This window comes from Camellia sinensis, chromosome 4 (assembly GCF_055761805.1).
Source record: "Camellia sinensis isolate YWXY chromosome 4, ASM5576180v1, whole genome shotgun sequence".
Classification (NCBI taxonomy): Eukaryota; Viridiplantae; Streptophyta; class Magnoliopsida; order Ericales; family Theaceae; genus Camellia; species Camellia sinensis.
Window position 1 is genome coordinate 176,463,912 of NC_138964.1, and position 72,089 is coordinate 176,536,000.

Consider the following 72,089-nt stretch of genomic DNA (forward strand, 5'->3'; position numbering starts at 1 on the left):
GGGATCGGAGTCGGAGAAGTAGTCCCATACTGCTACCCCATCAGCTCAGTCGGCATATCCGGCCATCCAGGATGAGGATAAGTCGGAGGAAACGGAGGAACCGATCTACCCCCACCTCCAGATGTACCAACCCTGCTGGTGGAAGGGGCGTCTGCAGCCCGAGCCCGGGCCTGGATCGAAGATGGCGTACCAACAGACCTCGTCATCGAGGTGCGAACTCCCGTCAATGGAGGCATCAGATATGTATGACGGTAAGTGGCGTAATCCCCCTCATCGAGATGTAGCAAAGCGTCACTACCCAGCATAGCACCGACTACATCCTGGGAAGAGAGCCTATCAGCAGTCCGCATACTGACTGGGGGTGCTGCGGGAGGGTCCTGAGAAGTGTACCCCCATACCTGACGCAGAAAGCATTCCTCCAGGAACCATGCTCTACCAACCGGTCCTTCGAGCAGGACCCTGTACTGGGAGGTGCCCGATCCTCCGGCATACTGAAATCGGAGACCATCACTGTCACGCCCCAAACTTGCCCCTAAAAGTTTGGGCATGACCTACACAGAAACGGGCGCATAACCTGGTATACATATCATATGGGGCCTGAACGGAAGCATTTACCAATATAAATTAACATAAATAAAAGAACTGCATCCATTGAGCGACCACTATCATGCCAGGATCACAGACAAAACATAAGGCAAATAAACATACAGTGACGTGCACCAAAGAGTTAGCTATGAACATATATATATACAGACCCAGCCCTTAGAATTGGGCGTAAAACAACATGGACAGGCAAAGGAATTATATATACATCAACCTTAAGCAAACAATCAGAGTGTAAAATCAAAAGTTTAGCAAAAAGGGTTGCCTTCACTTAAGTGCCTGGATACTCTGAGGTTGACAAAAGAGGCATGGATGCCATGGGTTAAAACTGACCTCCAGGTGGAGTGCCTACAGAAACAAACATAAGACAAAGTGAGTCAAGCTCAGTGAACAGTAGTACATAAACAATTTAAAGGTTAACTTAATTTACTTACAATGTACACATTTCTCTAACTAGATAAGTAAATGCAAAAATCCTGTGGTTAGTCTGATTCTGTACACATTTCAGAACAATCTTGTCGGTTCATAACTTCATAGGTTGGCCCTCGGCCTGATGGGTTCACACATTCACAAATTAGCCCTTGGCTTAACTTAGATACATAACTTCACAAATTGGCCCTCGGCCTTTGAGATTCATAGTTTCACAAGTTACAGATTCATACTTCACAAGTTGGCCCTCGGCCTCATAATTTCAGAATTCACAAGTTGGCCCTCGGCCTCATAAGTTCACAAATTCACAAAGTGGCCCTCGGCCTCATAAGTTCACAAATTCACAAAGTGGCCCTCGGCCTTATAAGTTCACAAATTCACAAAGTGGCCCTCGGCCTTATAAGTTCACAAGTTATTCCTTTCATATCTTCACAAATTATATCTTTCATAAGTTCACAAGTTATTCCTTTCATAGCTTCACAAATTATATCTTTCATAAGTTCACAAGTTATTCCTTTCATATCTTCACAAATTATATCTTTCATAAGTTCACAAGTTATTCCTTTCATATCTTTCATAATTTCACATAACCGAGTGACCCATAAAGGGACCAAATTGGCTTTAAGCCCAGTTCTTGTATGTATGGACTCAAGAGGTGGTTCGCATTGCAACACTTAGTTTCGTACTAGGAATCAATAGCTCTTGAAGACTGAACAATTCATATTATGTCATAGCATAAACGAAGTGAATAAACATAACATAATAATGCCAGGTTCATACAAATACCGTTCACAATGGTGCACATAAATTTCCCTTTATGATTCATTACATGTAGCCATAGTCATCTTACATATAACAAAGTATTAATAATAATTATTTACAGAAACACATGTGTCGTTACAGTACTATTCATGGGGATAGAACAATTCGCACCATAACGTGAGTCATATAATAATGTTATTGATATTCAATTCTTTGACGTATAAGGAAACCCATGGTTCTGTTCGATTTTCATTTCGTTAATCCATTTTAGGCAGATGTCTATGTCATAAAACATGTATCGAACTAAATAAGGCTGTAGGAGTCCAGGATAGGACGTTCAAAATATCATGTTCCCATTAAGCGGGGTTTATATTCATAATCCCTTCTTGCCAACCAGTTGCATAATATTAATAATTCTTGTGCGGAGTTATAGGTAATTTACAGGTTATTATACATTAAGGATAACCATTAACCATAACCAGAATGTAGAGTAGTTTCAGCGTCATACCGAAGTGCACATAATCTTTCAATGTTCTCACCGATCCCTAAACAACATAAATGCTTACAAAGAACAGTGCGTTAACAATAAGAATTATTTACGGTAAGTAAACGTACGATTGCAGAACTACTACTCACAGTGATCGGTTCCCGGTGGTAATAGGACGATATCCTCGTCTCGACCTACAAGTACAGTGCACAACACATAATATGAGATTATACTCGCTCATTTACTTATTCTCTTTGATCATTCAATCAATTATCCATGGTGGTACCAAGCTCATTATTTCTTAATAAGTTATACTCCATGTCACAGAAACAGGAGAAATCAATGGAAAATGGTTTAGGTGAAGAAATGGTATAAAATTAGTTGACAGAAAGTGAACAGTCGTCACTAATTTGGGCATAACTATTTTTGTATTTAGAATTTGGGAGTGAGACCACTTCCATTGGAAACTAGACTTCCGGGGCTTGATTTTAGGCTCAAGAATCACTCAAAACGGAGCCCCGAGGCAAAAGATATGCTTATTCAAAGATGGCTGGACAAAGCTGTCTCCCGCACGTGCGGGAAACAGGGCCGCACGTGCGGCTCGGGGCAGTGTGTAGTCCGAAAATGGCTCTTTTTGCTCCAACACTTGGTTTTTCCATTTTTAAGCTTGGTTCTTAACATAAATCACTCAAAAACATGTAGAATTGCCCTATAACATGATAAACTAACATCAACCAAGTGTAATTTCATTTCAAACAATTCAATCTTTGTCTCAAGGTTCAAGATTAATGCTTAATCTTTCATGATCTTCAAGATTCTTAAAAACACAACCCACAACCCACAAATTCACATGATTCTTGCATAATCTAAAGTTTATTTCATGATATCCATGAGCTTGAGCTCCACTCATAAACAAAATTAAAGAACTCAATTTCTAATTCCTCAAATTAGCTCAAGTAAATACATAGATAAACCTTAACCCCAAATGGGTTTAAATCTTCCAAGATCTCTATGATTTTACCAAATTGATACTTTAAACACAAGATTTCAAGATAGATTTTCATACCTAACTCAATCTTTGTCTATCTCTTAGCTCTCTTCAATTCCTCCAAGTCCCATGGGTGATCTTCTTTCTTTCCTTCAATTCTCTTCCATCATCTTCAAAGCCTCCATGGATGTTGGGAAAATTGACACTCTTCCCTCTCTCCCTTTCACAGTTTCCTCTCTCTCTCTTTAGATATTTTGTTTTTTGACTCCAAAAGTATGAGTTCACCACTTATATAACTCATACACACCTATATATTTAATTATACAAGCTTTATCACAAATAAGGAGGGCCAAACACGCCCTTACGAATCGCGAAAAATTAAATTTCAATTAAACTTTCCAGATGACTCTAAAAATTATGATGATCATAAATATGTCCCCTATTCTGGTTTCTGAAGCCTCTAAGGCCTTCAATTTGCAGTACAAAGTTAACCACCCAAACGCACATTAACAAATCAGACAAATTAGATTTCCAATTATGTTTCCCAAATAGTTCTAAAAATTTTCATTAACACATCCAAGTCCTCAATTGTGATTTCTGAACCCGTAAAGGTCGGTAATTTCAATTTTACAGTCGTGGCTCAACAAATAATTCCTCAATTTGAACACATATCAATAAATCAAAATGCATTAACCCAATAGGCCATAAAGGTAATCTTTAATACGGATTTTGGGGTTGTTACAATCACCCAAGGGCGCCCAGGGCTGCCATGTAATCTGCGGATAACAAATGCATAAACCAATCAGAAATCGGGAATATGCGGGGCAAATCAAAGATGAAAATGGAAGGGATCGAGAGTTTTGAAATACCTCCGACGGTCGCACAGAGTCGAAATACTGCCGTAGATAAAAGAAAGTCTCTCGGGGTCTCGGCCGGTGCTGGCCCTCGAACACCAGTGAGTACGGGGTCATGAGGGGCCCTGCCACCTCCAACTCTGGGGCTAACGTCGGGAAATATACGTAGACCCATAAATGAGAAAAGTAGTGCAGAATGTAAGTACAAAATGCTCAGGGCAAAATACAGACTGTAAAGTGCGCCGTGTGTGCAATGTACAAGTAATGAGGAGCAGAAATGTAAATCAAGAGGACAGAAAGTACCTCCCAGGCTCTCCAATAATCGCCAAGTAAGTCTCCCTGCCCGCGGGAGGTCGCGCTCATGTAACAGTAAAGGGTAGCCAGGCCGGCGCTACCCCAGTCATACCGACTGACCTGTGATAGGTCAACCAGGGCGCTCAACAGACACAGCCCAACCGTGTTCCCTCTATCGGCAAACAGAGTAGTCCCGAAGAGGAACATAAGAAAACCACGGGCATACTGCTCTGTCTCCTCAGGAGTCCCGGGCTCCATCTCCGCCAGCCGGAAGTGGGAAGAGAACCAAGTGTATCGAACTCTCCCGGAAGCTCTGTCGACAGGCGGGCGGGTCCCCAGCAAATGTATCCAAGCGGCCTCCCATTCGCCCATATCCTCGTCATAAGGAATGGGCCAACCTCTTATGTCCAGGCCAGTCAATACAGCAAAATCCAGTGGGGTCATAGTCAAATCCCCAGTGGCGGAGAAATGAAAGGAGTTGGTGGTGTCCCACCATCTCTCCACCAAAGCTGCCATCAGTGTCCTCCTCGCAGGACAACGTGATAACCCAACGCAGAAGGCCCCGAACCCCGCCAGATCTACTAAATCCTGGACAGCCTCCGGGAGCTCAACATACCAATCTCTCGCAGCGGTGGAGCCATATCCCCGTACGCCGCGAGAACCAACCTGCATTCAGAATGAATACATGTGTCAGTATAAAAATGAATGAGCTGTGTGCCAACAAAATGAATGAGCTGTGTGCCAATGAAATGAATAAACTGTGTACAAGTAAATAGGCTGCGTGCAAATAAAATTAATGAGCTGCGTGTTCTACTCTCAATCAGTGTGGGCTGTGTGTTCACCATCAATTTGGACTGCGTGTTCAGAAAATCAGAGTTTGGGCTGCGTGTTCTACTCTCAATCAGTGTGGGCTATGTGTTCACCATCAATTTGGACTGCGTGTTCAGAAAATCAGAGTTTGGACTGTGTGCTCTACTCTCAATCAGTGTGGGCTGTGTGTTCACCTTCAATTTGGACTGCGTGTTCAGAAAATCAGAGTTTGGGCGGCGTGTTCTACTCTCAATCAGTGTGGGCTGTGTGTTCACCTTCAATTTGGACTGCGTGTTCAGAAAATCAGAGTTTGAGCTGCGTGTTCTACTCTCAATCAGTGTGGGCTGTGTGTTCACCTTCAATTTGGACTGCGTGTTCAGAAAATCAGAGTTTGGGCTGCGTGTTCTACTCTCAATTAGTGTGGGCTGTGTGTTCACCTTCAACTTGGACTGCGTGTTCAGAAAATCAGAGTTTGGGCTGTGTGCTCTACTCTCAATCAGTGTGGGCTGTGTGTTCACCTTCAACTTGGACTGCGTGTTCAGAAAATCAGAGTTTGGGCTATGTGCTCTACTCTCAATCAGTGTGGGTTGTGTGTTCACCTTCAATTTGGACTGCGTGTTCAGAAAATCAGAGTTTGGGCTGTGTGGTCTACTCTCAATCAGTGTGGGCTGTGTGTTCACCTTCAATTTGGACTGCGTGTTCAGAAAATCAGAGTTTGAGCTGCGTGTTCTACTCTCAATCAGTGTGGGCTGTGTGTTTACCTTCAATTTGGACTGCGTGTTCAGAAAATCAGAGTTTGGGCTGCGTGTTCTACTCTCAATCAGTGTGGGCTGTGTGTTCACCATCAATTTGGACTGCGTGTTCAGAAAATTAGAGTTTGGGCTGCGTGTTCTACTCTTAATCAGTGTGGGCTGTGTGTTCACCTTCAAATTCGGGCTGTGTGTTCGACAAATCAGTGTTTGAGTCGTGTGTCCACTTCTTAACTAATGTGTGCCGTGCGTTCGCAATCAATTAATGAGCCGAGTGTTCAGAAATTCAAGTGTTTAAGCTACATGTTCAGGATGCAAACAAAGTACTATGTCATAGGCTAAACTGTGTGTTCAAGCATGGCAAAGGCACGAAATGCATGAAAAATGCGGAAAACGAAGTAAATACCTCTCGTGCCTCATAGGAGAGGTGATGCTCTGGCTCTCGCAGAAGTAGATCTCCAGGTGCTCGATCATTGAAATCAGTAAAGTGACGGAAAATGGCCCGGGGAAGAACATGTGCCGGCGGAGCATACCTCTCGGAAATAAAGGATCGAACCCTCGGAGGCAAAGTCATGACATCAAAATCATCCCCGGCACCCAGAGAACCTCCACCATGAGGAAAATTACCCGCCATTTCGGAAAATCTGCAAAAGGAGCAAAAATGAGCAAAAATGAGCCAAAATGAAAAAAGTCAACAAAAGTCAACTCTCGGGAAATGAAAAAGTCAACAAAAGTCAACTCCCGAGAAAATCTTCCAAATATTGAGACAAACTCACCTCAAGTGGCGAAAATGAGAAAAGAAGCCCCGAAACCAAAATTTAATCGGTTCAAAGTGCTTGAAACTGAATGTTTTCGCGAAAACAACTTGCGTGGGGCGTTGGAAAACGCGTACGGAGCCCAAATCTGAGGGAGAAAATGGTGTGGGAAGCAAGAGGAGAAGATTTCATGGCTGAGGTTATGAGCTCAAAGTGTTTGGGTGAGAGAATATATAGAAAAGAAGGTGAAAAGACCCAATTACCCGCGGATTTGGGCAGGTGGCCGGCCGGCCGGCCACCTTTTCCGGCTAGCCGGCTGTTTTCTTTTTGAAAAATGGCCGGTGGCCTCCCCCTCTCCATAAAATTGGCCGGCCATGTCCCCCACATGCTCACCTAGCTCTCTGCAAATTTTGAGGAAGATCGGAGTTCCCGGGACCTGAAAAAGTTCAAGGAAAGTGCACTTTCTGTTGCGAAATTGCTCCGCCGGAGCTTCAGCTTCAAGTTCTGACTTGTGTCTCATCATTATTCATCGAAATCGAAATGTATCGTTTTTGAATGTGTTGTAGCCTTTCCAGGAAGTGGATTGGAGGCCGTGATCGAGTCGCCTTCGCCGAAACACGCGTTTCCTTGCTTGTTATTTCGTAACAAACGGGCACTTTGATTTATGCTCGTTTTGCACTATCAAGCACGTAACTTGCATTCTCATGAGCATACTTGCATTATTATGAACATCTCTTGATATTGCCATACCTCTGTGCTTGAGTATGCGTTGTCACGCACGTTCCTTTCTCGTATCGCGATGCATTCACTCGCCGGCATTGCGTGTGTCAAACTTTCGGAATCACATTGAATATATGTTGGTAGCATATTGTGCTTGTTGAATTTCTCTCTTTTGCAGGCACGATATTGTATGTACGGTTCATTTGAGGCTGGTGCGACCAGACGAATCGCGCAGGTATCGTATCTTCTCCGTGTGAGACGTGGCGAGGATTGAATAATTCTCCGCATTCTTAAACTGTATGAAATGTAGTTGTTGCTTTGCATTCTTGCTTAAAACTGTTGCATCTATTTGCGAATACTTGCTTCATTATAGCTTGCTGCATTTGCATGATCATTGAGTTACTTCCGGCTCTGTACATATCGCTTTGCATTTTGCCCCCTTGCCTGCGGGCATGCCTGTGGGCACATCTCTGTTTATCTTGTACGTTTGTCTAAGTCTTCGGCCTTGTCAAAAATGAGTCGTCTCTGGGCTTTGACGTTCACTCCCGTCACTTGTGACTTCCGAGTTCTGTCAAAGAGGGGCAACTGTAGACACCCCATTTTTGACCGACCTTAAGACTCAGACGTCACCGATTGAGCGCTTGGTGATGTTGCATATTGTGCTCGTTCAGAAGTTTCAGAGTCGCGGCCGTGAGCCCTGCCTCCGGACTTCCGAACCCTCTTCTGTGCCTTGTCTCGGTTTGCGAACCAGACTCAATTTTCTCTGTTTCTTTTCCTGAGGGGAGGGAGAGGTCCCGTAGACCATCTCTCAGTGGCCGTGGGCTACATTTTGTGGCCGTAGGCCATTTTGCCCATTTCGGAGCCCGATTTTCGGTTTTTCGGGACCGTTGGCCGTGTGCCTCGGTTCGGGACCGCTTAACCATCTCCGTTTGCTCTGATTTTTGGCATATATCTTGTTTACTCCCTTTTGAGGGACACTGAGGTCTGAGAGACCCACTTTGTGGTCGAATGCCACTTTCGGTGCTTAACAGGCAGTTTTCGGGGCCCCGAACTGCGTGTTCTAGCCCCCGAGCATTCGTTTTGCATCGGTTTTCGTTCATTTTTGGCAGGTACCTCTGTTTTATTACCAGGAAGGCCGTAGAAGGGTGGGAGGCCGGCAATTGTTTCAGCAACCAGTTATATTCCTCCGGCGCCCTCCGACGCCCATTTTTCTCACTTCCAAGCCAATGTTGAACAACCTTGGGCCATTTTCTTGAACTTTTAACCACATATTTGTGTTGTACATACATGGGAGGACACCAAAAGTTGGTGGCCGGCTAGTAATTCCACCTGACCCTTTTGAACCCTCCTTAAAAATGGCTTGTTCTCTCTCCTGTTTTACAGTTGACAATTTTGAACCACAGGGTTGTGTTGAGGGCACCTGGGAGGACACCTATCTATGGTGGCCGGCCACTAAATCTTTTTGACCTTTTTGACCCCTAGCCGGCCGGCCATGGGAGGTGGCCGGACGGCCACCTACAGCTCCAAAAACTGGCCGGCCTCTCTCCTTAGAGTGAGTACTTTACAGCTGTATATCTGTTTTTCCCCAAAAATATCTATATCCGGGGGACAGCTTTTGGGGAAAAACTTGGTCCTTTTCCCCCACCTTTTCCTCTCCATTTCTCCCTCCTCCTTGGTCCATATAACTGGCCTCCAGCATTGGTCCAAGGGGTTGGGAAAATTTGCCTTGAAGCTTGCATATACACATCTCCCTCCATCTCTCTCTTTCAAGCAAAAACATCCAAGTTCTACCACCTTTCCTTCACCACCACCTAGCATCACCACCACCACTCCATTTCCAGCAGCTTGGGGAGCTTTCCAGTAGCTAGGAGGCATCACTTCTCAAGCCAAGAAGCAACCAAAGACTTGTCTTCAAGGGTAAGTGCCATTTCCCCCTTTTTTGGCTCATTCTTGTATCATTTCTTAGCCATACATGCTTGCTGTTTTGAGCTCCAGCCCTAACTGAAAGTGGCATTCTTTTGAGCTCTTTTTCACTTTTTCTTAAGGGCCTCTCACTGTTTGAGGCCCTCTTGATGCACTTTCTTCATTATCCCTCTTGTATGCCATAATCTTGCATAGTATTTTTGGCCTATGTATGATCTGTTTTGGAGCATGATGTAAACCGTAGATAGGCTTATTTTGAGCCCTTCTTCAACATTGAAGAAGGGATCATCACTGTTTGGAACCTCCATGTGCCACTTGTCATTATACCCCTCTTTGGTCCCCATTTTTGCATGATTTATTAGCCTATTGTGCTTCTATTCTTGGGCGATTTTCAGAACTGAAAAAAGTCTTATTTTTGCCTCCTCTTCATGTTTCATTGAGGGTATTTCACTGTTTGAGACATCCTTTATATACTTTGTGTTATACCTCTCTTTTTGGCCATATTTTTGCATAATATTTTTGGCTTGTATGAATACTGTTTTGGGTCCGGCCATCAACTGTAAAATGCCATGTTTTGGACCTCTCTTCAACTTTGTTGAAGGGCCCTATTGTGTTTGAGGCCAGCAACCTTCACTTGCTTCTTTGTCCATCTTTTGGCCCATTTCTTGCATGAGAGCTTAGACATACCTGTGTTTGTTTTTGGGCTATTTTTAGAACTGTAAAAGATCATTTTTTTGGGCCCCTCTTCAACTTTGTTGAAGGGCCCTAATCTGTTTGGGGACATCAGCTGTGAGTTGCTTCTTTATCTCGCATTTAGGGCCATTTTTGCATGCTGGTTTTTCCCTATCTCTGTTTGCTGTTTGGCCATGCTTTGAACTGTAAAAATGCTTATTTTGGGGCTGCCTTGCTTCTGTCTTTTCATTTCATGTACCAATTATGCATGCTTTGTATAGCTATAAGCCATTTCATGTACCTAGTCTTGCATTTTGGGAGAAATTCCACGCATCGGGTGTCATTTCGCCTTGTTTCGGGGCTGTTTCCCCCCTCATTTTGCTACTGATTTTGCATATTTTCATATCATATTCCATGTCTTTGCCATGTCTCATTAGAGTGGCATTTCGGTGCCTGAGGGTCGGTCCTCGGTTTGCATGCACGCGTGCACGCATTTTGAGTCATCTTGTTTTCATCTAATGGCCTCCTATGTGAGTATGGCTGAGGCTCTCTCATGTGGGTGTAAGCCCATTATTGCATTGCGTATGCCATTTCATCCATAGCATTGTGTATGCTCGGTTGTATATCACCTCGTGCAGCGTGTATGTCATTCCATGACATTGTGTATGTTAGGATTGTATCTTAGTTGCATTTCATGCATATCATGCATATTGCATCGTGTTCGGGATAGGAGTTAGTCCGGGCACGGGAAACGAGGTGCGTTTCGTACTCTGAGTGACGGAACGTGTCTCAATTCCCCAGTCACCGACACTCCGGATCATCCATGATGGAGTTAGGTCTTGTTGTGTTTTCATGTGCATTCATTTCATATTAATTGTGCAATTCGACTCCCCGGCCATCATGCATCGAGATGCGTGATTGGTGGCACGAGGATTGAGACATGCATACATTTGTGAAAATACATTGCTATGCCCCTTTCCTGCTCTCTGTTGCAGTAAATCAAGAATCAGCGGTCTTCCAAGGCTTGGCACGCATTTCAAAAACCGGTGCAAACAGAGGGTAATTGGGGCATCGTCATGGATTTCCGCGCAAAGGCAACCCGGGCATGTATCTTTCATCAGAGGCAAGGCAGTCCCTGGCTTGCACGCCAGTTTTACAGCTTTCTTAGTTAATTTGTTAATTAATTAGGAATTTGTACATTATTTGGACTATATTATTTGGACTGTAATATTCTTTTATTTGGGACTGTATATTTATTTGGACCCTCTGTGCGAGGGCATAATTGTAATAAGTGTGCGTGAGTGTGATGTATGTCTTCCAACCCCACGTCTTTCTCCCTTTTATTTACCTGCTTATGATGGTTAGATTAGGGCATATTTCAATTAGCATACAGTATGACAGCATGTTTGCATCATTCATCTATTTTGCATGCACCGGGCTCAGCACATCATACTAACTGCATTTGTATTTCAATTTCAAAGTTGAATACATGTTAGCTGTAGCATTTCATATGCCATATTTAGAATAGCCGAGCCTGCTATAGTTGCATTTTCGCATGTGTTGCATTAGGCATTTCTGTACACTTAGGATCATGCATGATTTCTAATGTAGTTTCTGTTTCGGCTTGGAGTACTCGGTGAGTTTTTATGCTTTAGCATCCTTGCATGCGTGTGAGTGATTGCCATGATAGCATGCTTGCCATGAGGCTATTTGCTTATGTGATATAAACTGCCTGAATGCCTGTGGGTGAAGGTTGGGTTATTTGGATTGGAAAAAATCATCAACTGTGAGTTTTAAGCCCACTAGATAGTGGCAAAACCATCTTTTCTAAGCCCACCCGAAGGTGGCAAAATCTGCATTTTAAGCCTACTTGCCAGTAGCAAACCATCTTTCAAAAACAAACATGAAATGTTTTGTTCCAATTCAGGCGACTCAGTCTATACTTGTATGCTGTGCGCATCACATAGTAACCTAGGCTAATAACCAGAATAAGAACATACAATGTTTTCAAAAATGGATATCATGGTTAGTAGAGGCCGGTCTCTGACCGGGCGAGCGGGGGTGCTCACGAAGTGACCTTCCCCAATCGTACCCAAGTTCCCGAGCCGAGGCAACTTTGGTGATGACGGACACGTGGCCTTTGGCACCGAGTCAGGGTTTCCTAAATTTCCCCAAAAAATAAAATATTTAGGTGGCGACTCTATATCTGGCAAAGCAGTCCATGTTTGGCACTTCTTTCAAAAATCTGTTTTCTCAAAACGATTTGCCGGATTTGGACTCTTTGGTTCAGACTTAGAACCCGTGACAATTTGAGAGTCCTGAGCTGTAGTGACCCCAAATGAACAGAACGGGACTCACCCTCCCGGGAGCGTTCGGGGATGTCTACACCCACTGATGTCAAGGCTACACATTCTTGAGTATGAAACGGTAAAAATCATTAGGTTCCAAACGTAATAGTCTGTTGAAAATTTGATATGCATATTTGAGACATTTGCATTGATCATTATAAGATCAACTCATGTTACGTTCAAGTCACGGATCCAGTGATATATTAGATTGGCAATGTGTTTTTACTTTGTTCACTTATTCTTTCTTTTTATTTTTATTTTTCCACAAATTTGATATCCCAATACAACATCAAGGAACCAGCAAGGACTGTTAAATATGTAGCTGAAGTCTTATTTGGGGTTAGACCCAAATGGTGCTCTGCTGAATGGAACCATTAAGAGCACTACAATACATTTCGTAATTTATATATAGAAAAATTAATGTGGTTTAAATTCATTATGGTTGTACTCTTCACATTACCTAGAATCAATTTGCATATTGATTTTATATGCATGTTTTTGTAATTTTTATGTATACATGGAATTATTGTTATTTTTAATTTAGTTTTGGGATCTTCCCAATTATATAACTCTCCATAAGAAAATGATGTTTTATTTTATATATTTAAATTTATTGTTAACAACACATTTAATTATTTATTTCTTGGCTAATTTTAATTGAAAGAACAATAATTTTGTTTACGAAAGATAAAGTAACTCTTCCAGATTAATGTTAAAGACTTGCACTTTGGAATTTACAATTCATTTGCAATGACATCACAATGGAGTTGAGTTACATGATTGAATTTGTAATAAATCAAAAGTTAATATGTAATTTGTGTAGACACACCATTTTTGACCGACCTTAAGACTCAGACGTCACCAGTTGAGCGCTCGATGATATTGCATATTGTGCTCGTTCAGAAGTTTCAGAGTCTCGGCTGCGAGCCTTGCCTCCGGACTTCCAGGCTCTTTTGTGCCTTGCCTCGGTTTGCGAACCAGGTCCCATTTTCTCTGTTTTCTCTTCCCGAAAGAAGGGAGAGGTCTTGTAGATCATATCTCAGTGGCCGTAGGCTACGTTTCATGGTCGTAGGCCATTTTTCCCGTTTGGAGCCCGGTTTTCAATTTTTCGGAGCCGACGGCCGTGTGCCTCGGTTCGGGACCACCTAACCACCTCCGTTTGCTCCGGTTTTTGGCATACACATTATTTCCTCCCTTTTGAGGAACACTATGGCCCGAGAGACCAACTTCGTGGTCGAACGCCACCTCCGGTGCTTAACAGCCAATTTTCAGGGCCCCGGGCCGCGCGTTTCGGTCCCCCGAACCTCCGTTTTGCATCCGTTTTGGTTCATTTTTGGTGGAGGCCTTATTTTCATGATTAGGAAGCTTGTAGGAGGGTGGGAGGCCAGCAATTGTTCTGAAAAGCCAGCTTTATTCCTTCATCGCTCTCCGACGCCCGTTTTTCTCACTAAAAAGCCAATGTTGACCACCCCGGAGCCACTTTCTTGAACCCCAAACCCCATATTTGTGTTGTACACACCTGGGAGGTCACCAATAGTTGGTGGCCGACCAGTAATTGTGGCTGACCCTTTTGACCCCCTTTAAAAAATGGTCTTTTCTCTCTCATGTTTCACTTTTTTTGGGTTTCAACCACATAGTTGTGTTGTGCACACATGGGAGGCCACCTTTTTGAGGTGGCCGACCAGTAATTTTGTTTGACCGATTTGACCCCTGGTCGGCCGACCATGGGGGGGTGGCCGACCGACCACCTCAACTTTTTTTACCTGGCCGGCCAAACTTCCCTCTCCAAGTGGGTCCCAGCTGTGTATTTTGTTTCCTTCCAGATTTTGTATCCGGGGGGGGCTGCCTTTTGGGGGGAAATTTGAATTCATTTTCCCCCATTTTCCTCCCCTCCTTTGCCTATATAACCAGCCCCTCAGCTGCATTTTCAGGGGTTACAAAAATTTGGTCTTGAGCCCTTGCACTCAATCTCTCTCTCCCTCTATTCCAACCCTCAAAACCACCTTGCTCCTACACCATTTCTACACCATCTCATAGCACCACACCTCCATCCTCCATTCCAGCAACTTGAGGCTGCTTTCCAGAGGTGAAGGACTCCCAAACTTTACTCAAAAGTTGTTGGAGCATTAGTCTACAAGGGTGAGTCACTTTCTTCCATTTTCTAGTCTTTTTTTGCGTTGTATATAGGCCTTAGTTTCTTGCATTTTTGGGCTCCGACCCTAGCTGTAAATAGTCATATTTTGAGCCCCTTTTCATGTTTGATTAAGGGTCTTTCTCTGTTTGAGGCCTCCTGCTATTACTTTCTTCTTTAACTCTCTTTTAGACCTTATTTTTGCATAGTATTTTTGGCCTGTTTGTGAGCTGTTTTGGACTTTTCCATAAACTGTGAAATATCTTTTTTTGAGCCCCTATTCAACATTGTTGAAGGGATCTCCTCTTTTTGAGGCCTCCTGCTATCACTTGCTTCTTTATCTCTTTTTTAGGCCAATTTTTGCATAGTATTTTTGGCTTATTTGTGAGCTGTTTCGGATCTTGCCATAAACTGTAAAATATCTTTTTTTGAGCCCCTCTTCAACATTGTTGAAGGGCTCTCCTCTGTTTGAGAATATAAGCTACCACTTGTCTCTTTATCCCTCTGTTTGAGAATATAAGCTACCATTATTTTTGTGGCTTGATGTAAACTGTAAAGTTCCTTGTTTTGAGCCACTCTCCAACTTTGTTGAAGGGCTCTTTGCCATTTGTGGCCAGATTCTGTCCCTTTGTATTTAATCTCTCTTTTAGGGATATTTTTGCATGATAGATTAGCCCTATTTGCATTCATTTTTGGGACTTGTTATAAACTGAAAATATGCATGTTTTGGGACTTTATTGCATCTGTCTTCATACTTCATGATCAAATAATGCATACTTTGTATAGCTATAGGCCAATGCGTATGCCTAGTTTTGTGTTTCGGGGTCATTCCATGCATCGGGTGCCATGTTTCCATGTTTCGGGATCATTTCGCATCACATTTCAGTGCTGAAACTTGCATGTTTGTATGCCATATTTCGTGCCTTACCATGTCTTGTTAGAGTGGCATTTGTGCCTTAGGCTTGGTCCTTGGTTTGCGTGCATGTGTGCACGCATTTCGAGTGTCTCATTTTCATCTCATGGCTACTGATGTGAGTGTGGCTAAGGTCCACTCATATTGGTGTAAGTCCATTGTGCATTGTGTATGCCATTTCATTTCATAGCATTGTGTATGCCATTTCATTTAATAGCATTGTGTATGCTAGGTTGTATGTTAGCACATTGTGTATGCCATGTTACATCGTGCATTGTGTATGCCATTTCATAGCATTGTGTATGCTAGGTCGCATGTTAGGATTGCATTCATGCATGTCATGCATATCGCATTGTGTTTGGGATAGGAGTTAGCCCGAGCACGGAAAACGAGGGACGTTTCGTACTTCGAGTGACGGAACGTGTCTCAAATCCCAGTCACCGACACTCCGGATAATCCATGATGGAGTTTAGGTCTTGTTGTGTTTACATGTGCATTCATTTCATATTGAGTCGTGCAATTCGACTCCTCGGTCATCATGCATCGATATGCGTGATTGGTGACACGAGGATCGAGGACTACACTCCCCGAAGAGTAGTCATGCATACATATGTGAAAATACTTTGCCATGTCCCTTTGTTGCTCTCTGTTGCAGCAAATCAGAAATCGACAGCCTTCCGGAGCTTGGCACGCATTCCGAGAACAATTGTAAACAGAGGCAAACCGGGGCATCGCGAGGGATTCTCCGCACAAGGCAACCCGAGCATGCATCATTCATCATCCGGAGCAGATTTGAGGCAGTCCTTGGCTTGCATGCCAATTTATTGCTTTCCTAATTTAATTTGTTAATTAATTAGGGTTTTGTACATATTTGGACTGTAATTATTTATTTGGGACTGTATATTATTTATTCGGACCCTCTGCGCGAGGGAAATGTTGTAATAAGTGTGCGTGTGTGTGATATATGTCTTCCAACCCCACGTCTTTCTCCCTTTTATTTACCCGCTTATGATGGTTAGATTAGGGCATGTTTCAATTAGCATACAGTATGATAGCATGTTTGCATTCATTCATCTGTTTTGCATGCACCGGGCTCGGCGCATCGTACTAACTGCATTGTATTTTCAATTCCAAGTTGAATACATGTTAGCTGTAGCATTTCATATGCCATGTTTAGGATAGCCGAGCCTGCTATAGTTGCATTTTTGCATGTGTTGCATTAGGCATTTCTGTATAGTTAGGATCATGCATAGATTGCTAATTAGCTTCTGTTTTGGCTTGGAGTACTCGGTAAGTTTTATGCTTTAGCATCCTTGCATGCGTGTGAGTGGCTGCCATGATAGCATGCTTACCATGAGGCTAATTGCTTATGTGATATAACTGCCTGAATGCCTGTGGGTGAAGGTTGGGTTATTTGGATTGGAACAATTCATTCATTGTGAGTTTTAAGCCCACTACATAATGGCAAAATCATGTTTTCTAAGCCCACCCGAGGGTGGCAAATCCACGTTTTAGCCTACTTGTGGGTAGCACCATCAAACCATTTTCAAAATAAACAAACATGAAACGTTTTGTTCTAATTTAGGCGATCTGGTCTATACTTGTATGTTGTGCGCATCACATAGTAAATCTAGGCTAATAACCGGAATAAGAACGCATAATGTTTTCAAAAATAGATATCATGGTTAGTAGAGGCTGATCTTTGATCGGGCGAGCGGGGGTGCTCACGAAGTGACCTTCCCCAATCGTACCCAAGTTCCCGAGCCGAGGCAACTTTGGTGATGACGGACACGTGGCCTTAGGCAACGAGTCAGGGTTTTCTAAATTCCCCCAAAATAAAACATTTAGGTGGCGACTTTGTATTTGGCAAAGCAGTCCATCTTTGGCACTTCTTTCAAAATCTGTTTTCTCAAAACGATTTGCCGGATTTGGACTCTTTGGTTCAGATTTAGAATCGTGACAATTTGAGAGTCCGAACTGTAGTGACCCCAATATAAACAGAACGGGACTCATCCTCCCGGGGCATTCGGGAACGTCTACATTTGTCATATCATTACATATAAAATGAGAAGAGATTTTTTTTATTGGTGTGAATTCTTTTTCCAATTATTATTATTTAGTTTTTTTTTTTTGTTTTTGTTTTTGTATTTGTTTTGGGATGCATACGATTGATCACTTCCCATCATTTCTTCCCCAATTTTATTAAGGGTAGCTCTAATTTAATGGATAAATAAAAAATATTGGAAATAGCATATTAGTTGCTTTTTAAAAACAATAATTACGAAATTGAGGTGATTCACCTAGAAAGTGGCTTATCAAGTAATGTCAGGATTCAACAATTCATACATAAAAAAATACTAAGAAAAATAATATATAGATCAAGAATTCAAACACAAAATAAGTATCTTGAAAATAATCATGAAAGATTCTTCATCGTTAGATTACATATACAAGAAAATATCACAAACTAATCAAATGATGAAAAATCTTCATGAAATATTTCATGATATTTTTTCCATGATCTCTAATATTATTCTAATAAAAGTAATGTATGTTTTAAATTCACTTCACATGTGAATTCGACTGTACCAGAGTTAAACCACACACTACATGATTTTGGTTTTTTTTTGGTGAACAAGGGGCTACTGCCAAAGCAAAAAAGAAAAAGAAAAAAAAAAGGCTACAACCTAACCACCCTGGAGGAATCAGCCTCCTGCAAATCAGACGCCAAAGCTATAGCCAACGAAGAAGGCTCAACAAACAAAATCTCAGTTTGTGTAGCCATGCCAAGAGCTTCTCTAGCAAGAAAATTTGCACACCTATTAGCCTCGCGCCAAATTAACTGAACATCACATTCCCAATCTTGGTTTAATAGATCCCAAGACTCTTGACAGATATTGAACTGGGGGTGCATAGAAGTTGCCTTCCCAATGGCTTCAAAAGCCTCAGCCGAATCAGTTTCAAGAACAACTCGGCGATGCCCATGCATCCAAGCTAGCTGTAACCCCTTCCAAATACCCCATAGCTTAGCAACAAGAATGGAGGAGGAGCCAATCTGATGTCTGAAACCACTAAGCCACTCACCATGGGCTGAGCGAAGTAGACCACCACAAGCTGCTTGCCCAGTTCGCTTGGCCACAGCCCCATCAATATTAAGCTTTACCAACCAACCATAGGGCGTTGCCATGCAATATGAATGGAAGTCATTCTTGGACCCCTGGTTAGACGTTCCTTCAAAATCGTGAATTCATGAGCTCTAGCCTTAATAAATGCCACCGATTGAAATGGGTCTGCAAAATCGGGGTCATGCACTTGTTGGTATGAGAAAAGTTAGGGATTATGAAATTTTTTTCATGAAAATGATCATGAAAGATTTATAATCCTTGGATTACCTTGATTAGTGTGTGGTGCTTTATTCTAAGTGTAATTCAATGGTTACAAAGTTTTCATGATGATTTTCACGAAAGGTTTTTTATGATACCTAACATTGCTGGGTTGGTATTTTTAGGAAACATCAACGTGAGGGCTCATCCTTTTGGCACTACTTTATTAAGTGTGGAGGGCAACGGATAAGTTGCCCTGCATACATTATTTCTTCATATTTTTTTTTTGGGTATGGCTTATCGAACTGGACCGTGCTGTTGGGCCCGTGGAGGCCCATCACGGGTCCCATTTTGATAATCTGAACCGTTAATGTGTAGAACTCGTCGAGTACTATACGTCTGTAAAAAATCACGTTGATCGGATATCGATAGTTATGTGATCGAAGCAATTTTTTGTCAACCGTTAATTTGTTCACCGTCCAATTTTTTTAATACAAAACTGATTTGATCATATAGCTATCGATATCCGATCAACGTGATTTTTTACAAGCATATAGTACTCGACGAGTTCTACACATTGAACGGTTCAGATTATCAAAACGGGACCAGTGGTGGGCCCCCACGGGCCCAACAGCACGGTCCAGCCCGATCCCGGACTAGACAGAAGCCATACCCTTTTTTTTATAGTTTTAATTTAGACTCGCAATAATGATTTCAGCCATCTATCTTGTAGGTCTCACAATGAAAGTCATCCATGCAAAAAATTAATTTCATCGGACAACTATAAATATAAGAACAAATAACATTTTGTTTCATAAAATAGATGATTTAAATTTAATTATATTTACCATTCATTTTATAAAATAAAATGCGATTTATTTTTATATTTACAATTTTTTTATAGATGACTTTTATTGTGAACCCTACGAGATATACGGTTCAAATTATCAGTGAGTGTTTGAATTAAAATCATAAAAGAAATATGGAGAGATAAGGTATAGAAAGAACCCATTGCATGTGTCGCTAGTACAGTACAACTAATTTGCTAGCTGAGCTCAGTTCAGCTCAACCATTGAAAACCAAAAGGCCCGCGGACTGACATTGGTCCTCCTCCCTCACAGCCTTTTCACATTCCGAATAATCACCCTCCATTCTCCATCTGAATAACATGAACCCATATTAATTGATTATTCTTGTATTGATTATAATGCAGTAATCAATATTAATGGGGGAGGTATTTTTTTATGTTTTTATTTTTTTGTAAATGAGGTATTCTTTATTTGTTTCTTTCAAAATCTCCCTCTCTTTTTTTATGACGTTCCCACTTCTCTTTTACCATCTCATCCTTTTGCTTTCTTCTTTCAAAAATGCCAGAGGTCCCAAAAATTTTACCAAAAATTTTACCAAATGTGGGTGTGGGTCCCACACCCATGTGAAACATTTGGTAAAACTTTTGATAGAATATTTGGAGTGTCTAGCATTACTCTTCTTCTTTTGTTGTAAGTGGTATGTATATATACGCACATCACAAATATACACTCAACACTCTCTTTCTCTACAGGAGCCTCCTTTCTTGCTGCTGAAGGAGAGAGAGAGGAGAGAGAGAGAGAGAGAATGGGGGTCCTGCTCTGGCCATGCTTTTGTATATGTCTCTTCACTCGTGACTCTTCGTTAACGTCCTTTCTTTTTTTTCTTTTTTATATAAATTTTTTTACTTACCTCGTACAACAACACTTTCTCTGCGCATAATATATGCATAGACAGCTTTGGATTGGAATCATTTACTTTGCCTTCTTCAATCTTCTGTTACTTGCTTCACTTCTAAGCGACCCTTCTCTCTCTATTCTCTCTCCACGTACACATAATTGGGGTTGCGTTTGGTACAGTTTTGTAAATATGATTTGAAAGTATAAGTTGTATTTTGAGTTTGTGAGTTGTGAAATTATGATTTAAGTATAGAAAATTTGTTTGATTATGGTTTTTGAATAGAGTGTTGAATTGAGTTTTGAATTAAGTGTAGAATTGAGTTTTGAAAGTTTGATTTGACATGTGAAGTAAGAAAATTTGTTTGGTTATGAATTTTGAAAAGAGTTTTCAAAACTTAATTCAAATTGTTATAACTCATAACAAAACACACTACTTTCACACTATTGAAAATTTTGATCAGCACTCATAACCAAACTCTTTTTAAAATTCAATTAAAAAAATTTATTATTAACAGAAAATAACATTAATCAATTTTTTAATTGAAAATACTACAAAGGAAATATTTTTTTTTCAAAATAAATATTCAAAAAATTTAAATCATAAATATTTAAATAATTTAAATAATCTAAAAATTTAATAAGTAAAAAATTAAAATAAATATTCAAAAATTTTAAATCGTAAAAATTTAAATAATTTAAAATGTTAATATTTTAAATTTAAAAACAACTCTATACTCAAATCGTAACCAAACACATAAAACAAAACTCAATTAAGAAATTATTTTTAAAACTCATAACCAAACATATAACTCGAAACTCCATACTATTTTCACAACTCTACACTCAAATCTTAACCAAATACATAACAAAAAAAATTAAAATATTTTAAAAAAAATTATAAAATAGAGTTTGCATTTATTTTTATAAAATATTTTAAAATTTAAAAAATTAAAATCGTAATATTTTGAAATTAAAATATTTAAAAATATTCAAAAAATTAAAAAATCATAACATATTTAAATATTAAAATATTTAAAATCTTAATAAAATTAATAATATTTAAATATTTAAAATATTTAAAAAATTAAAATATTGATTTAAATTGAGTTTTGAAAAGAGTTTTGAATTATGTGTTTGGTTATGAGTTTTGAAAAGTAATGATTATGTTTTAAATTGAGTTTTGAGAAATGTGTGTAGAATTTTGATTTGAAAACTCAAAATAAACAACACACTCAAATTAATGGGTGAAATTATAATTTGAATTGCTTACCAAACGGACTGGATATTTCTTTCTGTGTGTGTGTATGTGTGTGTTTTCAGGTTATCCTCTGAGCAGAGAAACTGAAGTGGGTATATTGTTGGAAGGGTCCTGCTACGTTTCATGAAAACTGTCATGAAAACCATCTGCACCGTTGGATCATGAGACGCATACCTGATCTAACGGTGCAGATGGTTTTCATGATAGTTTTCATGAAAATTCTTCATGAAACCTAGCATTTCCCTTGTTGGAATCTAGGGGTGTACACGGTCCGGATTGGTTCGGTTCTGAGAAAATTCAAGAACCGAACCAATCCTAACGGTTCTGTGATTTTGAGAACCAGACCAGACCGTTACACTTGTAAAACCGGACCAGAACCAAACCGAAAAAACGGTTCGGTTTCGGTTTGGTTTACGGTTCCAAAAATTTCTATTTACAAAAACAAATTGTTAATATTAGCAAAATAATTACTCAAATTAATTACATTTAACTCATGATAAAAACTAATAATATTACGGCATTACTTAATATTACATATCTATATCATCCTAATATCATTAAAATTATAAAAAACCAATTAATAAAAATAAAACTTGATATTATATATATATATATATATATCTTTTAAAATTCGGTTCGGTTCGGTTCGAACCGCGGTTTTTTCATAAAATCCATTAACCGAACCGTTTTTACGGTTCTCATATTTCTTAATCCGAAACCAAACCAATTCTTAATAGAACCGAACCAAACTGTACGATTCGGTCTGGTTCGGTCCGGATTACCGGTTTGAACGGATTTTTGAACAGCCCTATTGGAATCCATAATTTTTGGCGAGTATAATCTATACTATATATTAAGCAAAATGGAATTTTTAACTCCAAGCTTTGTGGGAGTTCCAATCTCTCAATCTAAATTTCTTAATTTTTTGATTTAAAAAAAAATCTTAGCATTTATTAATTTCTCCCAACTCCCAAGTCTTACCCTCGTAATAACACTTTAATGCATTAAGAACAAGTATAAAAAAAAAATTATTTGAAATCTAACACATATGAATTCCTTAAAAAGTCCCAACACATATGATTATTATCCCTCATAATAATATTTTAATGTATTAAGAACAAGTATAAAAAAAATTCTTAAAAAGTCTAACACATGTGATTATTATCAAAATATTAAACTTTAATATAATATAATAACAAAAAAAGACATTTAATTTCTTAAAAAGTCCAACACATATTATTATTATCAAAATAATAAACTTTAATATAATATAAAAAAGAAAAAAAAAAGACATTTAAAAAAAATATTTAAAAATTACAATTCACATATATAAATAATTATAAATAAAATCCGTGCATATAACGGGTGAAATGTTACTATTATATAACAGAAATGATGGGAATGGGCAAAGGGCAGAAGGCGGAAGAGCCCAACAAAGGTATTTTTTATGTTTTTATTTTTTTGTAAATGAGGTATTATTTATTTGTTTCTTTCAAAATCTCCCTCTCTTTTTTTGGTGACGTTCTCACTTCTCTTTTACCATCTCATCCTTTTGATTTCTTCTTTGGTTGTAAGTTGTATATATATACACACATCACAAATATATACTCAACACTCTCTTTCTCTACAGGAGCCTTTTTTCTTGCTGCTCAAGGGCAGAGAGAGAGAGAGAGCGTGGGGGGTCCTGCTCTGGCCATGCTTTTGTATGTCTCTTCACTCTTGACTGTTCGTCAACTTCCTTTTTTTTATTTTTTTATTTTTTATATATATATATAAAATTTTTAACTTTCGTCATACAACAACACTTTCTCTGCGCATAATTGTACGGTATTTCCTTTTTCACCCATCTTTAAGGATATATGCATAGACAGCCGTGGATTGGATTGGATTGGAACCTTAAAAAGTAAGCTAAATGTATATGTACATTATTATCTTTATCTCAAAATGGAATCATTTACTTTGCCTTCTTCAATCTTCTGTTACTTACTTCACTTCTAAGCGAGTCTTCTCTCTCTATTCTCCCTCCACATACACATAATTGGATATTTCTGTGTGTGTGTGTTTTCAGGTTATCTTCTGAGCTCAGAAACTGAAGTGGGTATGTTGTTGGAATCCATAATTTTTGGCAAGTATAATATTGTATAACAGAGATGATGGGAATGGGCAGTAAAGGGCAGAATTCAGAAGAGCCCAACGAAGGTCAAGGCTTGATAGATTTGGTTTTTTCTTGGTCTCTTGCTGATGTACTCAACAAAGATCTTTACAAGGGCAAGGTTTGGAATTACATGTTCTCCCTCTTCCTAATTGCCTTCTTATGATAGTGTAGATATGTATCATAAACACTAGTCTATATATTGTGTTTTCAATCACAGTAACTGGTAGTCAGGCCCGTCGATAATCAACAGATAAATTTGTAGGCCCTTTACATTTTTTTTTCATTGAATGAAAAAAAATTTGAAGGTAAAAAACAAAAGATTTGTGTCAAAATCACAAAAAATACTTTGCATTATATTACAATAATTAATAAGTATCGCTTGATTCTTGCTCTTCTTATATTTTTTAAAAGTAAATAAATCAATCATACTTACATAATCTAATTTTTTTGAAAAATCATTTTTAATAGATAACAATGCTAATTATTCTAAATGGACCTTTTAATTTTTTTGAGTCAATTTATTTTAAATTAGTTTGGGCCTTCTTTAATTTGTTTTGGACTTAAAACATACTTAATATATTAAACTAAACTATAATAAGAGGGGGCTCTTTTTTGGGTCTATTGTCAATGGATAACAATGCTAATCTTTTTGAATGAGCCTTTTAATTTTTGAATGAGTCAATTTATTCTAAGTTAGTTTGGACCTTCTTTAATTTGTTTTTGGACTTAAAACATACCTAATATATTACACTAAATTATAATATGAGGGGTCCCTTTTTTGAATATAATTTGAGGGGCCCTAAGCCATGGCCTGGTGGGCTTATGACTAAGGCCGGCCCTGCTGGTAGTGGCATAGCCAGGATTTTGATTCAAGGGTGCACTATTACACTACAAGAAAATGCAGAATTGGCGACTAAAATAAGTATTTTCGTCGCTGAAAGTAGTACAAATGGCGACTAAAATCAGTTTAGTTGCCAAACTTGAGCACTTTTGCCGACTAAAGCGCTTTAGTCGCCGAATATAGGGCTTTTAGCAACTAAAAGTCAGTTTAGTCGCCGAATATAGGAGTTTTCGCGAATGAAAAAATTTTAGTAGCTAAAAGGCACAGTTTTTGGCGACTAAAAGCATTTAGTAGCCAAAACTATAGGTTTTGGCGACTAAAAAATACTTTAGTCGCCGAATATAGGTGTTTTACCGACAAACAAATTTTTTGTAGCCAAAAGTAAAGGTTTTTGGCTGCTAAAAAAAATTTAGTAGCTAAAAGTGGACAAATGGCGACTAAAACTGAGTTTAGTCGGCAAAAGTGGAGCTTTTGGCGACTAAAAATCAGTTTAGTCGCCGAAAATTGTTTTTTTGGGCGGAAATTAATGTATTTAGCGACAAAACAGCATTATTAGCCAAAAAGCATAGAATTGGCGACTAAAATTCATATTTAGTCGCCAAAAGTGCTCCCCTATTTTTTTTTTAGTAAATACTTTATTTTTTTTGTAAAATATATTAAATAAAAATAATTATTTATATATATATATATTGTTTTCTATTAATATCGGTCAATATATTATATAAATAATATATGTTGCATTTATATTCATGTGATGTTCTTGTGGCGCAGTGGGGAGAGTGTTGGTAAAGGTTTATAGAGGCTGGGACGTTAGTGGTTCGAAACCTGGGAGTAGCAAAGGCTGAAATTTTTTTTTTCGGAAAAATGCTTTCAGCGACTAAACTGTTTCGTCGCCAAATGTGTTGTTTTGGGCGACTAATGAGTTTAGTCGGCGATTCATGACCTATTGGCGACTAAAATAGTTGTCGCTAAATGGATAATTTGAAAAAGTGGAATTGAGTATTGGCGACCAAAAGTTTTGTCGCTGAAGACCTGACTTTTTGCCGACTAAAATGTTTTTAGTCGCCAAAACCTTGGGCGACCATTTATTTGCGACAACACTGGCGACAAAAAAAATCAGTCGGGGAAGGTATAAAAGTGACTTTTGGCGACTAAAAATGGACCTTTGGCGACTAAAAATTTAGTCGCCAAAGGTGATTTTTGTTGTAGTGTTAGATTGAATCCTTAGAGATATCAATCACAACTTAACCTAATTCAAATTTTATTTGCTGATAGAATGACCAAAGATGACGTCAAAATTATATGTTAAGAGTTATGTTTTAATTAATTCATAAATTTTTTTTTGTTGTTGATTTGCTATTTTAGTTCCTCAATATGATGATAATCACAATTTAAAATGTAATCACATACCTACAAAAGAGAGGAAGAGAGACATGAATGAGAGAAAAATAATTATAAGAGAATATTTTGACAAAATTAAAATTAAATATTTATAGTGGCGCCAAATTGTAAGGAATTTATTCAAAAAGAAAGATGGGATATAAATATTTAGAAACATATTTGAAATTAAAGGTGAGTTAAATAAAAAACTTTTCAGAATTAGAGGTGAAAGTGTGATTTTCAAAAAATGAGAGGGGCATGTGTCTCCTTAGTCCCCATGTGGCTCCGTCATTGGTAAGGGGATACGTATTGGTTTGGTATTGATGATATATTTGTTGATATTGGACACTATCAACCTATATATAAGTGAATATTAGTATTAGAAGTCTACAATTTCAGTATGTATCAGCCAACAAAATGCCAATATTTAACACCTTTATTCATTTTTATGTCATCTCTTCAAGGTTTAAATTCCATTTTGAGCCAAGTAGGGGCACTCACAAATATAATATGGCTAAATAGAATGACAGAAACTGTTATAATATTATTTTGCTTGTTTTTTCTGATTTCTTCTTAATTAGAATGAATAGCTAAAGTGCATGCAATTGCCACAATTGATCACCAAAAAAATTTATATGTTTAATTTAGTCCTTCAAGCTCATCTATCAACAAATGTTAATTACTGAAATAATTCTATTGATTCCAACTCTCTTTCTATTGCGGTCATAGATTTTGGAAGCAGAGGATCCCCTGCCATGACAACTCTTTTTGGGTCCCTTGCCACCATTTGCCCATTGCTAAAACTTCTTAGTGATGATTTTGTTAATAAGTACTTTTAACTCTTCATAATTGTGAACTTTTTTGACAGGTTAATCTAATTCCAAAGACATTTTCATCGACAAAAGATTACATGAAGTCATTTATCTACCCCCTTATTGAGGAAACGCATGCTGATTTACTCTCAAGCATAGAGATGGTGGCTCGTGCACCTACTCGTGAAATATTGACAGTTGAAACAACCAAAGGCTTTCCTAAAATGTTGCGCTACAATATCATATTAGAAAGAATGGAGAACACTGCAAATAATTATGAAGGAATGTATGAGCCTGCGGTCGGAGATCTCATTGCCTTGACAGAGCTCAGACCCAAGTGTATAGATGATCTTCATAGGCCTAACTCATCTTATCTTGTTGCTTTAGTTACAAAGACGAATGATGATTCTGATTGTTTTTGGATACAACAAGAAGAAAACAAAGATGATTCTGATGAACTTGAAATTAAAGTACTGTCATCGAATCTCATCATGTTTGCTGCAGATGAACTAGAGGATCAGAACAAGAAGAGAAAACTTTTTGCTGTTTATCTTACAAACATGATTACTAATATTCGTATATGGACAGCATTGAACTCAGAGGGGAACGTGAACATCATTAAAAGAGTACTGCAAACTGATTCTTCTGTAAGAATCAGAATATGTTTTCTTACTTTAAGTTATTACTTACACAAAACTTCCTTGGGACACTATCCACAGACTTCCGTCTGCTAGGCTTGTCCATGTAAACAACAAATGTTATTATATGGTTGTAAGCTTTTGAAAAGTAAGTATAGGAAGCATAATCTTTTCCCAGGAAAAAAAAAAAAAAAAACAAGTGCACAAAACGCAATGCTGGCATCACTGTCTTCATCCTAGATAGAGCCCACACTTTACCAGGATGAATGCAGTGCTACCATTCTATGTTCTTTGCAGTTTTCTATGAAGATTTTTTCTGTGTTTGTAGCATTATTGCCTTTCATATATATATAGCACTCCTTTCTCATTATTTGATTCATATTTATATTGCATTCTTTTCTTACTGGATTCAGTCTTGAGTAGATAAATACATTTGCTTGAATCATTTTCACTTGTTCTAACTTATTTTACAGATTGGGACCGAGTGTATTCACTGCTTGTACCAAGGGAATGACAGTGTTTCTCTATCCAGTGTGAGGAATGTCATAAGCTCATTTAATCTGGACGATTCCCAAAAGGCTGCTGTTCTAAGTTGTGTTGCTACAAGAGAATGTCATCATCAAAATACTGTCAAACTAATATGGGGTCCTCCTGGGACCGGGAAAACCAAGACAGTTGGTTCATTATTATTTTCTCTATTGAAGTTGAAATGCAGAACACTAACCTGTGCCCCAACCAACATTGCAGTGTTGGGAGTCACTGCACGGCTCATGAGTTTGGTTCGGGATGCATTCAAGGATGATCCTTATGGGTTGGGAGATATAGTATTGTTTGGTAATTGGAAGCGAATGAAGATCGATGAACATGAAGACCTTCTTGATGTATTTCTTGATTACCGTGTTTCTATGCTTTGGAAAGCTTTTGCTCCAGCGACTGGGTTGAACAAAAATTTGGAAGCGATGATCTGTTTACTTGAAGGCCCAGAAGAGCAGTACTGTTTGTATTTGGAAAATTGGGAAAAAGAAAAAAAGAAAAATGGTGAGGAGCCAGAGGAGACAAATTTTGGAGATAGGACTGCGAAAAGCAATCAAGACGAGGAGGATGATATTCATGATCAAGAAGACTTGAAACCAATGGATGAAAGCGCATTTTGGAGGAAGCAAATTGTTCAAACCTTGAAGGAAAACAAGAACAAGAAAAAACAGAAGAAAAAGGAGCCTTCTAAAAGAAAAAGCCAATTGAAGAGTGATAAAACAAAGGAGGAAAACAGAGGAGAAAGGGTGAACAAGTGTGGAAAACTTAAGACATTTGAGGAGTTCTTCATGGATAAATTTAAATCCATTGGAAATAATCTCATCTTTTTTATTCGAATCTTGTACACCCACATGCCAACTTGTATCATTTCATTGGAAGTAGCAAAAAAGATGATTAGAGCTCGTGATCTGCTAAAATCATTTCGAACTTTGCTGCATACTGATGTTGCTGCAAATAAGTTTTTGAGAGAACTCATTAATGGAACAGCAGATGTCGGAAACAGGATTAATGGATTCATGAAGTTGAGTTTTGTCAAGGCAGAGTGCCTTCAAGTACTCAAATTCCTTTGCAAAACCTTTTCTGTTCTAAATACTGCTGACAAATATGTAATTCGAAGTTTTTGCTTGCAAAATGCGTGCTTGATATTCTGCACTGCTTCAAGCTCTGCTAAGTTGTGTACAGAAGAAGAAAACCCACTGGAACTGTTGGTGATCGATGAAGCTGCTCAGCTCAAAGAATGTGAATCCACTATTCCATTACAGCTCTCTGGTATCCGTCATGCTATACTCGTTGGCGATGAACGACAACTTCCTTCAATGGTTCAAAGCAAGGTTTCTGATTTAATTTAATTTAATTTTGTCTTTGTGTTTATCAATCTTTTATAAAAATTGTTATCTTGTATTGACATCTTGAAAATCTATGCTTAATAGATATGCCAGAAGTGTGAATTTGGAAGAAGCTTATTCGAGAGGCTGGTGTTATTAGGGCATAAAAAGCATCTTCTTAGTATCCAATACAGAATGCATCCATCAATAAGCATGTTTCCGAATAGGGAATTCTATGACAATATGATTTCTGATGGTCCGAATGTCAAAGAGGGAACCTACGAGAGGCTTTTTCTTCAAGGAAGTATGTATGGCTCTTATTCCTTCATAAATGTAACCTATGGCCAAGAGGGCTTTGATAACAGACATAGCACAAAAAACATGGTGGAGGTAGCTGTGGCCGCCGATATTGTTGCAAGACTCTTTAAAGGTACTTCTTTTCTATTTATAGTCAATGGAAAGTTTTAGAATTCCCTGAAAACAAAAACAGAAAGCAGAACACAGAACACAGAAAATAAAACATTACCAAATGGGCTATAACTTTTTAGTGTTTTCTGCCTGAATCATGATCCATAAGTGAGGATTCTGATATCTGGCTGCATTATTCCCACTACAGAATCTGAGGCCTCAAAACAATTTTTTTGGTCAGTTTTCAAGTTTTTGGAAAACAAAAATAGAAACATAAGTATTACCAAACAAGCTGTAATTTTATATTGTTTTCTGCCTTAATTGTGATCTACAGAATCTAAGGCGTCAAAACAGAAGGTTAGGATTGGTTGCATATCACCATACAAGGCTCAAGTATTTGCACTTGAACAAAAATTTGGAAAAACGTACAACACAGATGCAAACTGTGACTTTTCTGTAAGTGTTCGATCTGTTGATGGGTTTCAAGGTGGTGAGGAAGATGTCATAATTATCTCTACTGTGCGATGCAATGGGCGTGGATCAGTGGGCTTTCTTTCCAATCGTCAAAGAGCCAATGTGGCTCTCACTCGAGCAAGGTATTGTTTTTTCCACAGCCGAACCTTGTGATAATTAAGCTCTACTTTACTGAGTGGTAATTTTTTTTTTTTTTTTTTTTTTTGTGGGGGTGGTATAGGCATTGCCTTTGGATTTTGGGGAATGGTGCTACTTTGATTAATAGCGGCAGTGTGTGGAAAAAATTAGTTGTAGATGCCAAGGCTCGGGGTTGTTTTTATGATGCGAATGATGACAAGAACTTAGCTCAAGCTGTTGGAGGCGCCTTAGTTGAGCTTAACCAACTTGATACATTACTCATGCCCGGTTCTTTTTTGTTTAGTAATACAAGGTGGAAGGTATATATATATATGCTCTCTTTAATTGTCAACAATTATACTATTAAAACCCTTTCATATCAAACATTTCCATGCATCGTATATTAAAAATTGCAACATGGTTGCAGAAATCAATGCTTTTTTCCTTAGAAGAGTTGTGTCAGAAGCTCCCTAGAAAGAATTATGAAAATTCTCCTGTTTGAAGTTGTGTTTTTGTTTTCCCAAAAAACACAAAAAAACTTAGGAGATGAACTGTTTCTTAACACAGTTTTTAGGAAACATCAAAAGGCTATTTTAGAATTATTGAGAACTGTTTTTGCATAAAACTGTAAATGATGATGGTTTCCTTAAACAAAGTGGTTTTCTCAAGAATAATTCAAGAAACAATTTGCCAAACAAGTTTCTTTTTTTCTTTTTTTTTTTGAAAAATAAAAACAAAACCACAAAGTAGTTTTTTGAATTTTCAAGAAACGTTTCTGCTGAAAAAAAAAAACGCATAGTGTTTTCCAACTTTTCATAGTATGTGTTTCTAAAAGCACCAAAATGAAAACACATCCAAACAAGTTTTCTTTTGCAATTTAGTTCATAATAGGAAACAATTTGCATATTCGTGAACTTGTTGACCTCAACTCTTATCATTTTGGTCATCTTAACTCTGCTCTTTCTGTGCTGATGGCAAGAAAAAGTTACTAATCAGATCCAAGTTTGGAAGATTTAGCAAGTAACTATTTGAATTTTTGCAATTAGATATTCAATGCTAGGTGTTACCATTCCATGTTTGTAGATGAGCTAAACTGTGTTTCCCAAACAAAAGCAATATGTACTTCATTCACAATAGAAATTAAATGTCTTTGGTTGATCACATGAATATTTTTTGTTCTTAAATTACAAGAAGTCTCACTATTTGATCGTCGCCCTTATTATTTGTTACAGGTTTGCTTTGGCGATGATTTTAGGAAATCCATGACTAGAATCAAGAACATAGAGATTCGTAAGAAAGTGCTTTCTCTCTTACAAAATCTTTCGAGTGGCTTGCATCAGAATCAGAAGAACAAAGTTCTAAACTTGAATGGGACTTCTTCTCAACTGTTGGAGGTGCACCAGGTCAATGAATTTCTGAATCTCATATGGAGCATAGACATTGTTAGGGAAAATTCAAAAGACATCCAGGTTATAAAGGTTTGGGACATTTTGCCATCGGCCAAGATACCTAAACTAGCAGAGCATTTCGATGACTTATTTGGGAATTATACAGTTGACAAGATGAACCACTGCAAATGCAGAAGACTCGAAGGGTACACAAGATGCACCTTTTTTTGCCATAATTTTCTTCCTAATTTATTTATTTATTGTCATGATCTAGAAGTTAAACTAGATGTTTTTTGATTAAATGATCTGTTCGATATAGTAATGATACAAAAATAAAAATAAAAATAAAAATGAAAATTTTGTTTGAAATGTTGGTCAAAACTTGCAGCTACTGAGCACAACATGACCATATTTTCCCCCCTCTTAAATGGCATGACAAAGGCACATATATAAATTACTATTGCTTTTGTTGTTTCTTGGTAAAGTTTCTTCAATAAGTAGAAGATAGAAGGTCGCAATTTTTTCAGTAATATTAACAGAACTTAATGACATTTCCATCAACCCTATCAGAATCATGCCACCATAATGCTTGCCACCGCCACAACAACCTAGCCTCCATCACACACCCCGTCGTTCCCACTGCCTCACTACCTTTGTCCTTTGACTACCCATCAGAATCATCATTTTATGAGCTTAGGGGATGACCCGGTGGTTTGGTCGTTGTACACTCCCAAGCTCATAGCAGGGTTTTAATCCCTGCGACGACCTTCCCCGTTCCCCGTCCCTGCAATTAGTGTCTTGTTTCATTTTTCATGTTCTTGAAAACAAAAACAATGGAAAGTTCGAAAACATCCAGCATTTTGATAGAGTTTATATTTTTTGCAAAAATAAGTTTTGAAAATTAAAAAAGTTTTGTTTGGTAACCATTTTGTTTTTAGTTTATATTTACAAAAATTTAAAAAACTATCATAAAAACTTATTTAATAATTTTTTTGGTTTATAAATGGTTGTCTCAATTTGAAAATTTGAGGAAAAAACGTAAACTCAAAAAATGTGTTTACGTTGGATTTTAAAAAGAAATTTAAAAATTTGACTAACAAAATTTTTTTTCAATTAATTTATTTTTTCATTTATTTTTTTTTCAATTTATTTTTTTTTTTCCAATTATAATGTGTATGATTCCATTGTCATAAAAAATAAAAAATAAATATAAATATTTTAGGCCTGAACAAACATATTTTTTATATTATGTTTTTAAAATTTTTCAACTATTTGTTCAAACCAAACGTATTTGTAGTTTATGTTATTCTAAAAAAAAAAAAATTCAGCTTATAAAATTTTTGTAAATATAAACAAAAAATATAAATGTTACCAAACACTATCATGATGTTTTATTTTCCAAAAAAGACTTTTTTTTTTTGCCTTTGCCTTCTCAAAAACAATTTTCAGAAGCGGTTTTTCAAACAAGTTTATTGCTTCTATTGTTTGTGTCTCCATTTCTCCGTCATTGTGTTGCCACTACCTCCATCTAGTCACGTATAAGCATCTTGCCTCCTGATATGCAATTTCTGTGTATAAGTTGTCTGTATCTCGTGCTATGTATTCTCCGGGGCATAAGGATTAGGGGAAAAGGAATTGGATTTTTTTTTGGTGGCAAAATTGAGAAGCTGTAGAAAGTTTCTCATAAAAAGGTTTTTTTTTTTTTTTTTGATTCTGTGTAATCTTTCATTTGCTACAGGAATTTAGTGGTTCCAGTGACTTCGCCAGCCAACTCAAGTTCTGGTACGAAGGCTAATCTGGCTGATGCTGATCATGTTCAGTTTTTACAAAGCCCAGTAGCTTCACTAAGTCTGAAGGATACACCAACGGGATCATCATATAGTAGGTGAGTACTTGGAAAATTCAGCCTTATTATAATCAGTCCTCTTTACTTGCAAACACAAGGTTAGAACCGTTAAAAAAACTAGTGGAAATGGCTGGCTTATTTTTATTTTTATTTTTATTTCCTTGTTTAATGTATTATTATTGGACACCGGGGATGTGGAGTCCAAAATGTACTACAACAAATCTAGGCTATTGTGACAAAATTTGGTCAAAAAATTTATTTTTGTCTTAGAATGTAACCCAAAAATGAAAAAATATTACTTTTGTCGTTTGTTTTAATTTTTTCTCAAAACTATAGGAGATGAAAAAATAAATTCGTCAGAAAAAATGAGGCACCAATTTTTTTCTCGTTGGTGCCAATTATTTTAGCTAATTGGAGACGGACAATTTTGTTACAAAATTTAAATTTGTTTTGTGAGAAAAGGAATTCGTCACTAATAAATTACAAAATTAATGACATTTCCATCGACACTATCAGAATCATGCCACCATAATGCTTGCCACCGCCACAGTAACCTAGCCTTTATCACACACCCCCTCGCTTCCACTGCCTCACTGCCTGTGTCCTTTGACTACCCATCAGAATCATAATTTTATGAGCCTAGTGGATGACCCGGTGGTTTCGTCGTTGTACACTCCCAAGCTCATAGCAGGGCTTTAATCCTTGCGACGACCTTCCCCGTTCCGCATCCCTGCAATTGGTATCTTTTTCCATTTTTCATGTTCTTGAAAACAAAAACAATGGAAAGTTCAATAACATCCAGCATTTTGATGTAGTTTACATTTTATGCAAAAATAAGTTTTGAAAATTGAAGAACTGATGTTTGGTAACCATTTTGTTTTCAATTTATATTTACAAAAATTTTAAAAACTATCATAAAAACTTGTTTAATAATTTTTTTGAGTCTATAAATGGTTGCCTCAGTTTGTAAATTTGAGGAAAAAACGTAAACTCAAAAAATTAGTTTACATTGAATTTTAAACAGAAATTTAAAAATTTGACTAACAAATTTTTTTTTTCAATTATTTTTTTTTTAAATTTTTTTTTAAAATTAAAATGTGTATGATCCCGTTGTCATAAATAATAAAAAATAAAGATAAATATTTTAGGTTAGAACAAACATATTTTTTAGTTTATGTTTTTTAAATTTTTTCAATATTTTGTTCAAATAGATGCGTTTGTAATATTTGTTTTTCTAAAAATAAACAAAAAATAATTTATAAAATTTTTGGAAACATAAACCAAAAACATAAACCTTACCAAACAATACCATGATGTTTTGTTTTCCAAAAAAGACTTTTTTTTTCCTTCTCAAAAACAATTTTCAGAAGCAGTTTTTCAAACAAGTTTATCGCTTCTATTATCTGTGTCTCTATTTCTCCTCCATTGAGAAGCTCTAGAAAGTTTCTCATAAAAAGGTTTGTTATTGTTTTTTTTTTTTTTTAATTCTATGTAATCTTTCAATTGCTACAGGAATTTAGCGGTTCCAGCAACTTCGCCAGCCAACTCAAGTTCTGGTACGAAGGCTAATCTGGCCAATACTGATCATGTTCAGCCTTTACAAAGTCGAGTAGCTTCACTAAGTCTGAAGGATACACCTGCGGGATCATTGTATGAAAGGTAAGTACTTGGAAAATTCAGCCTTATTATAATCAGTCCTCTTTACTTGCAACACAAGGTTAGAGCTGTTAAAAAAACTTGTGGAAATGGCTGGCTTATATTTATTTTTATTTTCATTTCCCTGTTTAATGTTTTATCAATGGACACGGGGATGTGGAGTCCAAAATGCACTACAACAAATCCAGGTTATTGCGACGAAATTTGGTGAATAAATTTATTTTCATCTTAGAATGTAACCAAAACATGAAGAAATATTACTTTTGTCGTTTGTTTTAATTTTTCACCAAACTATAGGAGACGAAAAAATAAATTCGTTAGAAAAAAGGAGGCACTAATTTTTTTCTCGTTAGCGCCAATTATTTAAGCTCACTGCAGACGGACATTTTTGTCATAAAATTTAATTTTTTTTTGCGAGAAAAGGAATTTGTCGCTAATAAATTCCAAACTTAATGACATTTCCATCAACCCTACCAGAATCATGCCACCATATTGCTTGCACCGCCACAATAACCTGGCCTTTATCACACACCCCCTCACTCCCACTGCCTTACTACCTGTGTCCTTTGACTACCCATCCGAATCATCATTTTATGAGCTTAGGGGATGACTCGGTGGTTTGGTCGTTGTACACACCCAAGCTCATAGCAGGGTTGTAATCCCAGCGACGACCTTCCCCGTTCCCTATCCCCACAATTGGTATCTATTTTCATTTTTCATGTTCTTGAAAACAAAAACAACGGAAAGTTCAGAAACATCCAGCATTTTGATATAGTTTATATTTTCTGCAAAAATATGTTTTGAAAATTAAAAATGTGTTGTTTGGCAACTATTTTGTTTTCAGTTTATATTTATAAAATTTTTAAAAACTATCATAAAAACTTGTTTGATTATTTTTTTGGTTCATAAATGGTTGTCTCAGCTTGCAAATTTGGGAAAAAAACGTAAACTAAAAAAATGAGCTTGCGTTGGATTTTAAATAGAAATTTAAAAATTTGAATAACAATTTTTTTTTCAAGTAATTTTTTTTTTCAAATATTTTTTTTTCAATTAATTGTTTTTTCAGTTATTTTTTTTTCAATTAATTTTTTTTAATTATTTTTTTTTCAATTATAATATGTATGATTCCCTTGCCATAAATAATAAAAAATAAATATAAATATTTTAGGCCTGAACAACCATATTTTTTAGTTTATATTTTTAAAAAATTTCAAATATTTTGTTCAAACCAAATGCGTTTGTAGTTTATGTTTTTTTAAAAATAAACAAAAATAAGTTTATAAAATATATGTAAACATAAACGAAAAACATAAACGTTACCAAATGCTACCATAATGTTTTATTTTCTAAAAAAGACTTTTTTTTTTCTTCTCAATAACAATTTCCAGAAGCGGTTTATCAAACAAGTTTATTTCTTCTATTATCTATGTCTGTATTTCTCCTCCATTGTGTTGGCACTACATCTGGTCACGTATAAGCATCTTGCCTCCTGATATGCAATTTTTGTGTCTAAGTTGTCTGTATCCCATGCTATGTATTCTTCGGTGCATAAGGATTAGGGGAAAAGGAATTGGATTTTTTTGGGTGGCAAAATTGAGAAGCTCTAGAAAGTTTCTCATAAAATGGTTTTTATTTTTGTTTGTTTGTTGTTTCTTTTTTTTCAAATCTATGTAATCTTTCAATTGCTACAGGAATTTAGCGTTTCCAGCGACTTTGCCAGCCAACTCAAGTTCTGGTACAAAGGCTAATCTGGCTGATGCTGATCATGTTCAGTTTTTACAAAGCCGAGTAGCTTCACCAAGTCTGAAGGATACACCTGCGGGATCATCATATAGTAGGTGAGTACTTGGAAAATTCAGCCTTATTATAATCAGTCCTCTTTACAAGCAACACAAGGTTAGAATCGTTAAAAAAACTTGTGGAAATGACTGGCTTATTTTTATTTTTATTTTCATTTCCTTGTTTAATGTTTTATCAATGGACACCGGGGATATGGAGTCCAAAATGCACTACAACAAATCTAGGCTATTGTGACGAAATTTGGTGAAAAAATTTATTTTCGTCTGAGAATGTAACCCAGACATGAAGAAATATTACTTTTGTTGTTTGTTTTAATTTTTCTCAAAAGTATAGGAGATGAAAAAATAAATTCGTCAGAAAAAATGAGGCGCCAATTTTTTTTTCTCATTAGCGTCAATTATTTTAGCTCATTGGAAGCGGTCATTTTTGTTAGAAAATTTAAATTATTTTTGTGAAAAAAGGAATTCGTCACTAATAAATTCCAAACTTAATGACATTTCCATCATCCCTATCAGAATCATGCCACCATAATGCTTGCCACCGCGACAATAACCTAGCCTTTATCACACACCCCCTCGCTCCAACTTCCTCACTTCCTGTGTCTTTTGACTACCCATTAGAATCATCATTTTATGTGCTTAGGGGATGACTTGGTGGTTTGGTCGTTGTACACTCCTAAGCTCATAGCAGGGTTTAATCCCTGTGACGACCTTCCTCGTTCCCCATTCCTGCGATTGGTATCTTTTTTCATTTTTCATGTTCTTGAAAACAAAAACAATGGAAAGTTTGAAAACATCCAGCATTTTGATATAGTTTATATTTTCTGCAAAAATAAGTTTTGAAAATTAAAAAAGTGTTGTTTTGTAACACTTAAGACAGAGTATATGAATTGAACAATTATTTTATCCAATGATTATTATTTGTTACACACTCTTGTGGAGATATATATACACTATGCTAAGATGATAAGTATAAGAAGATGAGAATGATAAGCATGCAACTAAGTGATCAATCTAAACTACAATTCGGAAGATTCTGGACTCTGTAAATCTTATCTCAACAACTCCCCTCAAGATGAACATTCGAGGGAACGAATTTGCAACTTGTCACGGAAGAACCGGAACGACTGTGCTAGGAGCCCTTTGGTGAAGATATTCGTAACCTGGTCCTTAGTGGAAATGAACTGAATTTGAACCTCTTGGCGAGCCACCCTTTCACGGATAAAGTGAAAATTAATCTCGACATGCTTGGTACGAGCATGGAAGATGGGGTTAGCCAATAAATAGGTAGCCCCAAGATTGTCACACCATAAAATCGGTGGGGCGGAGAATGACACACCGAGCTCAGAAAGTAAGGATGTAAGCCATGAAATTTCAGCGGATGTGTCAGCCAAGGCCTTGTATTTAGACTCAGTAGAGGAGTGAGCCATCGTCCGTTGCTTCCGAGAGGACCAAGACACTAAGTTGTCACCAAGAAAAACAGCATACCCACCCGTAGATTTACGATCATCAACACTACCTGCCCAATCGGTATCAGAAAAGGCTTGCAGACAAGTAGGAGAGGCGGATCGAATCAGAAGCCCAAAATCGCAAGTATGTTTGAGATAGCGAAGGATTCGCTTGACGGCTTGCCAGTGGTCTTCCGTCGGTGAATGCATAAATTGACAAACCTTGTTGACAGCAAAGGAGATATCCGGCCTTGTCAAGGTGACGTATTGAAGGGACCCAACCACCATGCGATAACGTGCAGGATCACCCAAGGGAGAGCCGTGAGCAGAAGTGAGCTTGGAGGTGGTGGAGATGGGCGTCTGAGCAGGCTTGGATTGATGCATACCAAACTTGGTTAATAAATCCAAAATATATTTTTGTTGAGAGAGTAATAACCCATAACACTGGTAATGAGCTTTAATTCCCAAAAAATAATGGAGAGCATCAAGATCTTTGATGGCAAATTCTTGGCCAAGAGTATGAAGTAGTTGTCGCATAAAATCTGAGGAGTTACCAATGAGCAATATGTCATCGACATAAATAAGGAGATAGACTAGAATACTGCCCTGTCGATAAATAAACAAAGAGCTATCTGCTTTTGATGGAGTAAAGTTGTGCTTGATTAAAAAACCAGTGAGGCGAGAAAACCAAGCACATGGAGTCTGTTTTAAACCATAGAGAGATTTGTGAAGCTTGCACACGAACGATGGATGATTGTCATCAACAAACCCAGATGGTTGATGCATGAACACCTCCTCTTGAAGAACACCATGTAGAAAGGCATTGTGAACATCAAGTTGACGAACCGACCAACCATATGAAGTAGCAAGAGACAAGACAGTGTGGATGGTAGTGGGTTTAACCACCGGACTGAAAGTTTTGAAATAATCAAGACCCTCTTGTTGATGAAACCCCTTTGCAACCAAGCGTGCCTTGTGACGCTCAATAGTACCATCGGCCCGACGTTTTATCCGAAACACCCATTTACAACTCACAATATTCATACTGGGAGTAGCGGGTTGCAAACTCCAAGTGCCATTTCTAATAAGGGCAGTAATTTCTGCCGTCATGGCTTGACGCCAAACGGGTGATTTATTTGCGGAAGTGAAACAGGTGGGTTAAAGGGATTCAACTGAAGTAGAAGAGGTGGCGAGTAATGCAGTGGCTTAGAAGACATATGGCGAAGAACCATTAGGTGAGTTTGCAAAGGAGCAGGAGAAGGGGGGGAAGGGGAAGTGAGGTCCACCATGAGATTAAGACCACGAGGATTATGCTAAAAGGAAGCCGGTATGGGAGGTAAGCTGGTAGGAATAATGGAAGAGGAGGTAGGGGACGGTGGGGAAGATGGCAGTGGTAAGGCAGTGGGTAAAGGAGGGATAAGAGGCGGAGACAGAGCCTGAACAGGTTGATGTTGAGCAGTGGCAACAGTGGGCCGTAGCCCAGCAGTGTGTAGCATGGGAGAAACAGGCCGTGAGATAGCAGGGGACGGGAAAGCAGCTGTGGAGGAGGATTGAAGTGGAGGAGTGAACACAGGAGAAGGAATGGAAGAAGACTCAACATGTATTGGTGACGCAAGATAAGGACCCGAAGAAGAGGGAGTGAGAATAGAAGAAAGGGGCCGTGGGGTTGAAAATGGAAAGGTCGATTCATCAAACCGGACATGGCGAGCTATATAAATGCGGGTGGTGACGGGATTGAGACATTGATAACCAAGGTGAGAGGGACTATATCCAAGAAAAGCACACGGAGTGGACCGAAAAGACATTTTATGTTTGTTGTAAGGGCGAAGAAATGGAAAACAAAGACACCCAAAATTTTTAAAAAATTTATAGTCCGGGGATTTTGCGAAAAGACATTGTAGAGGAGAAAGATTATTAGTGACCCTAGACGGCATGCGATTAATGAGGTAAACAGTAGTTTCAAACGCAAAGTCCCAATATTTATAAGGCATAGATACATGAGCAAGAAGGGTGAGACCGGTTTCAATAATATGACGGTAACGGTGTTCCACCGGGCCATTCTGCTCATGGGTATGTGGACAGGGGTGACGGTGAATAATGCCCACGGGTTGAAAATATGTATTGAGTTTGCGATATTCACCACCCCAATCGGTTTGAATAATTTTAATTTTGCGTGAGAATTAGCGTTCAACCAAAGCTTGAAATTTAGGAAATATTGGGAAAACATCAGATTTATGAGAGATAGGAAAATACTAAATAAAATTTGAATAATCATCTAGAAATATTACAAAGAATTTGTGACCATTACTGGACAATACTGGGGATGGACCCCAAACATCACTAAAAACTAGATCTAAAGGAGCTAAACTACGACTGTAGGAAGATGGTAAGGAGAGCCTTGATGATTTGCCAAGTTGACAAGCAAGACACATTGCAGCAAGGGACTTGTTGGAAACCGGAAGATTATGAGACCGGAGAATTTGACGAAGGACACGGTGATGTGGATGACCAAGACGACCATGCCAATAGGTGGAGGACACATCTTCGGAGGAGAGTGCAGTAGGAGAAACTGGGGAAGGAGAGAAGCGGTAAAGACCACCATCATTCTTGCCGTGGAGTAGAACTTTCTTGGAGAGTTGATCCTTAACCAAAAAATGTGAGCGGTAAAATTCAAAGAAAACGTTATTATCTTTAGTAAATTGATGAACCGATAATAAAGATTTCGAAAATGTGGGCACATGAAGAACAGGGGAAACTGTAAAAAAAGGTGGAGGGAGAGGTGATAGAGGATGAACCAATATGAGAGATAGGAATACCCATACCGTTGCCAACCCAAAGATGAGAAGGGCTATGATAATCTTCAATGTGAGAGAGAAAGGCAAGATCCGAGGTGACATGGTGAGTGGCCCCGGTGTCCGGAAACCAGTTATACTGAGAGAAGGAGGAGAAACTTGGATCACCAGAAGTGCTGGAAGAAGACGGGCAGAAAAGAGTGAAATGTGCACTTGGAGCCACAGTTCGATCAAAACGATGATAGCATTGAGCGGCAGTGTGACACATGCGGGTGTAAAGTTGACAGCGCACTCTGGTGTCATTGGAGGGTGTAGGAAGAAGACTGTCATAGGATGAGCCTGAGCCAAGAAACGTGGGACGAACACCCCCGATAGAGCCAGAACCATAAGAAGGAAAAGAACGATCACGGTTGCGTCCACGACCACGGCCACCACGGGTTGAACCACCACGAAATCGGCCTCGGGAAGTAGTGTGAGTGAAATTGGCTTATGGAGCAGTAATAGAGGCCAGAGGCGTAGTGTCCCGACGGTGAAGGAATTCATGACTTAAGGGAAGACTATGCAATTTGGAAAAAGAAACAGGGTCCGAACGAGCGGTGAGGGTCATGATGAGATCTTTAAAATCAGAGCGAATGCCTTGGAAAACATATAAATTAAACTGTGCTGATGAAAGAGGTGCACCAGCAGCGGCAAGTTCATCGGCAAAAGATTTGGCCTCCTGAAGATAAACGGCGGCAGGACGATCATTTTGCTTGAGTTGTTGAAGACCCAGACGGAGTTGGAGCAGCCGAGTATGAGACGGAAAAGTAAGGGATTGCTCAAGAGTGAGCCACAGTGCGCGAGAAGAAGTGCAACCAACAGCGAGGGGAAGAATATCCTCTGAAAGAGAAGCGATAAGAAGACTCAAAATGAGTTGATCTTGTCGTTCCCAAACAAAGTGGGCAGGGTTGGTTGTGACTGTACCATCAATGGTAGTAGTGGACTGCGGGCAAGGAAGTGTACCGTCATTTTATTGAAAGAGATATTGGCCACAAAGATAAGGGAAAATTTTTTTAGATGTGAGTTTGAGAGAGATAAAATGGTGGGCATGGATAAGGGATGAAGAAGATGAAGGTGGTACAGAATTAGATGAAGTAGCAGTAGTGTTATTAGAGGAAGAAATTTCGGATGCCATGAGAAGATTGGCTCTGATACCAACTTGAGACAGAGTATATGAATTGAACAATTATTTTATTCAATGATTATTATTTGTTACACACACTTGTGGAGATATATATACACTAAGCTAGGATGATAAGTATAAGAATATGAGAATGATAAGCATGCAACTAAGTGATCAATTTAAGCATGCAACTAAGTGATCAATCTAAACTACAATTCGAAAGATTCTGGACTCTGTAAATCTTATCTCAACAGTAACCATTTCGTTTTCAGTTTATATTTACAAAAATTTTAAAAAATGTTGTAAAAACTTGTTTGATAATTTTTTTGGTTCATAAATGGTTGTCTTAGTTTGTAAATTTGAGGAAAAAGCGTAAACTCAAAAAATAAGTTTAGTTGGATTTTAAATAGAAATTTAAAAATTTGACTAACAAATTTTTTTTTTCAATTAATTTTTTTTTCAAATAATTTTTTTTTCAATTAATTGTTTTTTTAATTTTTTTTTTCAAGTACTTTCTTTTTCAATTAATTTTTTTGATTAATTTTGTTTTTCAATTATAATGTGTATGATCCCATTGTCGTAAATAATAAAATATATATATAAATATTTTAGTCCAGAACAAACATATTTTTTAGTTTATGTTTTTAAATTTTTTTAAATATTTTGTTCGAAACAAATGCGTTTGTAGTTTATGTTTTTCTAAAAATAAACAAAAATCAATTTATAAAATTTTTGTAAACATAAACCAGAAAACATAAACGTCACCAAATGCTACCAGGATGTTTTATTTTGCAAAAAAGACTTTTTTTTTCTTCTCAAAAACAATTTTCAAAAGCGAAGTTTATTGCTTCTATTATCTGTGTCTCTATTTCTCCTCCATTGTGTTGCCACTATCTCCATCTGGTCACGTATAAGCATTTTGCATCCTGATAAGCAATTTTTGTGTCTAAGTTGTCTGTGTCTCATGCTATGTTTTCTTCGGGGCATGAGGATTAGGAGAAAAGGAATTGGATTTTTTTTTGGTGGCAAAATTGAGAAGCTCTAGAAAGTTTCTCATAAAAAGGTTTTTGTTTTTGTTTATTTATTTATTTATTTTTTTAATTCTATGTAATCTTTCAATTGCTATAGGAATTTAGCAGTTCCAGCGACTTCGCCAACCAACTCAAGTTCTGGTACGAAGGCTAATCTGGCTGATGTTCATCATGTTCAGTTTTTACAAAGCCGAGTAGCTTCACCAAGTCTGAAGGATACACCTGCGGGATCATCATATAGTAGGTGAGTACTTGGAAAATTCAGCCTTATTATAGTCAGTCCACTTTAATTGCAACACAAGGTTAGAATCGTTAAAAAAAACTTGTGGAAATGGCTGGCTTATTTTTATTTTTATTTTTATTTCCTTGTTTAATGTTTTATCAATGGACACTGGGGATATGGAGTCCAAAATGAACTACAACAAATCTAAGCTATTGTGACGAAATTTTGTGAAAAAATTTATTTTTGTCTGAGAATGTAACCCAGACATGAAGATAACCCAGACATGAAGAAATATTGCTTTTGTTGTTTGTTTTAATTTTTCTCAAAACTATAGGAGACGAAAAAACAAATTCGTCAGAAAAAATGAGGCACCATTTTTTTTTCTCGTTAGCGCCAATTATTTTAACTCATTGGAGACAGACATTTTTGTCATAAAATTTAAATTTTTTGCGAGAAAAGGAATTCGTTACTAATAAATTCCAAACTTAATGACATTTCCATCAACCCTATTTGAATCATGCCACCATAATGCTTGCCACCGCCTCAATAACCTAGCATCTATCACACACCCCCTCGCTCCCATTGCCTCACTACCTGTATCCTTTGACTACCCATCAGAATCATCATTTCATGAGCTTATGGGATGACCCAGTGGTTTGGTCCTTGTACGCTCCCAAGCTCATAGCAGGGTTTTAATCCCTGCGACGACCTTCCCTATTTCCTATCCCTGCAATTGGTATCTTTTTCGTCTTTCATGTTCTTGAAAACAAAAACAAATGGAAAGTTCGGAAACATCCAACATTTTGATGTAGTTTATGTTTTCTTGTAATGTTTTATTTTCCAAAAAAGACTTTTTTTTTTTTCCCCTTCTCAAAAACAATTTTCAGAAGCGGGTTTCAAACAAGTTTATTGCTTCTATTATTTGTGTCTCTATTTCTCCTCCATTGTGTTGCCACTACCTCCATCTGGTCATGTATAAGTATCTTGCCTCCTGATATGCAATTTCTGTGTCTAAGTTGTCTGTATCTCATGGTATGTATTCTTTGGGGCATGTGGATTAGGGTAAAAGGAATTGGATTTTTTTTGGTGGCAAAATTGAGAAGCTCTAGAAAGTTTCTCATAAAAAGGCTTCTTTTTTTTTAATTCTATGTAATCTTTCAATTGCAATAGGAATTTAGCGGTTCCAGCGACATGGCCAGCCAACTCTAGTTCTGGTACAAAGGCTAATCTGGCTGATGTTGATCATGTTCAGTTTTTACAAAACCGAGTAGCTTCACAAAGTCACACCTGCGGGATCTTATAGTAGGTGAGTACTTGGAAAATTCAGCCTTATTATAATCAGTCCTCTTTACTTGCAACACAAGGTTAGAACCGTCAAAAAAACTTGTGGAAATGGCTGCCTTATTATTATTTTTATTTTCATTTCCTTGTTTATTGTTTTATCAATGGACACCGGGGATGTGGAGTCCAAGATGCACTACAACAAACTAGGCTATTGTGACGAACTAAACATAACTTTTAATTTTGTCATAAAAAATCAAAAGAAGTTGAATTTTTTTAGACTAAAATTTTAATTTAGTAAGAAAATTTTCTTAGCACATAAAGAAGCCAAATATTTTGGTATCTTACAAAAAATTGAGCGCGTCTAAAATTAGTGATTGGTGACAAATTATTTGTCCCAAAAATAATCTACCTGTATCACTCTTGAGAAGAAAAATAAAATGAAAAGTTTTATTAAAAGAGATAGAAGAAACGACAAATAGGGAAGAAGCTGGCCAGAAAGGGAACGGTGGAGAGAGATAAAAGGAACGAACTCACGGCAGAGAGACTCAGTGAAGAAGAAAACTCTCTCTGTTCAACCAAGTTTGGAACCTATTTGTTCTAGGGTTAAAATTTGGAGATTTGAAAAAAAAAAAAAAAGTTTTTGATTTGGGGATTTCAATTGAAAAAATAGAGTTTTGATTGAGGACCTAAAAAATTAGTTTTAGGTTTTGATTGTATAAAAGAAATTATTTTGTTGAATCTAAAATTTTAGTGTGTTTGTTGAATTTAAAACATGTAATTGTATAAAAATTAGTTTATTGAGATGTATAAATAATTAAACTAATTAATTTAAACAGTCGTAAAAATCTTATAGTTATCATGCCATTCATTTTGTGATTATTTATGAAAATTGGTAGCCCATATATATATATATATATATATATTTTTTTTTGGGGTTCGTTTGTCTTGTTTTCTTTGTTTTCTAGACTTTCAATCCTTTGGTTGGTGAATCATTTAGGGTGTGTTTGGTAACGTTTACGTTTTCAGTTTATATTTACAAAAATTTTATAAACTGATTTTTGTTTATTTTTAGAAAAACATAAATTACAAACGCGCTTGGTAATTGACAAATTGTTTAAAAAAATTTTAAAATGAAAAAAAGAGTGAGAAATGGCAAGTGGTGGCAAGTGGCTGCGGAAGACGGTGGTGGAAAGTGGTGACGGCAAGTGACTGGGTGGGTGGGTGGGTGGGTAGGCGGGTGGGTGGGCGACGGTGGCGGGTAGTGGGTGGTGGTGGTGGTGGTGGCGGGTAGTGGGTGGTGGTGGGTGGCGGATGGTGGGTGGTGGTGGGTAGTGGCGGGTGGGTGGTGGGTGGTGATGGTGGATGCTCTACAAGAAAAAACACTTTCTGTGACCAACATTTTGGTCGTGAAAAGTACCATATTTAGTCGCTAAAACCTTTTCGCGACCAAAATATGTTGGTCGCTAAAATCTCGTCACAGATAGTTTTCTGCGACCAAAAAAGCCTTTGGTCACTAAAAGTGACCATTCGCGACCAACTTTTTTGGTCGCGGAAAGTCCAATTCATATTAGCCAAAAGTAAACTTTTAGCGATCAAAGATAAGTTGGTCGCCAAAAGTCAGCGCCTTGACCGAAAAAAAATAATTCTTTTGTGCTCCCTAGGACTTGAACTCCTGACCAAGGAGTCACCATGCACCCAATCCACTCTGCCAATAACATACTTCTTGTTCATATTTGGCAAAAAAAATATATAACCCATAAAAATTGGGTTATATATTATTTTATAAAACTTTTAATGCCTAAATAGAAAAATAGCATGTAATTACTGTAGTATCATTTTTTTTAAAATTTATCCCGCCATAACTTTCTGCGACCAACTTTTTTTTTTTGGTCGCCAAAGTGTAATCTTCCGCGACCAAAAAAGCCTCTAGTCGCCAATAGTAAACTTTTCGCGACCAACTTTTTTTTTTGATCGCCAAAAGGTGATCTTCCGCGACCAAAAAAGCCTTTGGTCGCCAATAGCATACTTTCCGCGACCAACTTTTTTTTTTGGTCGCCAAAGGGTAATCTTCCACGACCAAAAAAGCCTTTGGTCGCCAATAGTATACTTTCTGCAACCAACTTTTTTTTTTGGTCGCCAAAGGGTATACTTTCCGTGACCAACTTTTTTTTTGGTCGCCAAAAGGTGATCTTCTGCGACCAAAAAAGCCTTTAGTCGCCAATAGTATACTTTCCGCGACCAACTTTTTTTTTGGTCGCCAAAAGGTGATTTTCCGCGACCAAAAAATTGTGGTCGCCAAAAGTTAAATTTTAGTCGCAGAAAGTGGACTATTTGCGACCAAAAAAAAAAAAAGGTGGTCGCCAAAAGTGTTTTTTCTTGTAGTGATGGGTGAGTGACGGTGGCGGGTGGTGGATGGTAGCAAGTGGGTGGTGGTGGTGGTGGTGGCGGCGGCGGGTGGTGGGTGGTGGTGGTGGCAGGTGGGTGGCGGATGGCGAGTGGGGGTGGGTGGTGGTGGTGGTGGATGGGTGGGTGACGGTGGCGGGTGGTAGGTGGTAGCGAGTGAGTGGTGGTGGTGGTAGTGGCAGGTAGGTGGCGGGTGGGTGGTGGGTGATAGTAGTGGTGGTGGTGGTGGTGACGGGTGGGTGGCAGGTGGCTAGTGGTGGTAGGTGGCGGGTGGGTGGTGGGTGATAGTAGTGGTGGTGGTGGTGGTGACGAGTGGGTGGCAGGTGGCTGGTGGTGGTAGGTGGCAGGTGGCTGGTGAGTGGTGGCGGACGGTGGATGGTAGTGGCGAGTGGTGGGTAGATGGCTGGTGGGTGGGTGGTGGTGGCGAGTGGGTGGGTGGTGGCTGGTGGTGGCGGGTGGTGGCTGATGGTGACTGGTGGGTGGTGAGTGGTGGTGGCAGGTGGTGGTGGAGGGTGGGTGGTGGTGGCAGAAGACGGTGGTGGAAAATGGTGGCGGGTGGTGGCTAGTGTTGGGTGGTAAAAAAAAAAAACTCAAAACTCAAAACGGAAACACATTTTTTGTGTTTTCATTTTTTGCCCAAATTTATAAACTGAGACCACTGATTTATAAATCAAAAATTTTACCAAACAAGTTTTTATTTGAGTTTTTAAAATTTTTGTAAATATAAACAGAAAACTGAAAACGTAAGTGTTACCAAACGTCACCTTAAACTTTTCAAGATCATTATTTGTTTATTCTCTCTTACCAATTATCATAACCACTTCTTGATTACTTGCAACTTTGCGTTGGTAATTTATTTAGGAAAACTAGTAGCCTAGATTTATAGTAAACTTTTTCTCAGGAATTGTCAAAGATGTCTATCTAGAAATAGTTTTGTTATTACTTCAACTCGTATACAACTCTGAGTTATTATTTGTTGAGTAAATTTTAGAGTTTGTGGGCTTTGTGCCATTTCAGTTCTAGGGGAAAAAAAAAAAGGAAAAAAAAGGAGAAGCTAATACTAATATTCCCAAACCACCCTTTAATATTATTGGTTGAAATTGTAGATGATTTTTGCGGAGGTACGGATGATTTTATTTGTAATTGCTAGTTGTTTGGTGATTTTGCTTCTAGATAGAATGATATAGACTGATTTAGTGGTTTATGTGTTCTATTTTAATCTTTGTTGTAATTAGTTCTCAATTTTAGTATATGTAGATTTGTGGAATGGTTTAAGTTCCGTTCAGGGTCTATTCTTCTTCAGATGGCCTACTGGAAGAAGGCAACAAATATAACGAAACAAAACGAATAGGATTACATCTTTCTTGATTTTTTTTTCCTCAATTGCTTTATGGAGATTTTTTTTTTCTTTTTTTTCTTGTTATGGACTAATTTGTAGTGCAAGATTTGACTTCTTCATATGGTTGGGGATGCGCATTTTGTGGTGAAGTTTGCTCAATTAATAGGAAGTTCAATAGCTGTGTCATATCTCCCACTATACGAGTGTTTAATAGGAGTCGGAAAGAAATTGAAATTGAGAGAGATTTGAAGCTAATTTAATAATTTTTATGAACACTCTACATGATTCAACACAAATAGATTAAGACATTTAAAAACAAATCTTGATATAAATTTTTATAGGAGCTGTTATAATGCTTCATGGTCTTAAGCTATTCAATATGGCCTATTTGATTGGTGAAAGTTTCTTTTTAAATATATATATTTATTTACATGTGATTCATTCTAGAGACATGTGATATTTTGTTGGACCTTCATTTAGTCCTATTCCCTTCATAATACATGTGAAAAATTAATCTATTATAAATTTATGAGGAAATAAAGTTAGATGTTTAACTACATACTAAAATACTAACACACCAATATTTATATACATCATTAAGATATGTTTTTTTGTGAGTTTTGAACTCTTTTTCTCTCTCTTTTTTTTTTTTTTTTTTTTAAAATTAGAGAACCATACACACAATATTCTCAATTATGTTTGATGTCACATATGAGTGTATTTCTTTCTAATGGATTGGGAATGCTATTTGATATATTGACTCAGAATTTCTAATAAATCAATATATGTGGGAGTTTGGCAGCCTCAACTCTATTTTAGTGTCCTAGCAAAGATGCCTATTCCCCTCTTAGTTTCCGATTACTTATTAAATTATATATGTATACATTGCAGCTCTATTTTCTTTTTCTATTTTTTTATTTTTTAACAAACCCTTATCACATGGTGCTCTCATCAGTTTCATAAATCTATAGTATATCATAATTGGATTGGATAGTGAACAGTTTTGGATTTATCTTTTAGAAAACAAATCTTTTCAATTTTGTTTAAGGAAGTAGTGAATTTATGAATTTGGGAGGTACTCAGGTTGATTGTTTCATAAGAGTCTAAAGAACATCTAGATTCTTGTAGTTCACTAAGCTTGCTAATAATGTTTAGGAAGACATCTTATTTGCTTTGCTTTAGTCTTTCTTCTTCTTCTCTCTCTTTTTTTTTTTTTTTTTTTTGGCATGCGTCTAATGTGCATTTTGGGATACAGGTTCCATCTAACATTGATTCTTATTGCAACAGTATGCTGCTGGATAATGTAAGTTTGATTTTTAGCTGAACTTTCTTCTTTTAGTAGCAAAATCAAAACACGAACTATTACATAAAACAATTTTTTTTTTTTTTTTAAAAAAAAAGGTCCAAACATGAGTGTCAAGTTTAAAACAATAAATTCGTGTTTTATGTAGCTAATTATGAAGGACTGCATTACATATGCATTTAGGTTCCGATTGCTTGAGACATCACAATCTTAGAGCTTGAAATTAATGTGATGCACATAGCAGAGCCACAGGGGTTGACGATTACAAGCTTACAATTCGTAAGTCTATTTAGAAAATTTAACTAAGATTTTGAACCACAAAAGAAAAGGAAACCTCCACATCATTGAGGCATAAAGACTCAAGATCAATAACCTTTTTATTATGGAATCCTATTTATTTTATGATGAATACATATGTATCAACACAGTTACTAGAATCAGAAAATACTTAGTATAGCTCATTTTCATCAGAACTAAGTATTGTATTATTTTATTGAATCAAAAAAGAAATTACAAGAGAAATATATATAAGTCAACTATGCTAACCCTAATGGCTAACAATGACTAAACTACCCTTAATAATAAAATACACATATGCTTAACATCTCCTCGCAAACTCATGATGTGACAATAGGAAGCATCGAGAGTTTGTCAAGTAGAAAACGGAAGTGCAAGATAGTATGAGACTTAGTGAAGAAATCAGCAATTTGCATAGTAGAGGAGACAAATGGCAAGGACAATGTGCGAAGCTGCAAGTGATGGCGCACAAAGTGGCAGTCACTCTCAATATGTTTAGTCCGCTCATGAAAAATAGAATTATGAGCAATCTGAATGGCGCTGGTATTGTCACAATACATAGGATTAGGAGTAGAGATAGAGACAACGAAGTCGGAAAGCAACCAGCGCAACCAAATAATTTTAGCAGTGGTAGTAGCCATAACACGATCCTTAGCCTTAGTAGAAGAACGAACAACAATAGTTTGTTTTTTGCTCTTCTAAGAAATAAGAGAACTTTCTAGAAAAACACAAAAACCCGTAGTAGACTTACGGTCCATAACATCACCAGTCTAATCAGCATCAGAAAAGACATGAAGATCCAAAGAAGAAGTAGCAGAAAAGAATAAACTCTGATGCAATGACCCACGAAGATAACAAAACATACGAAGAAAAGTAGCCCAATGAACAGTAGTCGGGGTAGAAACAAACTGACTGACAATATGGACAACATATGCAATGTCGGGCCGAGTAACGGTAAGATAGACAAGGCTACCCACTAGAACTCGATATAAGGTAGGATCAAGCAAAAGGGCACCATCAGTGGAAGTATAATGCACATTAAGTTTGAGAGGAGTGTCAACAGTGTGGGAGCCAGTCAACTTGGTCTGCTGAATAACATCAGTTGCATACTTGGACTGAGACGGAAGATAATTGCGAGGTGAAGAAGCCACCTCAATGCCCAAAAAATAACGAAGCGAACCAAGATCTTTCATCTCAAAATGATGATGCAAGTGAGCTTGGAGAGCAGAGATACCATCCAGATCATTGCTAGTGATCACCATGTCGTCTACATATAATAAAAGAATAATTAGCCCCGCAGAAGTGGAGCGAAGAAAAAGAGTCGAATCATGATCACTAGTATGAAAACTCAAGTCACAAACCACAATAGAAAATTTCTCAAACCAAGCCCGAGGAACTTGTTTGAGACCATATAAATCTTTGCGAAGGCAGCAAACTTCACCAGGAGAATGAAGAAGCCCAGGAGGAAGGACCATAAAGACTTCCCCAGCTAAGGCACCATTGAGAAAGGCATTATTGACATCCATTTGAGAGAGATGCCAATGACGCACATCAACAATGACAAGCAAGGTACGAATAGTGGTTATCTTGGCAATCGGAGCAAAGGTCTCATTATTAAGACTATATTCTTGAGCAAATCCTTTAGCCACTAATCGGGCTTTATAGCGTTCCACAGAACCATCGGCTTTGGTTTTGATCTTATACATCCACCGATAACCAACAGCATGTTTACCAAAAGGTAAAGCAACAAGATCCCAAGTACCAATCTTATATAAAGCAGAAAGTTCCTCATTCATAGCCTGTTGCCAAAGAGGGTCATAAACATCCTCCTTATAAAAGGTAGGCTCAGAAATAGTGAATAGAGGATAAAAAAATACAAAATTCAAAAGAGTAACAAGAGTTAGAATACCCATAATGATTGGGACATGTACGTACCCGTTGAGGATATCGAGAAACAGGAGCCTTATTAGCAGCAGGTAATGGGACATGTACATACCCGTTGAGGATATCGAGAAACAGGAGCCTCATTAGCAGCAGGTAATGGAGACACAGCCTGTCATGACCTAAACCCGCCCCTATAGGTTTAACATCGTAACCGGCCAATAATCATGGGATTACCGAAGGCCTTTAACCTGAAAATCATATAAATAGAGGGGCTGCGGAAGCAAATACAAACATACAACGTCCATAGAGCTGTGTTGACATACATGAGATAGATAATTTAAAACTTTATACATATATACATGACGTCAAATGTTCATAAGTCATGTAACACCGAACAGATATTATCAAAAGAGACCAAGCCCAATGTATAGATAAACAAAAACAAAACCAAGCAAAGCCTTGTCACGTGCTTGCTCACCTACATACATAATATAAACAGTGAGTGAAAGCCCAGTGAATAATAACAGAGTAAAGGGTTTAATGAATGATGTCCCATAGCAGATTCAGAAAGCAGATACAGATTCATATTCTTATTTAGAGTTCAGAAGCATGTAATTATTCAATTTCACACAGAGGATCATATGTGGTACACCCATTAGCACTAACAGAACAGATACAGAGCATTAAGGGTCATACTTGACCAGTTTCGTAAAGGAACCTCCGATACCGTGAGACCACGGTATTATTACTCCTGGGCAAGGACCTTAGGCTTATAGACCACGGTATTGTTGCCCCCGGGTTACGGCCTTGTGCTAAGGATGCCACGAGTACTTGTTAGAAATTAGACAATCATTCATTGTACAAAATATAACAATTCATAAAACAGATCTTACTTCATCATACAAAAAATAAATAAAGTTGAATATAGCTTTACTAAGTTATTACTTACAGAGCACTCCACTTGCATAATAGATTAAGAAGATAAACCAGACCGTCTATGGCGCGTGGCCTATACAAACATAGAACAGATATATATTGAATTACACACCCGAAATCATTAACTTAGTTTTTTCTTATCTTGGTGTGTTTCTAACCTTTATCCTCATTATTATATCTTAATTATGGCCTAGGATGCAATGAGGATGCCAAAACATGTTGTTCAACACTTAATCAAATTTGCTGAAAATAGGGTCCTCGCTCGATCGCAGCTTCCTTTGCTCGAGCAGAGGTTCAAACATAAGGATGGTCGCTCGAGTGTAACTTCAGTCGCTCGAGCGGTCTGTAAAATTTTGCAAAAGTACTGGTTGTGTGAATTTTTCGCTCGACAGTCGCTCGAGCGTGAGACTGAGGTCTTCGCTTGAGCGCAACTCTGGTCGCTCCAGCGGTCTGCAAAACTTGTAAACTTCTGAGAGCATGGATTTTACGCTCGAGCCAACTTTGGGTCGCTCGAGCGGAAGTGTAAAACAAAGAGTGGTCTCTTGAGCAGAGAAGCAGAATTCTAGAATTTCTAGATTTGCTTCCAAGCTTCAAAACTCGAATTTAACCCAACAAATCATGCTCTTTTGGGCCAAAAGCTTAACAAAACATGTGTAAACTTGGAAAACATTGGGAATTCAAAATCATTTCGCAAAATCAAAGCCTAAAAGCATGCCAGTTGTTCAAAATCAAACTTGAAACTTTGAAACCACAACATGCATGTAAAGGTATGAACTCTAACCTTCTAAAACATGATCAAATTAGGTGAATTGATGGAAAACATGAGGAAATCTTATAATTAAGTTGAAAACATGACATGCATTGAGGAATTTCTTGAAATCAACTTCAAAAATACCATGAAATGCACATGCAAGCTCTTGTCTTCTTCTTTCGTACTACCTTAGTTCATTTCATGCAATAATCTTTCATTTTCTTTGAATTCACGCATTAAACGTGTTAACTACATAATTTAAGGTTGAATTTCTTACCTACAAGCCTCAATTCTTTGAATTCTAGAGTGATTCTTCCCAATGTCTCAAATTCTAGCTAAGTTTAAGCCAATTCCTTAGCAATATCCCTAGTTGAGCTTGGTTCCTTCCTTTCTCTCTCTCTCTCTCTCTCTGTCTCTCTCTCTCTCTCTGTGTTTTGCTCTCTCTCAAGATGAAAAAATTAGAGTGCTGTATTCAAGAAACCTTATATAGGCTCATTAGTGGAGTTTAATTAAGCTAGGGTTAAGTTAACTAGTTTTTGGATTATTTAATTTTAATTATTTGGTTCCGAATTGAATTTCGATTAAACCTACTATAAGATTCTAAAAATTCCAAATACCACATACCCTAAGTCAATTTCGTGATCGGATGCCGATAAGGCCTTCAATTCGCAGAACAAAGCAGAAACACAAATAGATATTTCTACGATAAACAGATAACATCATAAATAATGCAACACACATGCAATTAATTAAGAATTTCATTTTAATTACTTATTAGGCATCCTTAATCATAGTTTAATAGTTAATCATGAGTCGGGTTTGTTACATAGCCGGAGGAGGAAAGGGAGGGGTACTTGCACGTAAAATACGTTTTTTTACGAGCATAAGTATGAATAAGAGGAGGGGGGACAAGAGAAATAGGTGGGGAGGAAGCAGGTGAGAGAATATTAGAAGGAGACAAATCTTGAACATAAGATTCAAAAAAAATAGCATCAGGAAAAGGATCTAGATAAATAAGATCAGATTTAGTGAAAGGAGTAAAGGCAGAGGGAATAGAAAAGAAGGGGATATGTTCTAGAAAAACAATATGGCAAGAAACATAGAGACGTTGAGTTATGGGATCATAATGGCGATAACCCTTTTGACCTTCATCATACCCAAGAAAAACGCACATGGTAGAATAAGCAGACAACTTAGTACGGGCTGCATGAGGAAAAAAGACAAAACAAGTACATCCAGAAACATGAAGAGAGAAATAGTCAGGAGATGTACCATGTATTGTTCAAATGGGGAAATGCCATGAGTCACTTGTGAGGGTATGCAGTTGATAATATGGAAAACAATAAGAAGAGCCTCCTCCCAAAATGAACTAGGAACAAAGGAAGAGATTAACAAAGAATGAGCGGTTTTCATGATGTGACAGTGCTTGCATTCTGCCACACCATTTTGCTCAGGAGTTTCAACACAAGAAGACTGTTTAAGAGTATCATCCGATTGTAATAAGTGAAGAAAATCATTATCACGATATTTCCCACCTAAATCACATCGGAAACATTTAATAACAGAAGAGTATTGAGTTTGAATCATGGCATGAAAGACAATATAGATAGAGTGAAACTTAGACCGGTGCTTCATTAGATAAATCTCACAGTGATGAGTATAATCATCAGTAATAGAGACATAATATCGTGAACCTCATTTAGTGGGAATAGGTGCAAGACCCCACACATCAGAATGCATAAGATCAAAATGTTTAAAAGAAGTGAAACTTCTATTAAATGGTAAAGTAGTAAACTTTGCAAGTTTGCATCCACTACAATTGGAAATATTATGACTACTCAAAGAACCTAAAAGAACCTAAGACACCAGTAGAGACTAAATAATGCAAACGAGAACTAGACACATGACTAAGGCGAGAATGCCATAAATAAAAAATAGACGACTTAGGACTCAAACAAAAAGAAGACAAATCAACTGAAGATGCCGTAATAGGAGGAACATACAGCGTCTTTAGCATATATAATCCTCCCAACCTATGGCCGGTCCCAATTAGATGCTTGGAATGAGGATCCTACACAACACAACTACAGAAAAAAATAAATAAATAAACACAAAAACCAATGATACAAAGTTGACTGACAGAAATAAGATTCAAAGTTAATTGAGGAATACAATAAACATCTGAAAGAGAGAGAGAGTATCAGTCAAAATGGACCCAACCTCGGCCAAAGACATAGGAGTGCCATTGCCAGCCATAAAAGTAATAGTAGGAGGAGAAAATAGAGACAATAAGAGGGAGGAATCATGTGTCATATGATGCGTTCCACTAGAATCAAAAATCCATGTAGAACGAGATATACCTAGAGGAGATAAACGGGAGAAAAACAAACCAAGAGGAGAGGAGACAGCTAAGGCATTTGGCGTATGAGTAGAGAGGAGTTTCTGCAGTTGTTCAACAATAACAATCAAAGATGGAGAGGAATCATCCACTAAAGAAGTCATGGCAATTGTATGTTTGTCTCCACCTTTTTTCCAAGAGGATGATTGGCCAGAATGCCTATCAGAATTCTTTTCTCCAAGTCGGTGATTGCCCAAATGGTGGACGACCCAAAAGCCAAGGACACTGAGCCTTCTAGTGACCTTTTTTTTTATGACAAAAGCTATATTCATCCATAAGAGCACAAGAGCAGGATTTACTGGAAGTAGTAGAAAAATGAACAGTAGGAATAGCCATAACTGTTTGAGTTGGCAAAGGAAGCAATTCTTTGCCAGGAGCTGCTTTAAAACGAAGTTCTTCAGCTAATAACTCATTAACCACAGAATCAACAAAAAAGATAGGACTCCGATGCAGAATAGTACCGCGAAGCTCCTCAAAATTAACTCGAAGGGCCATCAAGAATTGAACTACCCGCTGCTCCTTTCGATAAGTACAATATGCTGCATGAGTGCTTAACGACTTAGGCTTAGTAAAAGCTAATTGATCCCACAAACCAGTCATGACTTAATAAAATTCCTAGATGCTCTTATCACCTTGTTGAGTAGCATGAATCTCATGTTCTAATTGATAACGTTTAGCAAATTTTGATTGAACATACAATCGAGAGAAATGTTCCCAAATTTGCTTTGCAATAGTGAACTTAGCAAAATGAACCCTAATAGGCTGATCTATAGAATTATTAATCCAAGTAATAATCTTGGCATTAGTAACCCGCTAAGTAGAGAGCAATTCTTGAAACTTTTCAACATTGTCATCAGTGAGCATAAGAGAATCACGAATAACATCATCCCAAACATTTTTACCCAAAAGAAAATTCTTCATGACATAAGCCCAATAAACATAATTATCCCCCCCTAACTTCACACTAATGGCTTGAAGTGAATTTGACATTCCACTAGACATGATATGAAGTATATAAATAATGAAGAACTTCACAAAGAAAATCTAAAGTCCAATAACAGCCCCAACAGTTTGCAATTACCAAAGCAAGATATAAGGCCACAGAGAAGTCACAAGAGACAACAACACAAAGAAAAAGAGAAGCTCAAGCAGAGTACCCAAGTCATAAGGTTACAGGGTTGCAATATAAGTCGCAATTGGAAGAACCAAACGCGACTGTGAGATGAGAGGGGAGAGTCGTGACTTTCTTTCTCAATGTTCTATGATGATGAGGTTGATTCTTGAGGAATTATTTCAGTTGAATGGTTAAGAGAGTGAACCACGAACAATGGTCTACAACAAAGAGAGAGAGACTACTGCGAGACGAGAGATAAGTCACCAACGAAAGACCACTGCGAGACGAAAGAGGGCACGAACTAGGCTACTCGAGATGACATGTGTCAAAAACTAGGTTAGCCGTTTGTATGGCTTTGATACCATGAAAACTTAGTTAGAACTAAGTATTGCATTATTTTATTGAATCAAAAAAGGAATTACAAGAGAATATATATGAGTCAACTATTCTAACCCTAATTGCTAATAATGACTTAAGTACTCTAAATAATAAAATACACATATGCTTAACATTAGAAAGTATTGGAAACATCTCCAAGACACCAAATTTGGGAACTAGTTAAAAAAAGGCTATTAGAGGGCCAAATAGTTGAACAACTATAGAAGTGCCAGAAACCAAAAACAACCAACTTAGGAGGGACCATTATAGTTGGTAGGAACTTACAGCACATACACGAGATGCACTGTTTGTGTATTAGACAAAAAAATAATTTTTTTCATGCTTAAACTTCGAAAAGGGCTGCTGATGAGCGGAATTATCACACAACTACGAATGTGCATGGGAATCAACACAAACACATTACAAGGGACCAATATAACTTGTAAGAAGTTACCACACATGAATGAGATGTACCATTTGTGAATTTGCCTAAAAAACAATTTTTTTCCCCATAACATTGGAAAAAGTCCGTTGGAGGAGTATATTATCAAACAACCACGAATGTGCATGAGACCTGACACAAAAACCTTAGAAGGGACCAATTGAATTTGTAGGAACTCATGGTACTATGTGCCATTTGTGAATTAGCCTAAAGAATGTTTTTTTCCTATACTTAGGCTTGAAAAATGGCCAATGAAGGGCAAAATTTTCAAATAGTCATGAATGTGCATCAAAACTAGCACAATCACCACAAAAGTGACCAATATAACTTTTAAAAATTTACAGAATATGCCTGGGATGCATCCTTTGTGAATTAGATCAGAAAATCAGTTTTTAAATAATTAGGCTTGAAAGAAGGGCCATAAGAGGACAAATTGTCAAACAACCACAAAAGTTTCTATGATTTGGCTCAAGCACCTTGAGAAGGACCAATGTTACTTGTAGGAACTTACGACACATGCACAGGATGCACTGTTTTTGTATTAGATACAAATTTTTTTTTTCATACTTCCAATTAAAAAAAGCCCGTCAAATTGCTAAATTGTTAAACAGTCACAAATGTGCCCAAGAACAGATACAAACACCTTGGAAGGGACCAATATAAGTTGTAGAAACTTACGACATGTGCACAGGATGTATAAATTGTCAATTAGCCAAAAAAATGCTTTTTCCTCCACACTTAAAGCTTCAAAAAATGCTGGCGAAAGGCTAATTTATCACACATCCATGGATTTGTACATGAACCAACAGAACCACCTTGGGAGGGACCAATATAAGTTGTATGATATGAATTTACGACACATTAATGGGATACACTGTTTGTGAATTAGCCTTAAAATTAATATAAGTTGTATGATTTTTTTGCTCCCATAATCTTGAAAAAAGTCCATTAGAGAGATATATTGTATAATTGATCTAATTGTGAATTAATTAGTTACTAATGTTTTTAATCTTTTGTATAATTAATTAGTTACTAAAGCTTTTAATTAATTTTTTTACAGATTGGATTGGGGTGGCATTTTTGACTTGTAACAATGATCTAATTTGCTTTAATGTTCATTTTGTTTGATAAGGATACACATACTTTGTAAAGTTGCACTGGTTATTGTTGGATGTTCTGTGGAATTGCACTAGTTATAATTGTTGGATATTTTGTGGATATTGCACTATTTTATTATATTAGGATGAAATTATTTGTAATGAATGAATATTTTTATTTTGTTAACTCATAAATGTGTTGATTTATAGTAGGTTGAGTTAAATTGTGACGGAATTGTTATATTAAACAAGTTTCAAAATGAACCGAATTATATTTGCTGAACTAAAATTCAGATTTTGATACAATAGGTATATAGTGTGAAGAAAAAAATATGGAATTAGTGACAAAATTTTTCTTCTCTAAAGAAGATTTTTTGTCCCTTATTTGGCTTAGGTGGATGACTAATTTTGTCATGAATTCTTTATTTCATCACTAAATGAATATATCATGACAAAAAAATATTATTACATTTTGTCACTATGACCCTCCATGTGTGACAAATTTTTTTTGATATTATTTCATATTTTTTAATGATGAATTTATTTGTCTCTATTGGTAGCTTCTTTGACATTTTTTTTATTTTTTATTTTTTTTGTTCTCTTTGTTTATATTAAACATGACAAATTTATTTTGTCTCTATTTCTTATATTTATGACAAAATAGTTGTCTCTAATTTCTTCCTTTAAGAACAAAATATTTTGTCACTAATTACTTACAAGTATGTTCCCAGCAATGTGTATTGGAGACAAAAAATCGTCACAAATTTATCATTTTCAATGACGAATTTATTTTTTCATCTCCAAGACCTTTTAGGGACGACGTTTTGGGAACAAAACGGGTGACGAAAATTTTTCGTCGTAATTAGTTTGGGTGACGAAATGTGTACATTTTGGTACAAATTTGTTTCGTCTTTAATCCTAAATTTGTTGTAGTGACATGTCCAACATAAAGTAATTTTTGTTGGTATAAGAATGTCTTTACATCTAGAGTCATGGTCCGAGATGATTGTACTAAATCATTTTGGAAATGTTTTTTTATTAATGGCTTACCCAATCTTTTTGTTTATAAAATCAAAGATGCCTTTAGTCAACTTACAAGAATAATTGAATATGATAATTTAAGATATAGTGATATAATTAGTACAATTCAAAAAGGAGGATTAAAAATGTGTATAGATATGAAACTTAGTCAAAAAGTTATTAAAGATAAACACAAAGCTAAGTATGAGTTGGGTAACTTCTGCGAACAGCACAGTCTACTTCCTGTAGTACTATCGCGTTGAAAACATCATAAAAACAAGAAATCCAAATTTCCATATAAATATAATAATAAGAAATATTCACCTACTAAATCACCTAATAATTATTATGATAAACCCAAAAAGAAGTATTATAAGAAAAATAAGAACTTTAATCAAAAGTCAAAATCAACTCAAAATATTACCGAGTAATGTTAGGGACCCCAAATAATCTATCAAATGTTTTACCAAACCTCTTATATGGGTATGGGACCCACACACATGTGGGTTTGTGTGGGTCTCAGACCCATGTGAAAGATTTGATAAAAAAAAATTGATAGATTATTTGGGATTCACAGCATTTTCCAATATTACCTACTATAATTGTGGTAAAAATGATCATTATTCTAATAAATGTAAAGTTAAATTTTTATTGGATCAATTACAGATTACTAAAGAAAATCAAAGTGAAATATTTGAAATATTCAAGTAAGCTAATACTAGGGATCAATCTAGTAACCCATCTAGCAATAATAACACATCTAGTGATACCTCTGACTATTATTCTCCTAGTAATGATACTGATAATGACCAAATAGAATTAGGGTAATGACACCTATTGTAAACAAATTAATGTCCTCAATAAATCACAACAACAAGAAGAACATTCATTAATTAAATTAATTAGTAAGTTAGACAATCCTGAATTAAAAAGAAAACACACTAATAAATTAAAATCTTTATTAATTAACAAAGAAAGTAAACCTTTGCAAATAAACGAATTATTAGTCTAACGGCTACTTTAGAAAGATTAAGAAAAGATAAACATAAAGAAATAACTCTACACGATTTACAAAATGAAATTAATAAAATTAAATTAATTATTAAAGAATTAAAAATTAAAGATAAATCTTTAGAAGACGAAATTGCTATATTAAAAATCAATAAAAATCTTAATGATTTTGAAAGTAAAACTGATACATCCGTCGATGAATCTAGTAATACTCCAAATCATGTAAATTTTTTATAATCGTTCCAATAAATCTAATAGTGAAGCAAATAATTAAGAAATTAACCAATTATACATAATTAATAAAACAAATATCCAGAAATGGCATTCAAAAATAAAACTAGTAATAAATGATTATGAAATGGAAGTCATGACCTTAATTGATATAGGCGCTGATCTTAATTGTATTCAAGGCGGCTTAATATCTACCAAATACTATTATAAAACAAGCGAACAATTAAGCTCAGCTAATGGAAGTCAAATGCGTATTAAATATAAATTATCTAAAGTTTATATTTGTCAAAACAATATTTGTTTTAAAATATCATTTGTTTTAGTACAAAATATGACTGATAAAGTCATTTTAGGTGTCCCATTTATTTATTTATTATACGGGTGATTCTACTTACACCACTCTTTTACCTCCTTACACCCTACATATAAGATTATTTTTTTCTTCCAATTTTATCCATATGTGAAATTACTTAAAGGGACAAAACACTAAAATTAAATGTATTTGATTATCTCCTTACACCCCCTGACCTTTCAATTCCTGCTTCTCTTTTTCCTTTCTCAACTTTTCTTTTCTCTTACACATCTCATTTGAAAAACTAATAATCGTAGTGTTTTGATCATCAAAAAAAGCAATGGATGAAGAAACGGTGGTGAAAAATCATCAAAAAAGTAAAATGGTAAGTTTTTTTTTTTTAGTGTGGTAGGTTTTTGTTTCGATTTTCTGGGTTGGTGTGCGACTTTTGTTCAGTGTTTCGAAATTGAACAAAATAACATAGTCCGATATCACAGTGCCGAAAAAAAAATATAAGTCTAGTATCAAATTGCCGAATAAAATATAAATTTCCGGTAATATAATGTCGGATTTTTTAAATTTGTTCGGCTACTCATTGCCATGTATTTTCAGTATAATTTTTTTTTTTTTTTTTGCTTGGAAGGATTATAGTTATACTCATTGCAACAACGCAAGCACTGCATTATTAGTGGACTCCAGTCATAAATTTATTACAGACGAGGTTTGTTAAGTTTTTTTATGAATACAATTTTTTCTTATTTCTAATTTGTATTGAGTTTTATTAATAATTTGATGTACAAATGTATTTATTATGTTTAGATTTTTAGTAGTCGTCAAGCATTAATTAAATGGGCTTTTGACGTTGGAAGGAAGACTGAATTTGTCATTGTTATAAAAGACATCAGATGCAGGATATAGCGATCCCGGGTTTACCCTTGTTGTATAGTGATCCGGACATGTGTCCGTGGATGTTGGTAGTTGCTTATTATCTTGTTTACATCCTTTCTTACTTTGTATGTGAGTTATAGGATGTGTTGAGCGGGTTGTTACAGGTTGGTTGAGTTTAGAAACCAAAACTAGTTGCCCAGATTTTTGGCCTGTACGCTCGAGCGGAGGTGTTGGCGCTCGAGCGTAGATTACATCCTTCCAGTATCTTGTTGTGCAGTGTTGTGAGCTCGAGCGTAGGGTTGGGAGCTCGAGCGGAGGCCTGGTTCTGCAAAAGTGCTGGGCGAGTGCATTCTGCGCTCGAGCGGGAGGTTGGCCGCTCGAGCGGAAGTCTGTGAGTGGCCGCTCGAGCGGGGTGTTTTAAGCTCGAGCGGAAGACTGGGTTTAAGTCCCGAAATTGTGACTTTTCAAATCACTTTTTCACTTTCTCTTCTCTCTCTTACTTTTCCAAAAACACCATTGTTGAGTCTTTCTCTCTAGATACTACCTTCTCTCTAGGTTTTGATCTAGTAGGAGTGGTTTACTCACCTTTGGCCTTTACAAAAAAGTTGTTGATCGTCGAGGGCTTCATTTTAATCTGAAAATCACGGGTTTTGGAGCACGTTGGGTTTTGTCGTCTTCTCCTTTGGGACTCCGAATTTGAGGTAGGGATAACCTACTCCTCTCTATGGGTTTTGTCTTTAAATTTTGGTATTTTGAGATGTTGGGCTTGGTTGGGTAATCTTGTAAAGGTTTGGGGCTTTTGTGTAATTTTTACAAAAGTTGGGGTTTTATTCATAATAAACCTAGATGCATGTTTGGCATGGAAAATGGAATTAATGTTGAATCATTGATGAAAATGGGACCTAAGGGTTAAAATGTTAATTATGGGAATTGACCTAATTACATTGTTTAATTAATTGGGATAATTAATTGAGAGGAATGAAGGAATGAAATGTTGATTGAATATCCATTGTGCATTTATTTTCTGTTTAGAAATAACTGCTTTGGGCTATCGGTGGAGGATAGTCGTGATTGTTGTAGACAATGCTTGATGATTAAGTAAACTGAAACTAATCAATGGAATGTGTCATGGAATTTGACAGTTGATAGAATACATTAAATGTGTGTATTGTGTGATTGTATATAGAACCAATGTGTTTATATGCGTTATGTGTAGAGGAGGAGATAGGGGATGTACTCCGCGGTTTAGGGGAAGATAGGGGATGTACCTCTAAACCGGATAGGTATTTGGAGGAGATAGGGGATGCACTCCGTGGACAGAGCTCATATGCTTGTCTGAGAAGTGAAGATAGAGCTCATATGCTTATCTTTGTGAAGTGAAGTGTGGATACAGCTTGTATGCTTATCTGTGGATATTGTTGATATACATATCTGTTGAGATTGTGGTTATAGCTTTTATGCTTATCTGAATGTGAGATATAGTTTTTATACATATCTGTGGAAATGATGATAGAGCTAGCATGCTTATCTGTTGAAAAAGGGAAAATGAAAAGTAATTGGGACTTGTAAGTCGTTGACATAAATATGTAATTTATGTGATTGTATCAGTGTTGACCAACTATCAATTGCTAATGTTTTAGTCATTGTCCATGGTTGGTTTAGTGTATTTCTACTGGGCTGTGGCTCACCCTATATGGGAACATCATTTTCAGGTACAGGAAGCATGCCACCTCCAAGGACATAGCTGGGAGGCTTGTGGCGGGCATAGTTTTGTCGTTTTACTTTGATGTATTACATGTAATTTCAAGCCAAGGGCTTAATGTGTAAACGAGTTAGAACTCTTTGTTGTAACCAAGTGTTAACTTGGAAAGCTGTAAGCCCGTAGGGCATTTTGTTATGAGATTAACATGTAATACTTATGTAATGGAATTCTAATGAATGATAGAAGGTGGTTAGTTTATCTATCAACGCTCGTCTTATTTGTTGGGTTTAATGTTATTATTTTGAGGGCGTTACAACTTGGTATCAGAGCGTACCGGGTTCGAATACTTTGGGTACGTGGGAAGTGATTAGGATCACAATGGGTTTGTCTCGCTTGATAGAGACTTAGATATAGTATCATATGCTATGTGCTCAATTGATAACATGCTTATGTGACTATGTGGGTATGGGATTTAATTTCTAGGATGTTGATTGGATCCTTGAGTTTCTGGGAGTCTTGTTGGAAAAGCACTTGATCAATGCTGTTTCTAACCGGAACTCTAGTAACGTCTCGGGACTATCATTATCCGGAAATGAAGTTCGTAAGTGCTTATGTGTTTATGTGCTTATGTGGAGTGAATTACAGTTGTCCATGCACTAGGACGTGAGTGTTTAGTTTCGGCACATTTATGAATGTGCTAACGTTCTGTGTTGCCTTTATTAGGATGTCAGGACGAGGAAGAGGTGCTAGGCGTGGTAGACCTGCAAGGCAGGAAGTACCGTCACAGGGTGAGATCCCGGTAGTGCAGGAGGGAGTTGGGCAGGCCAATGTGGCCGAGCCAGTGGGTCAGCAGGCTATGGGTGCCTTGGCCAGAGAGATAGCAGGAGCTTTGGGTATTCTTAGGGCTGAGAATCAGGCAGTTGAGGCAGGGCCTTCCTTCTTGAAGAGGGAGTTCTTTCGGTGTAATCCGGACGAGTTTATCGGGAATCCTAAAGAGCCGCTTAAGGCAGATGAATGGCTCGAACAGACAACGAAGACGTTTGAGATGCTTGGCATCGAGGACGGAGCACTGAAAGTGACCTTGGCATCCTTCCAGCTGAAGGGAGATGCGGGTCAATGGTGGAAATACGAGAAGGCTCGTGTTGGTGGTACTTGGGAGGCGTTTATAAATGCTTTTCAGGAAAGGTTTTTATCAGCAGCAGCTAGGGAGAAGTTGAGGGATCAGTTTAGCCGGCTTAATCAGCAGGGCTTGTCAGTGGCCGAGTTTGAGGCTACTTTTACCAGTCTGTCTAGGTTTGCACCTGAACTGGTGGCGTCTGAGGAACGCCGTTGCTATGAATTTGAGCGGAAGTTGAGGCGGGGCCTCAAGTTGAGAATTGGTGGGTCTTATATTCGAGAGTATAGACACCTAGTGGATGCTGCAGCTCATATGGAGCTTATGATGCAGGAGGAGGATGAGGGCCAGAGAGGCTCCAAGAGGAGCCAGGATAGTCAGAGTGATGGCAGGAGACAGAAGGGTTATAACCCTCAGCAGTCTCAGGGCGCAGTCTCTAGATCGACCTTCCCCGTGCCGAGTGCAGGCTCCGGGAGAGGTGGTCAGGGGGATTTCACCTGTTACAAGTGTGGCCAGCTGGGTCACAAGGTTTCTGTTTGCCCGCAGAAGGGTGGGGGTCAGAAAGCTGCTTCTTCTTCAGCTAGACCGCCGAGTCAGAGTTTGGGCAGGGGGCAGCTCTTGATTTGTTATCAGTGTGGACAACCTGGGCACATGAAGAGGTTTTGCCCACAGTTGAGTGCCACTTCGGGAGCGTCTGGTTCTAGGCAGACGCAGGGTTTTCAGCCAGCTCAGTCTGTGCAGGCCTCGAGGGCCAATCCGGGAGCTTCGTCATCCCAGTCTGTGCAGCAGTCTTTTGCTCCGAGAGGTGAGCAGGTAGACCAGGGGCCTACGGGGCGCGTGTATGCTGTTACCGCGCAGGATTTAGTACCGGCTCCATCAGTAGTGAGAGGTACTTTTCTGTTTTGCAACTCAGTTGCTAATGTGTTGATAGACACGGGTGCATCTCATTCTTTTGTATCTGCTGCATTTGCATCTGTTTTGGAATTGGAGTTAGCACAGTTAGCATCTCCTATTTGTGTGGTATCGCCTTTGGGTGGTGAGTTGATTCTGAAACAGGGTGTTAGAGGATGTGATATAGAGGTCGCCGACTATAGGCTTCCTTTTCCGTTTGTTGTCATGCCCATGAGGGGTTTTGATGTTATTTTGGGTATGGACTGGTTATCGTCATACCGGGCTGTTATTGATTGCTACCGCCAGAGGGTTACATTATGTACCTTGAGCGGGGAGTGGTTCCATTTCTTGGGAGACCGGGTTGGTAGTGTTTTGCCACCGGGGTATGATTCGCGAGGGCGAAGTGAGCTTAGTAGTCTACTTGCTAGCTTTGAGAGTGGTGAGAGTGGTGAGACCCAGCATGTATTGCCGAGGGTGGTTTGTGAGTATTCGGATGTCTTTCCCGAAGATCTTGTTAGTTTGCCACCTCACCGAGAGATAGAGTTTCCTATTGATTTAGTGCCTGGTACGGCGCCGATTTCTATGGCACCTTACCGTTTTGCTCCAGCAGAGTTGGTTGAGTTGAAAGTTCAACTCCAGGAATTGCTAGATAAGGGCTTTGTTCGCCCTAGTGTTTCACCGTGGGGAGCACCGGCCCTCTTTGTTAAAAAGAAAGATGGTGCCTTGAGATTGTGTATAGACTACCGGAAGTTGAATCGGGCTACGGTTAAGAATAAGTACCCTATGCCCCGTATAGATGATTTGTTTGACCAGTTGAAGGGTTCCCGTTGTTTCTCTAAGATAGACTTGAGATCGGGTTACCATCAGTTGAGGGTCAGGGAGGAAGATATTCCGAAGACGGCATTCCGTACGCGGTATGGCCATTATGAGTTTTTGGTGATGCCATTCGGGCTTACCAATGCACCGGCAGTCTTTATGGACTTGATGAACCGGATTTTCCGGGAGTTCTTAGACCGATTTGTGGTTGTCTTCGTGGACGATATCCTTATCTATTCGTCTTCTGAGGAGGAGCACGAGGCACACTTGAGAGTGGTGCTTGAGTTACTTAGAGCCCATAGACTGTATGCCAAGTTTGGGAAGTGTGAGTTCTGGCTGGGGGAAGTCAAATTCTTAGGCCACGTGGTATCCGGGGAAGGGGTGTCTGTTGATACATCCAAGGTTGAGGCAGTGCAAGGTTGGGCACAGCCTAAGAATGTATTTGAGATCCGCAGTTTTCTGGGATTAGCTGGGTATTACCGTCGGTTTGTGAAAGATTTCTCCAGGTTAGCGTCACCGTTGACTAGGCTGACTCGGAAGGGAGTCAAGTTTGTGTGGAGTGAGACTTGTGAAAAGTCGTTCCAAGAGTTGAAAATTAGATTGACCACCGCTCCGGTATTGATTATTCCGGAGAGAGGGTTGGGTTATGCGGTTTATTGTGATGCCTCACGAGAGGGTTTAGGTTGTGTGTTGATGCAAGAGGGGAAAGTGGTAGCTTATGGCTCATGTCAGTTGAAAATACACGAGAAAAATTACCCCACACACGACCTAGAGTTAGCAGCTGTGATCTTTGCCTTGAAAATCTGGAGGCACTACCTTTATGGTGAGAGGTTCGAGGTATTCTCGGATCATAAGAGTTTGAAGTATCTGTTTACACAGAGAGACTTGAATCTGAGGCAGAGGAGATGGATGGAGTTCATCGAGGATTATGATTTTGAGTTGCATTATCATCCGGGAAAGGCCAATGTTGTGGCCGATGCCCTTAGTAGGAAAACCATTAGTGATGTAGCTTGTATAGCCATCCGGGAATGGGAGATGTTGGGAGCACTTGGCGAGTTTGATTTGCTACTGGGCGAATCTGTTGAGGCTGCGGCCTTGTTTTCTGTCGTTGTCCAGCCTACACTTGTGATTAAAGTGTTAGAGGCACAGAGAGGTGACCTTGAGGTAGAATCCCTCCGAGAGAAGATCTCCAGTGGGAAAGTTGAGAAGGGTTTGACGGTGTATCCCGACCTGAGTGTGAGATACCGAAACCGTTTGTTTGTACCGGAGTCTTGCCGAGAGGAAGTACTCCGAGAGTTTCACCATTCGCGCCTTGCGGTGCATCCGGGAGGTACTAAGATGTATCAGGATTTGGGTCGCCAGTTCTGGTGGCGGGGTATGAAAAGAGATGTGGCTGTTTTCGTATCGAAGTGCCTTACTTGCCAGCAGGTGAAGGCCGAGCATCAGAGGCCAGCGGGTTTGTTGCAACCCTTGCCTATTGCCGAGTGGAAGTGGGAGCATGTCACTATGGACTTCGTTGTAGGTCTTCCGAGGACTCAGCGGGGTAGTGATGCTATTTGGGTGGTTGTAGACCGGTTGACTAAGTCGGCGCACTTTATTCCTATGCGCGTGAGAGATTCGGTAGATCATCTTGCCGATTTGTATATTCGGGACGTAGTGAGATTGCACGGGGTCCCAGTGACGATTGTCTCAGATAGAGATCCTCGTTTTACTGCTAGGTTGTGGCAGAGTTTGCAGAGTGCCTTGGGCACTAAGTTGACCTTTAGTACGGCTTATCATCCTCAGACTGACGGGCAGTCCGAGCGTACTATTCGGATCCTCGAGGATATGCTTCGGGGTTGTGTCCTGGATTTCAGTGGGACGTGGGAGAGGCACTTGCCATTGGTAGAGTTTGCCTACAACAACAGTTTTCAGTCTAGCATCGGTATGGCACCGTTTGAGGCCTTGTATGGCCGACCGTGTAGGTCTCCAGTGTGTTGGGCCGAGGTGGGTGATGCACCTTTGTTGGGTCCGGAGTTGGTTAGGGAGACGACGGAGAAAGTTGAGCTTATCCGTAGGAGGCTTGTTACAGCCCAGAGTCGACAAAAGAGTTATGCCGACCGTAGGAGGAGGCCTTTGGCGTTTGAGGTAGGTGATCATGTCTTTTTGAAGATATCACCTAGACGAGGTCTGATGAGGTTTGGGAAGAGTGGGAAGTTATCCCCTCGGTTTATTGGTCCTTTTGAGATCCTTGAGAGGATTGGTGAGGTTGCTTATCGATTAGCCTTACCACCGCAGTTGTCCGGAGTGCATGACGTGTTTCATGTGAGTATGCTTCGGAAGTATGAGCCAGATCCATCACATGTGTTGGATTGGACTGATTTAGAGGTAGATGAGGATGCCTCGTATGAGGAGAGACCGGTTCGGGTCTTGGATAGGCGGGATCAGGTCCTGCGTGGCAAGACCATTCCTTTGGTGAAAGTCTTGTGGAAACATCACGGAGTGGAGGAAGCCACTTGGGAACGTGAGTTGGAAGTCCGTAAGAAATATCCGGACTTGTTTGTTGATATGTAATCTTGTATTTAAATTTTACATTTTGTTGAACTTAAGAGCTTTTATATATGTCTTAAGTTGTGAAACATTGAAAATGTTTTGTTTATTGAAAGTATGTTTTGGAACTTGCCTAATATGGAAGTTGAAAGTGACATTATATGTGTTAAATATATTGTTGAAATTGGCAGGATAGTGCATAATGTTGATGCATGTTGAAAGTACATATGTTGTTTACATATTGTGATATGTCTCTTGTTAAAGGGATGGAATGACCGGTAATGGGTCGAATTGTTGAATGTTCAAGTGTAACATTGATTAAAAGGGAGAAAAAAACTTGTTTTGAAAACTTGTGCTTAATTTCGGGGACGAAATTCTTTAAGGGGGGGAGGTTATAGCGATCCCGGGTTTACCCTTGTTGTATAGTGATCCGGACATGTGTCCGTGGATGTTGGTAGTTGCTTATTATCTTGTTTACATCCTTTCTTACTTTGTATGTGAGTTATAGGATGTGTTGAGCGGGTTGTTACAGGTTGGTTGAGTTTAGAAACCAAAACTAGTTGCCCAGATTTTTGGCCTGTACGCTCGAGCGGAGGTGTTGGCGCTCGAGCGTAGATTACATCCTTCCAGTATCTTGTTGTGCAGTGTTGTGAGCTCGAGCGTAGGGTTGGGAGCTCGAGCGGAGGCCTGGTTCTGCAAAAGTGCTGGGCGAGTGCATTCTGCGCTCGAGCGGGAGGTTGGCCGCTCGAGCGGAAGTCTGTGAGTGGCCGCTCGAGCGGGGTGTTTTAAGCTCGAGCGGAAGACTGGGTTTAAGTCCCGAAATTGTGACTTTTCAAATCACTTTTTCACTTTCTCTTCTCTCTCTTACTTTTCCAAAAACACCATTGTTGAGTCTTTCTCTCTAGATACTACCTTCTCTCTAGGTTTTGATCTAGTAGGAGTGGTTTACTCACCTTTGGCCTTTACAAAAAAGTTGTTGATCGTCGAGGGCTTCATTTTAATCTGAAAATCACGGGTTTTGGAGCACGTTGGGTTTTGTCGTCTTCTCCTTTGGGACTCCGAATTTGAGGTAGGGATAACCTACTCCTCTCTATGGGTTTTGTCTTTAAATTTTGGTATTTTGAGATGTTGGGCTTGGTTGGGTAATCTTGTAAAGGTTTGGGGCTTTTGTGTAATTTTTACAAAAGTTGGGGTTTTATTCATAATAAACCTAGATGCATGTTTGGCATGGAAAATGGAATTAATGTTGAATCATTGATGAAAATGGGACCTAAGGGTTAAAATGTTAATTATGGGAATTGACCTAATTACATTGTTTAATTAATTGGGATAATTAATTGAGAGGAATGAAGGAATGAAATGTTGATTGAATATCCATTGTGCATTTATTTTCTGTTTAGAAATAACTGCTTTGGGCTATCGGTGGAGGATAGTCGTGATTGTTGTAGACAATGCTTGATGATTAAGTAAACTGAAACTAATCAATGGAATGTGTCATGGAATTTGACAGTTGATAGAATACATTAAATGTGTGTATTGTGTGATTGTATATAGAACCAATGTGTTTATATGCGTTATGTGTAGAGGAGGAGATAGGGGATGTACTCCGCGGTTTAGGGGAAGATAGGGGATGTACCTCTAAACCGGATAGGTATTTGGAGGAGATAGGGGATGTACTCCGTGGACAGAGCTCATATGCTTGTCTGAGAAGTGAAGATAGAGCTCATATGCTTATCTTTGTGAAGTGAAGTGTGGATACAGCTTGTATGCTTATCTGTGGATATTGTTGATATACATATCTGTTGAGATTGTGGATATAGCTTTTATGCTTATCTGAATGTGAGATATAGTTTTTATACATATCTGTGGAAATGATGATAGAGCTAGCATGCTTATCTGTTGAAAAAGGGAAAATGAAAAGTAATTGGGACTTGTAAGTCGTTGACATAAATATGTAATTTATGTGATTGTATCAGTGTTGACCAACTATCAATTGCTAATGTTTTAGTCATTGTCCATGGTTGGTTTAGTGTATTTCTACTGGGCTGTGGCTCACCCTATATGGGAACATCATTTTCAGGTACAGGAAGCATGCCACCTCCAAGGACATAGCTGGGAGGCTTGTGGCGGGCATAGTTTTGTCGTTTTACTTTGATGTATTACATGTAATTTCAAGCCAAGGGCTTAATGTGTAAACGAGTTAGAACTCTTTGTT

General features: G+C 37.9%; 1 protein-coding gene and 1 long non-coding RNA gene across 3 annotated transcripts; one reads left to right on the plus strand and one right to left on the minus strand.

Moving 5' to 3' along the window:
- Positions 1-663: 663 nt before the first annotated feature.
- LOC114273821 (uncharacterized) lies at positions 664-3,964 on the minus strand. Its single transcript, XR_014365786.1, has 3 exons — positions 3,348-3,964; positions 2,431-2,475; positions 664-951 (listed from the first exon to the last, which is right to left on the minus strand). It is a non-coding gene; the product is annotated as an uncharacterized LOC114273821 (long non-coding RNA).
- Positions 3,965-23,524: 19,560 nt separating this feature from the next.
- LOC114322616 (uncharacterized) lies at positions 23,525-59,589 on the plus strand. Of its 2 annotated transcripts, XM_082866988.1 has the most exons (15): positions 23,525-23,628; positions 23,794-23,998; positions 26,970-27,560; positions 28,025-29,416; positions 29,516-29,840; positions 30,153-30,414; positions 30,513-30,729; positions 31,642-32,003; positions 33,536-33,682; positions 35,156-35,302; positions 36,991-37,137; positions 43,629-43,775; positions 44,925-45,060; positions 50,036-50,083; positions 59,344-59,589. In XM_082866988.1, exons 2-13 carry the CDS (start codon positions 23,876-23,878, stop codon positions 45,055-45,057), a joined length of 3,993 nt encoding a protein of 1,330 aa, XP_082723114.1. In that variant the 5' UTR covers positions 23,525-23,628; positions 23,794-23,875; the 3' UTR covers positions 45,058-45,060; positions 50,036-50,083; positions 59,344-59,589. The 2 variants fall into 2 exon arrangements, with proteins under 2 accessions (XP_082723114.1, XP_082723115.1); XM_082866989.1 differs by lacking the exons at positions 23,525-23,628; positions 33,536-33,682 and having other exon boundaries at positions 23,734-23,998.
- The last annotated feature ends 12,500 nt before the right edge of the window (positions 59,590-72,089 follow it).

What these genes read in the sequence shown, in the direction of transcription:
- LOC114322616 (XM_082866988.1), top strand. Translation starts at nt 23,876, where the DNA reads ATGATGGGAATGGGCAGTAAAGGGCAGAATTCAGAAGAGCCCAACGAA. An exon ending in GTGGCTCTCACTCGAGCAAG is followed by an intron (nt 30,415 to 30,512) that starts GTATTGTTTTTT and finishes GGGGTGGTATAG; the next exon opens with GCATTGCCTTTGGATTTTGG. An exon ending in AAATGCAGAAGACTCGAAGG is followed by an intron (nt 32,004 to 33,535) that starts GTACACAAGATG and finishes CATTTGCTACAG; the next exon opens with GAATTTAGTGGTTCCAGTGA.